The sequence below is a fragment of the Carassius auratus genome, chromosome 29 (genome assembly GCF_003368295.1).
Source record: "Carassius auratus strain Wakin chromosome 29, ASM336829v1, whole genome shotgun sequence".
In the NCBI taxonomy this organism is placed as follows: domain Eukaryota; kingdom Metazoa; phylum Chordata; class Actinopteri; order Cypriniformes; family Cyprinidae; genus Carassius; species Carassius auratus.
In genome coordinates, this window is record NC_039271.1 from 19,860,806 (window position 1) to 19,931,894 (window position 71,089).

The 71,089-nt window shown below is 41.3% G+C and overlaps 5 protein-coding genes across 10 annotated transcripts; 1 reads left to right on the forward strand and 4 right to left on the reverse strand.

Annotated features, from left to right (window-relative positions):
* Positions 1–231: 231 nt before the first annotated feature.
* On the forward strand, positions 232–3,938 carry LOC113048337 (stonustoxin subunit beta-like). Its single transcript, XM_026210116.1, has 3 exons — positions 232–406; positions 3,243–3,289; positions 3,367–3,938. The coding sequence occupies exons 1-3, from the start codon at positions 246–248 to the stop codon at positions 3,885–3,887; spliced, it is 729 nt and encodes a 242-aa protein (XP_026065901.1). The 5' UTR covers positions 232–245; the 3' UTR covers positions 3,888–3,938.
* A 12,669-nt stretch (positions 3,939–16,607) lies between these two features.
* On the reverse strand, positions 16,608–25,139 carry LOC113048327 (T-complex protein 1 subunit beta-like). The gene is made up of 16 exons (XM_026210099.1): positions 25,025–25,139; positions 24,244–24,318; positions 23,273–23,338; positions 23,084–23,195; positions 22,307–22,383; positions 22,120–22,232; positions 21,824–22,026; positions 20,319–20,419; positions 20,118–20,245; positions 19,683–19,786; positions 19,442–19,561; positions 19,219–19,347; positions 17,268–17,371; positions 17,078–17,177; positions 16,864–17,005; positions 16,608–16,779 (listed from the first exon to the last, which is right to left on the reverse strand). The coding sequence occupies exons 1-16, from the start codon at positions 25,025–25,027 to the stop codon at positions 16,749–16,751; spliced, it is 1,608 nt and encodes a 535-aa protein (XP_026065884.1). The 5' UTR covers positions 25,028–25,139; the 3' UTR covers positions 16,608–16,748.
* A 1,463-nt stretch (positions 25,140–26,602) lies between these two features.
* Positions 26,603–33,311, reverse strand: arfgap3 (ADP-ribosylation factor GTPase activating protein 3). Its single transcript, XM_026210103.1, has 16 exons — positions 33,141–33,311; positions 32,562–32,680; positions 31,087–31,159; positions 30,868–30,999; positions 30,696–30,776; positions 30,348–30,426; positions 30,206–30,265; positions 30,086–30,132; positions 29,837–29,973; positions 29,629–29,760; positions 27,934–28,059; positions 27,761–27,853; positions 27,572–27,686; positions 27,415–27,502; positions 27,204–27,334; positions 26,603–27,124 (listed from the first exon to the last, which is right to left on the reverse strand). Exons 1-16 carry the CDS (start codon positions 33,207–33,209, stop codon positions 27,107–27,109), a joined length of 1,500 nt encoding a protein of 499 aa, XP_026065888.1. The 5' UTR covers positions 33,210–33,311; the 3' UTR covers positions 26,603–27,106.
* Positions 28,066–29,622, reverse strand: LOC113048333 (uncharacterized). Of its 3 annotated transcripts, XR_003276441.1 has the most exons (3): positions 29,433–29,622; positions 28,251–29,320; positions 28,066–28,213 (listed from the first exon to the last, which is right to left on the reverse strand). XR_003276441.1 is itself a non-coding variant. In XM_026210111.1 (2 exons), the coding sequence occupies exons 1-2, from the start codon at positions 29,472–29,474 to the stop codon at positions 28,328–28,330; spliced, it is 1,035 nt and encodes a 344-aa protein (XP_026065896.1). In that variant the 5' UTR covers positions 29,475–29,622; the 3' UTR covers positions 28,066–28,327. The 3 variants fall into 3 exon arrangements, 2 of the variants coding, with proteins under 2 accessions (XP_026065896.1, XP_026065897.1); XM_026210111.1 differs by having other exon boundaries at positions 28,066–29,320; XM_026210112.1 differs by having other exon boundaries at positions 28,066–29,320; positions 29,573–29,612.
* A 1,141-nt stretch (positions 33,312–34,452) lies between the features above and the next one.
* On the reverse strand, positions 34,453–47,150 carry LOC113048332 (protein kinase C and casein kinase substrate in neurons protein 2). 4 transcript variants are annotated; one of them, XM_026210109.1, is made up of 11 exons: positions 47,055–47,150; positions 44,780–44,834; positions 44,547–44,703; positions 41,134–41,369; positions 40,538–40,690; positions 39,969–40,144; positions 39,763–39,883; positions 38,853–38,950; positions 35,487–35,603; positions 35,175–35,356; positions 34,453–35,108 (listed from the first exon to the last, which is right to left on the reverse strand). In XM_026210109.1, exons 2-11 carry the CDS (start codon positions 44,831–44,833, stop codon positions 34,996–34,998), a joined length of 1,407 nt encoding a protein of 468 aa, XP_026065894.1. In that variant the 5' UTR covers position 44,834; positions 47,055–47,150; the 3' UTR covers positions 34,453–34,995. The 4 variants fall into 4 exon arrangements, with proteins under 4 accessions (XP_026065894.1, XP_026065893.1, XP_026065891.1 ...); XM_026210108.1 differs by having other exon boundaries at positions 35,487–35,606; XM_026210106.1 differs by having other exon boundaries at positions 35,487–35,621.
* Between the last annotated feature and the right edge of the window lie 23,939 nt (positions 47,151–71,089).

Sequence of the window (71,089 nt, forward strand, 5' to 3'; positions counted from 1 at the left end):
TAAAAAATTAACTCAACAGAAGCTTTGTATGAAATAAGACGAATAAGAATATTTAAGACAACTGAAAAGAAACAGCAGACTTGCTGTGTGCATTTCTTGGTGAATCTACAAGAAGTTAGATGTAGGACAAGTGCTGTTTGTTAAGCAGTAACACCAGTGAGACATTTATTTTAAACTTAAAGTATGTCTGATTGTCAAACTAATGTTATGTGGACTATTGTTGTGTTTTTAGGTTGTCTGGCTGTATGGTGACAGAAGAAGGCTGTGGTTATGTGTCTTCAGCTCTGAGTTCAAACCCCTCACACCTGAGAGAGCTGGATCTGAGTTACAATCACCCAGGAGATTCAGGAGTCAAGCTGCTCTCTGAAAAACTGGAGAATCCAAACTGTTCACTGGACAAACTCAGGTATGTTGAGAATGTTATTTGAGTATGTCTGTGTGTTTTTTACTTTTGACTTGTGTGTGTGTGTGTGTGTGTGTGTGTGTGTGTGTACTGGTTAACCTTGTGGGGACTTTTTTAGGTCTCCATGCGGAATCAAGCTTATAGGTAATACCGAATGAAGTGTTTAAAAAATTATGTGAGGGGTAGGTTTGGGGGTAGGGATAGGCTTAGGGTTAGAGTAAAGTGGACAGGAAATACAGTTGTGAAATTTGTAAACCATTATGTCTATGTAATGAACCTATAATGATTGGAAATGCAAGTGTTTGTGCACAAAATAAGTGTCAGCTGCTTAAAGATGGTGAAGGGATTCATTCATTTAATCTCATTACATTTAATGTTCTTAAAAGGACTAAAACTCAGGGTAAATTTGATGTCTGACAACAAACATAGTATATAGTAAAATACAAATTTCAGTTAATATAATTGTTCCTGTATGTTTCTGATACGGTCTATCATTCAAACGTTTTGGTAAGTCTTTTCATTAATTTAAGACTCAATTGTTGATTAAAACAAATTGTTTGTGAAACAGAAACAATCGCATTGATTTCAGTTAATCATACACCGAAGAAAATTATAAATGCAACACTTTTGTTTTTGCCCCCTTTTTTCATGACCTGAACTCAAAAATCTAAGATTTTTTCTTTGTCTCTCAAATATTTTTCACAAATCTGTCTAGGACAGCTGTGGCCTATGGTTAGAGAGTTGGACCTGTAACTTGAAGTTTAAAGGTTTGAATCTGGGTGCTGGCAGGAATTGTAGGTGGGGGGAGTGAACGAAATGTGCTCTCTTCCACTCTCAATACCCATAGCTGAAGTGCCCTTGAGCAATGTCAATGTCACATTTATTTATATAGTAAATTTCCAAGGCCAAGGGCTACCAAAGTACTTCACAGTAAAATACACAATAAAAAAATGTTAGTCACACTGATACAATAAGAACAATGAAGTAACAAAATGTTAAGAATAAAGGTACACATAGAATACAACACATTCATCAAGGCGGCTCCCCTGTGCCAAAAGCTACTTCAAACAAATGAGTCTTCAGCAATGATTTAAAAGTGGACAGGCTATTAGCAGTCCGCACAGCTATGGGCAGTGAGTTCCAGAGAGTGGGAGCTGCCACTGAGAAGGCTCGATCACCAATGGATCTCAGTTTCGATCTAGGAACCTCCAGGACCATCAGGCTGCTTTGCCGAGATAATCCATCCACCTCTCAGGTGTGGCATATCAAGGTGCTGATTAGATGGCAGGATTATTGCACAGGTGTGCCCTAGGCTGGCCATTCTAAAATGTGCAGTGTAATTGTACTGGGGGGCCAGGGGGGCCTGAAAACCAGTCAGTATCTGGTGTGACCACCATTTACCTCACGCAGTGCAACACATCTCCTTCACATTGAGTTGATCAGGTTGTCGATTGTGGCTTGTGGAATGTTGGTCCGCTCCTCTTCAATGGCTGTGCGAAGTTGCTGTATATTGGCAGGAACTGGAACAAGCTGTCGTATACACTGATTCAGAGCATCCCAAACATGCATTATCAGTATCATGCTGCGACATGAGGTAATGGTTGTGGATGAATGGCACAACAATGGGCCTCAGGATCTCCTCATGGTCTCTCTGTGCATTCAAAGTGGCATCAATAAAAAGCACCTGTTTTCTTTGTCCGTAACATACGCTTGTCCATACCATAACCCCACTGTCACCATGGTCCACTCGATCCACAACGTTGACATCAGCAAACCAGAGTACACCTCTCCAAAGTGCCAGACACCATCGAATGTGATCATTTGCCTTCTCAAGTCAGTTATGATGATGAACTGCAGTCAGGTCGAGACCCCAATGAGGACAATCTGCATGCAGATGAGCTTCACTGAGACTGTTTCTGCGGTTTTGGCAGAAATTATTTGGTTATGCAAACAGATTGTTGCAGCAGCTGTCCGGGTGGCTGGTCTCAGATGATCTTTGAGGTGAAGATGCTGGATGTGGAGGTCCTGGGCTGGTGTGGTTACACGTGGTCTGCAGTTCTGAGGCCAGTTGGATGTACTGTCAAATTATCTGAAATGCCTCTGGAGACATACTTATTGTAGAGAAATGACCATTCAATTCATGGGCAACAGATCTGGTGGACAGCATGCCAAATGCACGTTCCCTCAAAACTTGTGACATCTGTGACTTTGTGCTGTATGATAAAACTACACATTTTAGAGGGGTCTTTTATTGTGCCTAATAAAGGCACACCTGTGCAATAATCACGCTGTCTAATCAGCATCTTGATATGACACACCTGTGAGGTGGATGGATTGTCTTGGCAAATGAGAAGTGCTCATTAACACAAATTTAGACAGATTTGTTAACAATATTTGAGAGAAATAGGCCTTTTGTGTACATAAAGTCTTAGATCTTTGAGTTCAGCTCATGAAAAATGGGGACAAAAACAAAAGTGTTGCATTTATAATTTTGTTCAGTATAATTACATAGTGTCACTTCTATTATAAATTACTCTAATAGTGTCTGATTGCCTATTGCTTCCAATGACATGAGAGTGGTACAAATTACAAAGAGGAAATAAAGAAATATGAAATGAGTATTTCATACATATGCTATCCTAGCATGTTTAGTACTTTACTAGCATGTTTGGAATATTGTTAGCCTGTTTAAAGGATGGTTTAACATGCTGCTTTATCTTGATCATCTTGTTTTAATAATCATCAGGAGCAAAAAATTATAATTGAAGATATAATGTGGCTAATCACACTGCAATGTGTGTGTTTACTGACTGAATGTGACTCCCTGTGTGTTTCGTAGTATGGATCATGGAGGAGTATCCAGGATTACAGCAGGATCACGAAAATGTATGTCTACACACTCACACAAACACATAACTGTAGTGATTTTTTTGTGTTATTAATGTCTCTGTTCTTGTGTTCAGATGTCTGTTTTCTCACACTGGATCCAAACACAGCACACACTGAACTTAGTCTGTCTGAGGAAAACAGAAAGGTGACATGTGCGGATAAGGATCATCCCTATCCTGATCATCCAGACAGATTTGATGATTTGTGTCAGGTGTTGTGTAAAGAGAGTGTGTGTGGACGCTGTTATTGGGAGATTGAGCGGAGTGGATATGATGTGGATATATCAGTGTCATATAAGAGCATCAGGAGGAAGGGAGAGGATGATGAATGTTGGTTTGGATATAATGATCAGTCCTGGAGTTTGTACTGCTCTCGCTCCAATTACTCATTCATGCACAATAAGATTGTGACTCGTATCCCTGTAAAATCCATCAGCAGTAGAATAGGAGTGTTTGTGGATCACAGAGCAGGATCTCTGTCCTTCTACAGCGTCTCTGACACAATGAGCCTCATCCACACAGTCCAGACCACATTCACTCAGCCGCTCTATCCTGGGTTTTATGTTTCTTTTGGATCATCAGTGAAACTGTGTTGAATCAGAAGAGACTGATGAGAGATTCTACCCATAATTTAAATTTAAATAAATCAGTAACGTTGAGATGTTATAGTGTCTTTATGACACTTATACTGCACCTGAACTGATCTGTGACATAACATGTAAGAATAAATGTCATAAATCCTTGTATAGACAGTAAGATCTGTGTGTGTGTGTCCTGCTGAGTGGCGATGTGTTTCTGTGCTTTTCTCAACCTACATTTGTTGTTGGAAATGTTTTTATTATAGTGTCACATCAATAATTTGCATTATTACTATCAACATTACCTTTCAGTCTTTCACAAATATTAACTTGAGTGTTTCTTAGTTTCTATCTTTTATCTGATTCCCTCTTTCACTGCAAAGTTAGATTTTTCCCAATAGCTAGGACACATTTAACATTATTTTGGTCGCTTTTTCAAAACTCTTCACACAGTTCTCATAACCAACTTTAATCTTGCCACAGCAGTTCATTTCACATTCAAAATGCACAGAAAATACCAAAATATTTAAAACGTGTTTCAAATCAACTCATTCTTCATAACACAAGCAAAGGTTTTCATCCAACATCCACATTTTATCACTCATAAAACAATCTAAAAAAAAACGCTAACAGGCAGCATTATACAATGTTTGCTTTCTTAGACTGCAGTTAGAATTCACAGGAGAAAAGGGTACATAGTCCATGTCCACTTTACAGTAAAATATTATTCCAAGTTTGCTTCCTTTGGATTGATGGTTGTGTAATAGAAAGGCTTACCCCTGTACAATTGTTCCCCTTTATCTAACTTTTTGGATAGCATTTCATTTTTTAGATTCAGAATATATTTCAATATGGCATTAATGGAAAAATACAGAAAAGCCTAATTAATTTTTGTATTGTTAGGTTGTGAATTTAATTTCAACACTTTTGTAAAGGCAAGGGAAGTTTATTTACATTTACATAACACATTTCATATTCAATGGTAGTTCAAAATGCTTTACATAAAGGAATCAAAACAATCAAAAATAAAAGCTAATATTTGTCAGTAATTAAAAATTTATTTAAAATGAATTAAAACAGTTAAGATTAAAGAAACGAGTGTAAAATACAGTGCAGTCATTGTGACATAGCACAGTCAGCAAACAGATGTGTTGAGTCTTAATTTAAATGTAGCAACTGTTTCACCACATCTAATCTCTTCTGATTAATTCCAGATGCCAGTGGCATGATAGTTAAAAGCATACTCCCCTTGTTTTGAGTGAACCCTTGGTATTTCTAACTGACTTGTAGCAAATTACCTCAAAAGGGAAATGTATATAAGTAATTACTATTAATTAAATTATTTACCTTAGCTGTCAGAAATAATTGCAGCATAATTGATATTACAAATGACTAATCTTTACATGTTATTTGTAATTCCATAAATGTAATTTCATATCAACTCTAAGAAATGTCATTTTCGTGGCCTGAGAAATAAGCTTCTTTGAAAACTAATGCATCAGAACATGTAGCAAGATCGGCTTGTTTTAGTGACATTGATCTGCAAGCAGTGACAAAATCAGAAACTTGTGTATTTTTTGCACGAACATTTTAACTAAACACTAACACATAACTAGTCTAAACAAACAAACATACAATCAAACATACTGGCTCTTCCCCGATGTAAGACTGAATGAATAAACGGTTAGAGAAAAGCTAGGAAAAGAGTCTTTTAACCATCTGCACAGAACCTTCGGCACCTGGGTAACAAGGGGTCCACTGCCCTTTTATTATAAAGCCCTTTTTGGTTTAGTCAAATTTACATTTGTTCATTTAAATTTAGTAATTTAGAAGACCCTTTTATCCAAAGTAACTTACAAATGAGGACAATGGAAGCAATCAAAATCAACATGAGAGCCTGTACGATACTTACATTGCCTTTGCCCACTAAATAATTGCAATGAATTCAATCTGCCTTCTACCTGTGGCCTTACCCAATATACATGAGAGCATAAAAGAGTTTGTGAACTTTTTTTTACATGAGATTCTTGAGAGAAAAGTTTAGATCTGTTAGGGTTAGGGTCAAAGCTATGGTTTTCCCAATAGTAATGTATGGCTATGAAAGCTAGATCATAAGGAAGGCTGAGTGCTGAATAATTTATGCTTTCAAACTGTGGTGCTGGAGAAGACTCTTGAGAATCCCTTGGACTGCAAGGAGATCAAATCAGTCAGTCCTAGGGGAAATCAACCCTGACTGATCATTGAACGACAGATACTGAAGCTGAAGCTCAAATACTCGGCCACCTAATGAGAAGGGACGACTCATTAGAGAAGACCATGATGCTGGGAATGATTAAAAGGAAAAGGAGAAGGGAATGGCAGAGGATGAGATGTTAGATAGTGTCACCGATGCAGCAAACATTAATTTGGGCAGATTCAAGGAGATGGTTGAAGACAAGGAGGCCTGGTGTGCTGTACTTCATGGGAATGCAAAGAGTCGGGCATGACTGAGTGACTAAAAACAAAGGTTAAGATGGATTTTGTCTCAACATTGCTGGATTTCCACATGCAGTAGGAGCCATTGATGGACCACACATTCGGATTCAAGTCCTTATATAATGCATTATTAAACTAGATGAAGCCTGCATTTATAATGCATCATAAGGGCATTCTAAACAACATTATAATATGTTGTATAATCTAATAAATAAACAAAAATTGTTACAATGCATTTAATACTTATTCATTTTGCTTATAACTTTTATGAGTACAATGCATAACACAAGATGAAGCCTGCATTTATAGTGCCTTATAAGGACACTCTTAATGCATTATAATGCATGCATAATGCCTTATAAACAACATCATAATTTTGTATCATCTGCTAAATGATCATAAACAGTTACAATGCAACATAATACTTACCTATTTGTGCTTTTAAGTGTGAACACATGACACACTGAACATATTATTTACTTAAGCTATAATGGGTTGTATATATCGTTTCGTTTTACTTTCTTGACTATACTGTTTACTTCAAATCTGCACAGTATCATACAACATCTTATTAGTGGTCTTTCACTGCTCAAGGTGATGAAAACAATCTAGATATAGATTTTCTTTTATGATTTACGCTTGTTTTAATGGAAAAAAAGAATGAACCTTTAATAATGAGCAGCGCAACATGTCTAAAGATAAAATAAACTATTATAATCAGTGATATTGTCTACACTGGATGCGGAGCGACAAGATGTGACAGCAAATTCCCAACAGTAAACAGACTTCCTGGTTCTATTTCTGATGCAGTCCATGTGCTGTGAAATGATCAGTTTGTGGCCTTCGGTGTAGACAGCTTTTATCTGTTGCAGTACAGCGTGATGCAATGAGACAACGATCGCCTCTGGTGTACACATGGTATTAGAAGCAGGTAGGTAGGTGGAAGTGGTGCAGCTCTCGAGGTTTTGGGATAGACCCTAATTTCTATTTAAAGCCTTCACAAACCTAGGCATTTGTGGCAATATAGCAGTTGATTTGAAATGTTATAATCATAATTCAAGACTGTTTGCAAGGAAGTCTACTTTCTGCAAAGACAAGCCAAAACATGTATGATATTCATAATTTAGGCAATTAGCAAGACACCCCCAATAAAGGAGTGGTTCTGCAGGTGGTGACCACAGACCACTTCTCAGTTCCTATGCTTTCTGGCTGACGTTTTGGTCACTTTTAAATGCTGGCATTTCTTTCACTCTAGTTGTAGCGTGAGATCGAGTCAACAACACACACAAGTGGCTCAGGTAGTGCAGCTCATCCAGGATGGCACATCAATGCGAGGTTAGGCAAGAAGGTTTGCTGTGTCAAGAGCATGGAGGCGCTACCAGGAGACAGGCCAGTACATCAGGAGACGTGGAGGAGGCCATAGGAGGGCAGGACTGATACCTCAGTCTTTGTGCAAGCAGGAACAGGAGGAGAACTGCCAGAGCCCTGCAAAATTACCTCCAGCAGGCCACAAACGTGCATGTGTCTGCTCAAACGATCAGAAACAGACTCCACGAGGGTGGTATGAGTGCCTGACGTCCACAGGTGATCCTCAGACCCCTTGTGAGACCATATGCCGGTAAGCGTGGCCCTGGGTTCCTCCTAATGCAAGACAATGTTAGACCTTATGTGGCTGGAGTATGTCTGCAGTTCCTGCAAGACAAAGGCATTGATGCTACGGACCAATGTAGGATTCAGATGTGGGATGTGTTCCTTAAGTGTTCCCCTTTATTTTTTTGAGCAGTATATATATATATATATATATATATATATATATATATATATATATATATATATACACACACTATAAGAGGGGGGCGGCTCTACCCCCACGTTACCCATATTGCTCGTTTTGTAACTCGTATACACAAAGTGTGTTTTCTGATTGTATGATAATTTTATTTTACAATTTCGCCATCTGCAGAAATGTACATACCTGTAGATTAATTCTAGATGGTTCTGCGTGATTGGTAGAAAACTGTATTCTCACGAACTGTCGTAGTAACCCCTCGGTGGCAGCAACTTCTGCAAACCCTGGTGAAAAACAATATCACACTTATAAAGCTTTTCCCCATATATCCTAAAAAGTACTAGTCTGATGTCTAGGTGTCTAGATGTATGTCGAAAAAACACGTTACTTACCAATGATATCCATCTTGTCGTGGCTGTTTTTCGAGTTTAATTTTTTCTTTGCATTTGCACCGCATTCTCCAGTGCAACAGCCCCTTCTTCTGCATCCACAACACAATCTTTTATTTGTGCGAAAGGGTATTAGGTTATTTGAATTAAACACAAAACTTCCTTTACTAATCTGGACATTTTAAAATAATCCAGAAACTATGGGCGTAAGTTCACTCCAAATCCATTCAAAAAGAATCGGCTCTCCTGTTCGGAATCATAAGACCACTCCAAAAGGTGATGGTAATTAATTCCATTGCTTGGTAACCGTCACACTCTGGACAATAATCAAACATCGTGACTGATTTTCTACAAGAGGAATTTGTACAATCAACGAACATAGTGACTGATTAAGTGAGTTTCTTTAAACATAATAGTATTGTAGATAAGCACCCTAATGCCACAAGTAAATGTTAGCAATAATGTCTGTGTACAAATTGCTTACTAGGCCTGCTCCATATATAATAGGGTAATCCAGATAATGTTATTAAAATAGCTTTCGTGTTTTTATCCATATCAATTTAGGTTTGGGTAGTTTTTAAAATGTAGAATTTATTTTAGGACAGAATAGATATGAGCTGAAGGCGGGAACGGAAAGATACTCCCGTTAATTGGAGTAATGATGATTCAACATCAATGAAACATGGTGAGCAGATGTGTTCCTACCAGTGAAGTATTCCATACTTAAACCCTGACTGTACAATCAATAACACATTGAATGAAGTTTAAGGTTACTATAATATATTAAATATTTTAGATATGGTAGATTACTTGTTCAGTAAAACAGATGTACCAGATTATTGTTATTTTTTTAAACAAATATATATTTTTTAAAGGGATATAAGGCTAATATTTAAATGAATGTATTACATACATATATATTTAATCCATTATTTTACTTTCTAAAAAGTTAATGAGGTATTTAAAGACTCAGTAGATTCAATGACTTATAACAACATAAATATGTTCACAAAAAGTAAAACTATTAATATTTGGCCAATCTAATCAAAGGGTCAGAACAATTGTATGGTTTGTAAAATTTTTGTCAATTTTCAGATCCTCTTGCTCCAATTAATTGTAATATACAATCCATGTATAAAAGATTTGAGATAATTATACAAAACGATTTTGACAAATACTTCAGTTATTTATAAGTGATAAATAATGTTATCAACTCATCTACACACAACACACATTTGTAAATCGCTAGCATAACACTCAATAATCATTTATGAACATATAGTCATGTTTTGTAAATGATTCATTCATCATTAACTAATAACTTATAAGTGACTTATAACTGAATTAATAAATCATTACTAAAATGTTAACTTATTACTTATTAATCATTTATAAATGTATAGTCATGTTTTGTTAATGATTAGTTCATCATTAACTAATAATTTATAAATGACTTATAACAGAACATTATTATAAAGTGTTACCAATTATTGTGATACCTGGTGCCATAGTGACACTCTTGTCCCAAAAATGATTTCTATACCACGATACTCAATATGTTGTCCCATGGTGAGTAATTTTTCCCTGTTGTACCTACACAAAATTTGAGGGTTCCCCCACCTGCCAAATCCCACTGCAAATAGGTAAGTATTATAATGCATTGTAACTGTTGTTATGATAATTTATAAGATGATACACCATATTATAATGTTGTTTATAAGGTATTATGCATGCATTATAAATGCAGGCTTCATCTAGTGCAGTGGTTCTCAAGCTTTTTTGTCATTCCCCACTTTTAAAGCCCCACCTACCCCCATCAACCCAACACAATGCTAATGAAAAACACAACAAGCTTAACATGTTCCAATTTATTGAACTAACAAGTATTATCAGAGTAACAAGTTGTATCTAAAATACAAACTATATACAAAAAATAACAGAATGTTCAAAAATAAAGAAAATAAAAGTGCAGCTGTGTCATCATAACTTGCATGAAATAAAAAAAGAGAAAATAAAAGTGCAGCTGTGTCAAATTTTTTACTAATTTTAAAAATACATAAGATATAAAAGTGCCACTTTGCAATGTGTAAAAAAAAAAAAAAAAAAAAAGAGAAGAAATCCATTCGGCAGGTTATCCCTGCATTAGTGGCTGCAGTGGGCCTGTTTTGTATTGCACAATTTCTCAAAGCGGGGTTGCAGGCTAGTGCCACTCTCAAGTCATGCTCAATGTTCAGCTGAGATCTGTACTTTGTTTTCAGTGAAGCAACAGCTGAAAACCCCATCTCACAGAGATATGAAGAATGCACACATCTCTCTGCCTGATAAGTGGATACTCCCTCTCCACTCCAAACCAGAATCCACTGAGATTCTGAGCTTTAAACCTGAGCCTCAGGGTGGAGTCAGATGTCAGGTCAATAAACTGGTCCTCCTCAGCAGACCCAAAATCAGCAGGTGCTGCAGACAGAATATAAATAAATAGGCTTACTTTATTTGTCATTGCATAATAAAGACAAAGAGATATGTTTGACAACAGTCTATTCCAGTTAGTAAGTAGCATACCATAAATGAAATGCATGTATAATATATGAGTATAATATTCAATAAAATGTCAAAATACCAACCTGCTGCATTGAATGGATCCATAACCCAGGCATACCGAGCACTGTTGTTCGGGAAGTAGTTTTGAAACAATTCTTTGAGGGAAGAGATGTGCTGCTTAATACACGGGATAACTGTGGTGGCTCCTGAATCAGTGTTTTCAGCAACTTCACTCTATGTTTTGCTGATCGAGGCGCCTGCCCCATTCCTCAAGCTTTCGGCTGAATGCATTGATCTTATCTGCCAGGTGAGGTATGTGCTTGTCTTTGCCTTGAAGCTGAAGATTTAATTCATTCAGCTTGCCAAACATATCGCTGAGGTAGGCCAGTTTAAACAGAAATTCTTCATCACTGAACTTGCTTGCAGCCTCATACATGCGCTCCTCCTCCAAGAAAAACCGAATCTCTGCCCTGAGCTCAAAGACGCGCAAAGGACAGCCACCTTAACTCACTGTGAAACACAGGCCCGTCGCGACAAGGCAGGCAAACCAAGCAATTGCTTGGGGCCCCGAGCTGACCTGGGGCCCCGAGACAACGACTGGTTAAGAATAAAATGCTACGACACTGTGTGTCCTTTGATCGTCAATGCAGTAACGTGTAATGACACTGTTATCGGGATCCCCCTCAAGGGGGCCCCTCTCAGTAGTCGCTGACAGCAGCCAGCCAACCAAGGCAAGTGATCTCTGCTTCTTTTTTTTTTCGAACGGAAGGAATATGGTTACTGTAATATGTTTTTTTTTAACGGGATAAGGAAAACGCAGATCAGAAATCGCAGACTGCAAGGAGTCAGCAGTGTTTTGATTTGAGGGCTCAGGCAAACATAAAGAGAACGTCGTGGTGTGTGTCGATTGCAAGAATCGCGGAATCCAGTCATAAAAACAGAATTTACAGTTTAACGCAGAATGACACGTAATTTGCCAAATTTTGAATGAATTAATTAAAAATAGGTCATTGCACTTACATCAAACCAAGATACGGACTAATATCTGTAAATATTAAGCCGGAACAGTCTGTTTAAAATGAATCCTGCATGTTCTGCGTGTCTCTGTTAATGAAAGGAGCAGAAGCGCGTCTTCATTCATTAACACACACTGAAGCGCGCGTGACGCTCCGGTGATTTCAGTCTCGCGTCTGATGTCTCACTAAATAAGACGTGAACACATGAGCAACATCTCCAGAACTGCTCTGACAGTCACTTCATGAGCATTTGACCGTTTGAGTTGAGTAAAACTAGCGTCACATCACATACACAGAGCTGTAAAGGTACGTCAACCCGTCAAACTGAAAGTCCTGTTTTAGACAAGTATTTGCCAGGGATGTATTACTATTGTTCAGCAGAATGTACATAGCCTACTACTAAAAAAAAATTTTTTTTTAAAGGTTTAATCACACAATTTCTTTAATGTTTTATTTTTAATAGTAAACCCCCTTTATTTAACAAAAAGTTAAGTTTGCTTAATTTTCAATAATTAAAAGATAAATTAATGTTTGGTGTTTAATGTGCATCTCAGAAAAAGCTTTATTTAAAAACCCACCTGAATGGCACTTAATTCATCTGTCAACTTTATTGTCATTGTTCAAAGTACAAGTACAGACAGAGAAACAATGATTAATAATTAAATGTTTATTTTTGATGTATGCATTGCATTCTATGCATTTCATGCGTCCAGTGTGCATCTGATGCAACCCTCTTTATTAGTGCCTGCAGCCCGTTTCTTGACCCTGCCATGGTCTGTGCGCCATCAGAGCAAAAGCCCACACAGTTTTCCCATTTAAGGCCGTGTTTTTGATGTAACTATCCATGATCTTAAACAGCTCATCAGCTGTGGCTCTATATTTTATGTATTTGCAAAACAAATCCTCTCACAGTGACTCACCATTCACAAAGCGGACGTACGAGATGAACAATCAGTCTTTATTGCTTTCAGTAGCTTCGTCCACGTGACGTAGAAAAAAATCTCAGAAACCCTCAATATGTTGTTTCCCATTACTGGATTGTTCAGGCGCCACTGATTGGGAGAGCCTATCACATTCAGCTTTCCGCCAAAGACTTCATGACAGTACACACACACACACAGAGAGACAGAGAGTTGTCACACATAGATTGTGTATGTGAGAATGGTGTTATTCAGCTGAAAGTATTTTCTCCTGCCTTTGCCTGTATGTCAATGTGAGCGGAAGGGGCTTAATACCGTCACTCAAATGAGCTGAATTTTATTTTTCCTTCATTGTACGCTGACCTAAACACAGCTGATTAGCTGATTTTCTTTAATCATTATTATTTTATCTTCTATGCTGTGTGCACAACACGGTCAAGTTCAGAGGTCTGTCAGAACATTGCTATATTGCCTTCTTTGCTCGTTTAAGTTTATTCAACTTCAAGTTCAAGTTCAAGTCTGCTTTATTGTTAATTCTTCCACATGTACCGTACATACATACAGAGAATCGAAATTGCATTACTCTCAGACCCCGGTGCACACAGATAACATTAACATTAAAGCCTAAAAATCTGGATCATATATAAAATGTAGATACAACAATACAGTAAGGGAATGTAAACAAAAAAAAAAACATAATAAAATTAAAAATAAAGTTAAATAAAACAGCGCAAGGCAAAAGGCAGATAGAGTGCAAATCAATGAAGTGAACAACAGTGCAGAAAGATAAAATATTTTTGGTGCAAAAACAAAGGGGGGGGGGGGTTAGTTACAGTCTTGTTCAAAATAATAGCAGTACAATGTGACTAACCAGAATAATCAAGGTTTTTAGTATATTTTTTATTGCTACGTGGCAAACAAGTTACCAGTAGGTTCAGTAGATTGTCAGAAAACAAACAAGACCCAGCATTCATGATATGCACGCTCTTAAGGCTGTGCAATTGGGCAATTAGTTGAAAGGGGTGTGTTCAAAAAAATAGCAGTGTCTACCTTTGACTGTACAAACTCAAAACTATTTTGTACAAACATTTTTTTTTCTGGGATTTAGCAATCCTGTGAATCACTAAACTAATATTTAGTTGTATGACCACAGTTTTTTAAAACTGCTTGACATCTGTGTGGCATGGAGTCAACCAACTTGTGGCACCTCTCAGCTGTTATTCCACTCCATGATTCTTTAACAACATTCCACAATTCATTCACATTTCTTGGTTTTGCTTCAGAAACAGCATTTTTGATATCACCCCACAAGTTCTCAATTGGATTAAGGTCTGGAGATTGGGCTGGCCACTCCATAACATTAATTTTGTTGGTTTGGAACCAAGACTTTGCCCGTTTACTAGTGTGTTTTGGGTCATTGTCTTGTTGAAACAACCATTTCAAGGGCATGTCCTCTTCAGCATAGGGCAACATGACCTCTTCAAGTATTTTAACATATGCAAACTGATCCATGATCCCTGGTATGCGATAAATAGGCCCAACACCATAGTAGGAGAAACATGCCCATATCATGATGCTTGCACCTCCATGCTTCACTGTCTTCACTGTGTACTGTGGCTTGAATTCAGAGTTTGGGGGTCGTCTCACAAACTGCCTGTGGCCCTTGGACCCAAAAAGAACAATTTTACTCTCATCAGTCCACAAAATGTTCCTCCATTTCTCTTTAGGCCAGTTGATGTGTTCTTTGGCAAATTGTAACCTCTTCTGCACATGCCTTTTTTTTAACAGAGGGACTTTGCGGGGGATTCTTGAAAATAGATTAGCTTCACACAGACGTCTTCTAACTGTCACAGTACTTACAGGTAACTCCAGACTGTCTTTGATCATCCTGGAGGTGATCATTGGCTGAGCCTTTGCCATTCTGGTTATTCTTCTATCCATTTTGATGGTTGTCTTCCGTTTTCTTCCACGTCTCTCTGGTTTTGCTCTCCATTTTAAGGCATTGGAGATCATTTTAGCTGAACAGCCTATCATTTTTTGCACCTCTTTATAGGTTTTCCCCTCTCTAATCAACTTTTTAATCAAAGTACGCTGTTCTTCTGAACAATGTCTTGAACGACTCATTTTCCTCAGCTTTCAAATGCATGTTCAACAAGTGTTGGCTTCATCCTTAAATAGGGGCCACCTGATTCACACCTGCTTCTTCACAAAATTGATGACCTCAGTGATTGAATGCCACACTGCTATTTTTTTGAACACACCCCTTTCAACTAATTCAACTAATTGCCCAATTGCACAGCCTTAAGAGCGTGCATATCATGAATGCTGGGTCTCATTTGTTTTCTGAGAATCTACTGAACCTACTGGTAACTTGTTTGCCACGTAGCAATAAAAAAATATACGAAAAACCTTGATTATTCTGGTTAGTCACATTGTACTGCTATTATTTTGAACAATACTGTATCAAGGTTGATTAACTTTTCAAAATCAACACCTAATTCAACGTTAATCCAATATCTACAGAATTACCATAATTCACCGGTGACGAAGGTAAGACGGTGAAACAACGTCACGATATCAACGTTGATCCAATTTGCAAATATGAACACTTAGTTAATTCAATGTTGATTCAACCATGGTACCGACATTGATTCTACATTAAATAAACGTTAAAATGCCGGCTGGGGAAATACACGTACATCTGCTAAATTTAGACTAAATGAGATGGACCAAAAGCCCAGTTTTCAACATCTGTTTTTAGGGGTAAATTTGGACTAAATTAGATGGATCAAACAAAGCCCAGTTTTCAACATTGATTTTTGGTCTAAAAAAAGCCCATGATGGGCCGACTTGATTTATCCCAAAAAATGTCATCCAAAAGACATCTGGTGCCTGCAAAACTGTGCATGCATGTATGTGCATTACTTTTAAAAACATCTCTCAAATACAAAATATTTTCACGTAACATTATCGTTACTTAATATGCTAATGATGTTTGGCATAAAAGAAAAATTGATAATTTTGGATGTAGTGTCTATTGCTACATTGTGGTAAATCTGCTACTTATGACTGCTTTTGTGCTCCAGGGTCACAAAAGTATTCTATTATTATTTAAATTATATAAAAATAGGACCGTAATAATGCTATTGCACTGTGAAATAATAAAAAATGTATTATTAATTATAATAATAATAATAAACATTTGTTTAACTGGTTTAAAGTTAAATTACATAAAGATATTAATAACCACATTATACTGTTCGAATAAACCACCAGTATTTATTAATAATGTCACAGCCTGCTGCTACAGATAAACACACAAAGACTAAGACAGTCAGAATGAAGTTGAAGAGATGAGGAAGAGTGTGAGATGAAGACAGTCGCCGCTGTCTCAGCTGCTTTACACAGTCAGACTCATCCAGACTCATGTCACACTTCTGCACGGCCACACAAACACACTCTCAAACACAAGAGTGATTCTCCTGAACGGGACCGGTGTTATTTGATCTCTTACTGTAGTTCCTGTGGGTTCAGAGCGAATGATTCGGTAAGAGCTCAGTGTGACGAGAGTTGGGCAGATCGATGTGTAAGTAAACACACACACACACTTCAGATGTTCATGACGGTTTTATTGAGTAAACAAAAGTAGAGCAGTAACATGCAGACAACCAATGCTTGGGAAGTGCGAAAACAACCTACAAAACAAAGAGCATCAACTTCCGATCAATAAATACACGGGCTGTTGTGAGTGTTCAGCAGGGGTGATGATCCGGCACACGCTTCCTGAAACACACACAGAGAGAGGTTAAGAGACCGCACAGGCGCTCTGCTGTGTGTCCCAGACAGCGCTGATGAATGAAGCCTCACCTGGGAGCAGCTTTGATGATGTTATCGACCCGCAGGATCATCTCCGCCGCCTCGGCCGCGCTCAGCAGCACCTGTCTCTTCACCTGGAAGCTCTCGGTGATGCCCAGAGCCGCCATGTCTCCCACCGCACCCAGGGTCATGTCTGAGAGAGCAGGGGTCAGAGGTCAGGGGTCAGACTCCTCGGGGCTGATGTGAGTGTGTGAGTGTGTCTTACCCAGGCCGAAGGTGCTCTTCTTGTTCTGGTGAGCGGCTCTCAGCTGAGACACCAGCTCTGCGCTGTCGTACCCGGCGTTATCAGCGATGATGGTGGGCAGCTGCAACAAACACACACGACCAGAGTCACCCAACACTTACTCTTCCCATCAAACCAGCTCGGTGTGTTTTGGTGTAGTGGTGTGTCGTACCATCATCAGGGCTTTAGCGAAGGACTCCATGGCCACCGCCTCTTTTCCTGGAGTGTGGTTGGCCAGATCTGTCACGGCTTTAGCCATCAGCATCTCAGAGCAGCCTGAACCACAGACACAGGTGTGAGAGTGATTGTGTGAGAGTGAGGAGTGTGTGTGTGTGTGTGTGAGTGAGAGTGAGTGTGTGAGAGTGAGTGTGTGAGAGTGAGGAGTGTGAGATAGGGCTGGGAGATACATCTACCCACATGATCATGGGCATCGTCAGTAAATGATCATATGATCATATCGTTAGATATCACCAAGCCCTAGTGTGAGAGTGAATGATGAACGTGAGATTAAGTGATGATTGTGAGTGAGTGTGTGTGAATGAGTCATTATTGTGAAAGTGCACAGTGTGAGAGTGGCTGAGTTTGTAAAAGTGAGTGTTGATTGTGATGAGTAAGTGCGAGTGTGTGAATGAGTGTGTGTGTGTGGATCGTAAGTGTGAGAGTGATGAGTATTGAGTGTGATGATTGTCAGAATAATAAGAGTTAGTGATGTGTAAGAAGTTGAGTGATGAGCGAGAGATGAGAGTGAGGAGCGTGAGGAGTGTGAAAGTGAGTGTGATTGAGGATTGTGAGAGCGATGAGAGTGATTCATGATTGTGAGAGTAAGTAATGACTAAGAGTGTGTGTGTGTGTAGTGATGTTTGAATGAGTGTGAAAGTGTGTGAGGAGTGTGAAAGGGAGTGTGAGTGAATCATTAAACACACACACAGACATTCGTTCAGCGTAAGAAGGTGCGAGTCTGATGAGTAAGACCATGAGAGTGTGTGTGTGTGTGAGAAAGGGATGAGTGTGAGTGTGGAGTAAGAGGATGAATGATGAAATTGAGAGTGATGTGTCAGAATGATTGTGAGTGAATGTGAGTGATGAGTGAGTGCAAGTGTGTGAGGGTGAGAAGAGTGAGGAAGTGTCAGTGAGTGATGAGAGTGAGTGAATGTGTGTGATGATTGAGTAAGAACGTGTGAGAGTGTGATAGGGATGAGTGTGAGTGATGAATGTGTTTGAGCGATGAGTGTGAGTGAGTGTGTGAAGATTGTGAGTGCAATAAGTGTCTAAGAATGGGTGAGTTTGTAAATGTGAGTGTGTGAAAATGAGTCAGTGTTTGATTGGATGAGTGAGAGTGTGTGAGTGAGTGAGTGAGTGATTAGAGTGAATGAGTGTGTGTGTTGATTGTAAGAGTGTGAGAATGATGAGTGTGATGATTGTGAGTGTAATAAGTTGAGTGATGAGTGCAATTGTGTGAGTGATGAGAGTGAGTGTGTGAGTGTGATTGAGGATTGTGAGTGATGAGAGCGATTCATGATTGTGAGTGAGTAATGGCTAAGTGTGTGTGTGTGTGTGTGTGAGATGAGTGAGACAATGTGTGTGAGTGATTGTGAGAGTGAGTGAATTAGTGTGATGAGTGATGAGTGAATGTGAGAGAGTGAATGAATGTGTGTGAGTGTTTGATGATTGAGTGTAAGAACGTGTGAGTATGATGAGTGTAAGACCGTGAGAGAGAGAGAGAGAGTGTGTGTGTGTGAGGGATGAGTGTGAGAGTGAATGATGAAATTGAGAGTGATGAGTGAGATTAAGTGCTGAGTGTCAGAGTGATAATTGTGAGTGAGTGAATGTGAGTGATGACCGTGCAATGAGTGTGAGTGGATGAGTTTGTAATATACGAGTCAGAGTGTGCGAGTGAATGAGAGAATGAGTGAGTGCAAGTGTGAAGGTGAGATGAGAGCGTGTGAATGTGAGCGAGTGTCTGGAAGACTGAGTGAGTGTGATAATTTTAAGAGTGTGAGAGTGATGAGTGAGTGCGTGAGAGTGAGAGCACGTGAATGTGAGTGTGAAAGAGGGAGTGTGTGATGATTGTAAGAGTGTGATGAGTGTGTGTGTGTGAGTCAGAGAGCCGCTGGTGTCCTCACCTCCGCCGAACACGGTGCGCGTCTCTTTGATGGTCTGAGCCAGCACACACAGAGCGTCATGCAGCGAGCGCTCGGCCTCGTCCAGGATCTGCTGCGTCGCCCCACGCAAGACGATGGTGCACGCCTCACCTACACACACACACACACACACACACATCAGACTGATCCATTCACTCCTGATTGCCAGGAACACATAAATGACAGCATTTGGGCACACACTCACCCATGTCCACTCCAGAGAAGTGTATGAGCATATCCTCTCCAATCATCACCTCCTCGATCAGCTTACAGTGGCCCAGCTTCACCAGCTCAGGGTGGTCAAAGGTGGAGGTGATCTCTCCGCCTGAGCACAAGAGAAGAGAACTCTACTCGTCTGATCAATAATGACAGATAATGGATGATGTGTTGAGTGGAGCTAACATCATTCATGGTGTGCACTAGACAGCACTTGTGCGTTTGTGTACCTGTGACCAGAGCCAAGCGCTCGACTCCCATGAAATCAGCGTGCTCGATGGCCATCACACCAGCGGACGCAAACAGCTGCTCGGGGTAGTTATAGATCAGCTGCCTGAGGAGGAACCACAGCAGAACGAGGCTCACACAGGCATCACATGACCACACACACACGCGTCACATGACCACACACACAGGCGTCACATGACCACACACACAGGCGTCACATGACCACACACACAGGCGTCACATGACCACACACACGCGTCACATGACCACACACACAGGCATCACATGACCACACACACACGCGTCACATGACCACACACACAGGCGTCACATGACCACACACAGGCGTCACATGACCACACACAGGCATCACATGACCACACACAGGCGTCACATGACCACACGCACGCGCGTCACATGACCTGAGATCAGCGCACCTGTTGATGAAGCAGTTGATGCCGTGCTTGAGGATGCGCTCCACCTTCTCCTTCATCTTCTCCTTCTCGGCCGACTCGATCTCAGCTACTTTAGCAGTGGAGTCCACTCGCACCCTGGAGCCGAAGATCTGCAGAGACACACGCTAGCGTTAGCATCCTGCCGCTAGTCACGCCTGCACTAGCGCTCACAAGCTGCTCTACCTTGATCTTGTCCGTGTCCATGCCAGTGTTAGCGATCAGGATGTTAGCGTTCTCGATCCTCTTGGGCTGGTTGACTCCGATCCTCTTGTCCAGCAGGAAACCTGTGAGGAGCAGAAGAAAAAAACAGCATGACTGACCGATCAACACAACACAGATCCACCTGCAGAACTACATTCTGCTTTTCTCAATGCTTCACAAGCAGCAATATTATCTGAGATGAGAACAAACTCGAAGATCCTTCGTATGTATTATTCAGTACACTATTAATCAAAGATCTGACTTGAGCCCCGTTCACACCAAGAACGATAACTATAAATGATAACGATATTAGCTTATATTATTATATTATTTATTATATTATTTATATTAAATCCTTGTGCTCGTTATAGCAGGGTGGATTCTGATTGGATGTCTATGCTTGTATCGTTCATCAGCTGGAAAAAAATCGTTCTGAAAATGATTCCAACAATACCGTTTCTCTATGCCTTTATCGTTATAGTTGTAGTGTGGACTCTGCTATTCTTTAATATTGAGAACGATATTTAGAACTATATCTTTATAGTTATCGTGCTTGGTGTGAACGGGCCTTTAAGCACTACAACTATAGGAAGATTAAAACTCCCTTATTAAAAACTAGAGCCCGACCGATATGGGTTTGTTTTTATATAGGGCCGATACGATACCGATATTAGGGAGTAAAAAAGTCTGATAACGATATATCTGTGTGTATATTACAGTGTGCTCATATCAGCTAATAATACAGACAAAACTTTATAGGTCAGTCTCTAATAATCAGTTAAGAGAGATGATTAATGCACTATAACTACAGGAAGATTAAAACACCTGTATTAAAAACCATAATACACACCATTCAAAATATTAACATTCTGGCCAATGCTGATCAGATGATCATTGTTTTAGACATCTTAAATATAAAAAATATTAAACCCACTAAAAACTCAATTATTGCAATAAAATAAGTGGAATTGTTACTACTATTACAGGAACAACAATATTCCATCATCACAATTATTAGGGCTGCTGATAAATCGCGATTAAAGCTAGATCTCACGTAAATAGACCTGTCTAGTGTGATCGTGATATTTGACAGGACATATGGAACCACGTGTGTTATGGTACTTCATCTGAGGGGATATCTGGAGTTTCTGCACAAGAGCGCCCCCTAGCTTTTAGTATGTTTAATTGTCACTGATATCACCGCTTTTATCCGATTAAAAATACTAATAAATAACCATATCACATAAATCATTACTCGTTTTTACATTTAAATTATATTTTCTGTTGTCAAATTCTCACTTAGTCAATCTTAAATAAAGTACTTTTGTTATTTCATAAAATATTCTATTACAGCATTGATGCATTTAAAGATCAACTTTAAGTGCGTGACAGATGACTGAAAAGGCTGTTCTGCAGCACTGACACCCTGTCAGCTGTAACCCTGCACTGTGTGGAGTCTGATGTTAAACGTGTGTGTGTGTGCAGACCTTCGTCCAGGTAGGAGTCGGTCAGGCTTCCTCCCAGCTTCTTGATGACGTGGATGGCCTCCAGGTTTCCTGATCCCTTGAGTCTGAGCACGGCCTGCACTGCCAGCTTGGAGAAGTGATCCTTGTGGTGCGTCAGCAGCTTGGAGGAGAGTGTGGTGCGCGCGATGTTCATCAGATCCTGCTGGAACTTCAGCTCGTCGCTCCTGAGGACACACACACGCTTCAGACACATGGACTCACACACACACACACACACACACACACACACACACAGACAGTGCAGCTCCACTCGTTACCCATTATCCACCGCTGCCTCTCTGAGGGCGTCGCGGGCCGCCTGCGTGGCCTTCCTCCAGCCGGAGATGATGATCTGAGGATGGATCTTCTTGGCGATCAGCAGCTCTGCTTCCTGCAGCACAAGCGTCACACATTAGACACGGTTCAGACCTCCATCAGTCAGACACTGAGAGGAAGAGCTCGTACCCGCAGCAGCTCGGCCGCCAGCACCGTCACAGACGTGGTCCCGTCACCCACCTCGTCATCCTGCACCTTAGACATGTCTGCACACAACACAGTCACTACTGAGAAACCAGGCTCTTCTGCTCACTGAGGTTTCATTATAAACACTGCTAGAACTCTCAAACGGAGGTTTCCTACATTACATTTTCATTTATTCATTTAGCAGACGCTTTTATCCAAAGCGACTTACAGATGAAGACAGTGGAAGCAATCAAAAACAAGAAAAAGAGCAATGATATATAAGTGCTATAACAAGTCTCAGTTAGCTTAACACAGTACACCTAGCATGGGATTTTAAATAATATAATAAAAAGAAAACAGATCGAATAGAAAAAGAATAGAGCAAGCTACTGTTAGAGGTCTTACACACACACACAGAATTGCATAATAAATAAAAAGAAAATACAAAAAAAAGTTAAGAAAGGTAGTTAGATTTTTTTTTTACAGAATTAGAACAGTGAGTCCTAAAGTTAGAGGTTAAAGTTTTCAAGTTTAAAGTTAAAAGTTTTCTGTGTGAATTTCTGTTAGACTGTCATTATTCTGTGATGTCCAGTCTTCAGTGTCACATGAGCTTAAGAAATCATTCTAATAAGATGATTTACTGCTCGAGAAACATGACACATTTGTGCTGGTTGATATTTCTGTGTAAACAGTGATAGGCTTCCCTTCAGAAGAAAGGACAGGTTCTACTCCTGAAGGAAGTATTACACCGCGGTGAGGAGCATCTGGACCTGAACTGACCCACGAGCACTTTAGCGGCGGGGTTGTCGACGCCGATGGCCTTCAGGATGGTGGCTCCGTCGTTGGTGACGGTCACAACACTGTCCCTGCCGCCGCTCAGCAGGATCTTGTCCTGTGAGATCAGAGGTCAGGGTAAGTGTGAGGAGCATGAGTGTCTGTGTAAGCATGAGCAGTGCATGCGGGTCGTACCATGCCCTTGGGCCCCAGGGTGCTCTTGACAAGGTCCCCGATGGCAATGGCTCCTATGAAGGATGACTGCACAAAGAGAGAGAGAGAGAGAGAAAGAGACTGTGAGTGAGGTTCATAGTGATCAGGTGTGCGAGCGACCGTGAGTGGTGAAGAGTGATCAGGTGTGTGAAGGACTGTGAGATTTGAAGAGTGATCAGGTGTGCGAGCGACCGTGAGTGGTGAAGAGTGATCAGGTGTACGAGCGACCGTGAGTGGTGAAGAGTGATCAGGTGTGTGAAGGACTGTGAGATTTGAAGAGTGATCAGGTGTGCGAGCCACTGAGTGGTGACGAGTGATCTGGTGAGCGAATGACTGTGAGAGGTGAAGAGTGATCAGGTGTGCGAATGACCGTGTGAGGTGAAGAGTGATCAGGTGTGCGAATGACGTGAGAGGTGACGAGTGATCAGGTGTGCGAATGACGGTGAGAGGTGACGAGTGATCAGGTGTGCGAGCCACTAAGAGATGTGAAGAGTGATCAGGTGTGCGAATGAAGAGGTGAAGAATGAAGAGTGATTAAGTGTGCAAGCGACCATGAGAGGTGAAGAGTGATCAGGTGTGCGAATGAAGAGGTGAAGAATGAAGAGTGATTAAGTGTGCAAGCGACCATGAGAGGTGAAGAGTGATCAGGAGTGTGAGCGACCGTGAGTGGTGAAGAGTGATCAGGTGTGCGAGCGACTAAGAGATGTGAAGAGTGATCAGGTGTGAGAGTGAACAAGAGAGGTGAAGAGTGATCAGGTGTGCGAGCGACTGTGAGAGGTGAAGAGTGGTCAGGTGTGCGAGTGACCATGGGAGGTGAAGTGTGTGCTGTGCCATGAATGGTGAAGAGTGATCAGGTGTGTGAGCGACTGTGAGAGGTGAAGAGCGGTCAGGTGTGCGAGTGACCGTGAGAGGTGAAGAGTGATCAGGTGTGAGTGATTGCTCGTTCCACTCACCAAACGCGCTGTCTCTGCCTTCTCCTCATCTGCTCCCGCTCTGAAGATGTTCATGGGGGTCATCGATAGAGACGCCTGCGTGTCAAACACAAACACATTCATCAGTTCATAATGATGACCTCTTCTATTCAACAGGAGGTCTGTCCCTCAAAAACACGACAGCACATCAATAATTAAAATAATACAGATCTCTGGACACTGTATTAGGATATCGATGCCATGCAAATTTTTTTTGGGCCTTTATTAGGACGTGACATGGGTAGGATCAGGAAGCTCCAACAAGGGACAATATTGCTATCATTTGAATAATTATTTACACAAAACTAAATTTTACTTTTAAACTGATAATAAACACTGCACTATCATCTGCGTAATTCTCCGTGTAATAATAATAATAGTATCGCGATGATTGAAGGTGGAATTATAATGAGTATGCAAATGAGGGGCGGTGACTCCGCCCTCCTCAGAAAACACTAGAAACTTCCTCACGAGCCGCTACAGATGCTGCGTCACATATTCACACACAAATTCATCAATAAACACGTTTATCTGCGGACACAGCAACGCAAAAACACACACAGTAACACAGCACACATCATAAATATGTATATATAATCATATCTCTATCTGACGCATCCGCTGAAGCGGCAGACGCTCGCAGCACGCAGCGCCTCGTCCCGCCCGAGTACAGCGCGAACATCGCGGCAGAACCACACAGACACACGCGCCGCTCGCTAATTTCAGTCTCATTAAACTGTGTTTCCAACACTTGAGCGCTCACCATGATGACCGTAGATGTGCTGAAGAGATGTGCACGCTGCCGGAAGAGGAAGTGCGCGCCTGAGCCACCGCTTCCTGCGCGAGCACGCGTCGACTTAAGAGTCCCGCGGCGCGCCTGCGCGGCCCCTGATAAAAACACACTTCACTTTAAAGTAATACATTAATATTTTCACTCTGCTATTAATAACAGAATAAGCACACTCTCGTGGTATTACTTTGCTAAATCGCGGAACTTTCCACAAAAGCAGCACACTTTGGCGTCCCGTGACTCTTATCTGCGCTTTAGACGCACAATCCGTCTTCTAGTTCAGTAAGATAGATGATTGCACTTCTTAAGTGTACCCAACTATTTATATATATATATACATACATACATACATACATACATATATATATATATATATATATATATATATATATATATATATATATATATATATATATATGTATGTATGTATGTATATATATATGTATGTATGTATATATATATCATATATATAACGTTATAATATATATATATATATATATATATATATATATATATACATATATATATATATATATATATATATATATATATATATATATATTATAACGTTATATATATGATATTTTATTTGGAAATTTATGCAGTGAATCTTGTTAATAAAACAAGTAAATAAATAATAATAAAATACAAACCAGTGTCAAAATTGTTATAGGTTACGTGTAAGAGAGATGGATATATGTCCCCATTACAAAACTAACCTTGTTCTTCATGAGCATCCATGTGCCAGGTGCACCTTAATGTCATCTCACAGACATACACAGATAATAACAGCATCATTCATACATCAAAGAGTATGAATAACAGACCCTTAAACCAACATTTGAAGGCAAATCATGAACATTTTCACATTTGTTTAAGCTGGAAATGTGCATCACTCAACCCACAGGGACTGGTTGAATCAAAGACGTAGATTTGTCTGGTTTTTTCCTTCATTATCTGGAACATTCTGTCACTTGCTATAAAGAATAACGTATTCCCCATAGACAATAACTACACGACAAAAGAGCATTTAAAAGTCACTAGGAAGTGAATCTGATTACAGTACAGCCAGCAGAAAACAGGAAACATCTTTCTTGTGTAAATCATTGTTTGCTCAGGTTAGTTAACTCATTTTAATATTTTTTTTATCTGTGCACTGATGTTCAGCTGTTCTTTTTAATAGTCAGCTTATTTCAGGTTATCGTCATGAAAGCTCTGTAAACATGAAGATATCTCTTTCATTTCATCACACTGAATGCTCACTGACACAGTCGTCATGTTTTCAGACCATGTCATTTATTTCCAGGACACACAAAGTCCTGATATCTAAGCAGGAGAGGTGTTTTCTCTGCGCTGTCAGGACTGACCAATCACAGCGGAGTATGATTTATGATGTAACACTGTTAACTCACTGTATTTACATACTGATCATTTATGCATGATTAGTTTCTGTATACTATTGAAAATCCCAACAAATCTTAGATTTTTTTATTATTATTATGACAGATGAGTAAACCATTACTGCTATAAGTGAACAAAACCAGAGTTCGGTTATTCTTCAAGTCTGATCTTTATTGAATTAAACCCACTAACCACATAAATCACCCACAAGATCAGTGTTTTATACATGTTCATAAGTGACAAAGCAAGATAAACACAGATATGATAACCAAACACAGATAAGGCAACAAGATGAATAAGGCTTCAGGTAAACGATTGTCACGTTTGTAGTGTGCGAAACGACCCGAGACGGCCCTCTCATCTTCATCTTCATCTTCTGCTACATTACACATGGTTCATATAAAGCTTCTCTATGAGAACAACACGAGTACTGTGCTGCTCACTTCATTACTGTAAGACATAGTGCAAACATTTCTCTTCAAATAAAGAGGAGTTTGGTCCCCAAGTGATCAAAAAAGACTTGTTGCAGTCAAAACTCAAGCTGCGGCATTAAACCAAAGAAAACCCCAAACAAACCCAGCGAGTAAATGATAAAGCTGTAGGGCTAAGATAAGAGAGGCGAGGAGCAGGATCTTCAGGAGCCTGGAGACGATCTCAAGTGCTGTAGCGGTCCTGCAGGAGCACACACAGAGATCAGAGGAAACCCCAGCGGGTCAGATGAGGGTTAGGTAGTGTTAGTGGACTCACTGACCTGTATGGAGGACACCACTCCGCTGGCCATCACCGACAGCTTCCCGGCCACCGAGCGGACGCCGCTCTTGAACTGCACCATGTCTGGCACGGCCGGCAGAACCTTGCTCATGTAGGAGCCCGAGGACACCGCTGAGACACACACACACACACAGGAAACATCAGACAGAACAATGATCTCCAGACAGACCAGCAGACCAGTAAACACACACCTGCTGACTTCTTCTGCTCGTCGAACAGATCGGCTGAACTGATTGCTGAACTGCCTGAGAAGTTCTCCAGCCGCGCTCGCACCTCATACTGCAAACAGAAGAACAGTTATCTACACACAGCTGGTGTTTCTCAGCGGCGTGCGGCTGGTGCGCTCACCTCTGCGTTGTCCTGCTTCCCGAAGAACATGTCTGAGGAGATGGCTTTGGCATTGGCAAACTTCCTCTGAGCATCATCAGAGACGGGCTGTGGCTCCTTCCTCCTCGCTGTCACCCTGAGAGCACACAAACACAGAGTTATGATGACAACACATGTCCGGTTTATGCCAGTATAAGACAGCCCTCTGACCTCTCGTCTGCGTCCATGTAGTCTGTCTGCTTCGTGGCTCCCTTCCACTGAGAGAAGAACAGATCAGAGGATCCTGCACCTTCATCCAGGAGCCTGTGAGAAGAGTCAGGACACACTCATGAACACGGAGCCGGAGACACTAACAGCTCAGAGCCTCAGGAACGAAGTTTCACCTGGAGGAGAAGCGCCTGTCGTCCTGCTCCTCGTCCTCCTCATACACTCTCCTGCTGGAGGAGCCTGGAGCTGGAGACTCCTGCTGGATGATCTGCATGTCCTCCATCACTGAGTGAGACAGACCGCTGGAAAACACAGCAAGAGGTGGCTGCCTTAGCTCCGCCCACACTCACATTTCACTGGTCAAAGTCAGACTCCGCCCACACTCACACCTCACTGTTCAAAATCAGACCCCACCCACACTCACACCTCACTGGTCAAAGTCAGACTCCGCCCACACTCACTGGTCAAAGTCAGACTCCGCCCACACTCACACCTCACTGGCCAAAATCTGACTCTGCCCAGATTTACAACTTACAAAAATAACTTATCACTCAGCAAAAAGGACCAAAATCAATTTGTCCAAGATTTAACAATAGTTTCAAAAGACAACTGGATTAGGAAACAAGCTGGAGAAGAGGAGAAAAGGTGAAGGAGTGTCATGTTAGTGTTCAGGAGTGTCATGATAGTGTTCAGGAGTGTCATGTTAGTGTTCAGGAGTGTCATGTTAGTGTTCAGGAGTGTCATGTTAGTGTTCAGGAGTGTCATGTTTGTGTTCAGGAGTGTCATGATAGTGTTCAGGAGTGTCATGATAGTGTTCAGGAGTGTCATGATAGTGTTCAGGAGTGTGATGATAGTGTTCAGGAGTGCCATGATAGTGTTCAGGAGTGTCATGTTAGTGTTCAGGAGTGTCATGATAGTGTTCAGGAGTGTCATGATAGTGTTCAGGAGTGTCATGATAGTGTTCAGGAGTGTGATGTTAGTGTTCAGGAGTGCCATGATAGTGTTCAGGAGTGCCATGTTAGTGTTCAGGAGTGCCATGTTAGTGTTCAGGAGTGCCATGTTAGTGTTCAGGAGTGTCATGTTAGTGTTCAGGAGTGTCATGTTAGTGTTCAGGAGTGTCATGTTAGTGTTCAGGAGTGTCATGTTTGTGTTCAGGAGTGTGATGTTTGTGTTCAGGAGTGTCATGTTAGTGTTCAGGAGTGTCATGTTAGTGTTCAGGAGTGTCATGTTAGTGTTCAGGAGTGTCATGTTTGTTTTCAGGAGTGTCATGTTAGTGTTCAGGAGTGTGATGTTAGTGTTCAGGAGTGTCATGTTAGTGTTCAGGAGTGTGATGTTAGTGTTCAGGAGTGTGATGTTAGTGTTCAGGAGTGTCATGTTAGTGTTCAGGAGTGTCATGTTAGTGTTCAGGAGTGTCATGTTTGTGTTCAGGAGTGTGATGTTTGTGTTCAAGAGTGTGATGTTAGTGTTCAGGAGTGTGATGTTAGTGTTCAGGAGTGTCATGTTAGTGTCCAGGAGTGTCATGTTAGTGTTCAGGAGTGTGATGTTAGTGTTCAGGAGTGTCATGTTTGTGTTCAGGAGTGTTCTGTCAGGAGTGTCATGTTAGTGTTGAGGAGTGTCATGTTAGTGTTCAGGAGTGTCATGTTAGTGTTGAGGAGTGTTCTGTCAGGAGTGTCATGTTAGTGTTCAGGAGTGTCATGTTAGTGTTCAGGAGTGTCATGTTAGTGTTGAGGAGTGTTCTGTCAGGAGTGTCATGTTAGTGTTCAGGAGTGTCATGTTTGTGTTCAGGAGTGTCATGTTTGTGTTCAGGAGTGTCATGTTAGTGTTCAGGAGTGTCATGTTAGTGTTCAGGAGTGTGATGGAGCAGCGCTGACCTGCGTCCGCCGAAGCCCATGCCGAGCCGCTCCGCCTGCTCCTGCTTCTTACTGTCCAGACGGCTCAGCTTGACCTCGTCACTCCTCCGCTGCACCTCCAGACTCTCATAGGCACGGCTCAGAGACAGAACTCTACACACACACAGTGAGCGCAGGATGAGCAGACGCTCATGTGTTCTGGCTGAGAGTCTGATGTTCTCTCACTCACTCAGGCTCAGTGCTGCTGCTCTTCTGTGGGCTCCTCTCCTCCTGCTGTCTGTCTACGGCCTGAGCTCTCTTCTGCTGCGCACTGAAGCTCTGACTGCTGACCTTCTGAGCACCCAGACCCGCCTTCCTGCTGCCCGCCTGATTCACACACACACACAACAAACAGCTCAACACTACAGGACCTTTAACATTCATTATAATATAATCAGAGAAGACCAGACTTGAACAGACGACCTGGCAGGAAACTCACCGCTTTCTTTCCTGTGGTGTGCTTCTTCTTGATCAGAGAGGACAGATCTGCGAGAGGAGAATCAGAGGTTCAGGATACAGTGAGTTATGATCTGAGCTGTGCTTGTCAGATGAGCTTTACCTGCAGCAGATGAAGGAGACACACTGAGCTGCTCCACACTGGGACCCACCTCACTCTCACCTGCACTCAAGAGACACAAACAGCGTCCAGAAACATCAGACATCACTATATGTGAGCACACTGTGTTCCCTCGTTACTGTACCGTTGTTGTTTTTATCCTGAACTTCTTCCTGTGGTGGGCTGGTGTTCATCTGGACACTGAATCCTTCCCTAAGAGGGGTCTGGAAAACACAACGAAAGCAGACAGGTTCAAAGGCATACATATGATGAATTTTCCATGAATACTTATTACGTAAATTATTAGTGTTCCTGTAGCTCAAGTGGTAGAGCATTGCGTTAGCAAGCACAAGGTAGGGGGTTCGAATCCCAGGGAACACACGTTAGGAGATAAAATGTTAGTCTGAATGCAATGTAAGCCGCTTTGGATAAATGTGTCTGCTAAATGCATAAAAATAAATCATGTAACTAAAATGAAGTTTCATGAAGTCACCTGGGTGTGCTGGGTGAAGAAGTCCTGGTGTTTGTCGAGGGGTAATGTGGGTGACAGAGGAGCCTGACTGTCCAGCCATAACTGAACACACAGACAACAACATGAGCACGATCATGAGCGCTACGAGCTTTGGGTTTGTGTCTTTGAGTGTGTGTGTGTGTGAGTGTGTGACCTCGGTGCCGTGCTGTCTGGTGGCCTGCGTGGCCAGACTCTTGATCCTCTCTCGGTACAGTGCTGCTGCTCTGCTGTTGTATTTGGCATTGGCTGCATTGGTGATACAGCCGTGCTGACTGAAGAAGGCGCTCTGTAGGGAACACACTCACATTAATGCTCCTCACAAACACAGTGTGAGCACACAGGATGCTGATTAGCACTGGTTTGTGACACTCACCGCGCTGGCATTGCCGCCCACCTGCATACAGCGCAGCTGATACCAGGACCAGTTCGAGTCCAGCTCAGTGGACCTGCAACAGAGGCAAGAACAACTCATCGAGAGTTACAGAAGAAACACAGGCTCGTGAAAAAGTAAGTGAACCCCACGACCACATGTAGCAGCGTCGCTGCTGGAGCTTTACTGTGACAGTCGTGATGGGCAATGGCGACAGAACTGAACACATCTAAATGACAGATTGAATTTAAATACTTTTATTCAATAAAATGATCTACAGAAATTCACTTGTGTCCTGTGCACCCCTACAGTTAGTAAGTGTTACTGTCTCCTTTGGGAGAACTTCTTGCAGATTTTTCTAATAATAGTCTATCAGAAGTTCTCGCCTGTTCCTCCATGAAGAATTTATTTGCATTTTTTACCTGAAGGAGTGTGAGAGTGTAAACTTTACCTTATGAAGGAGTGTGAGAGTGTAAAGTTTACCTGATGAAGAAGTGTGAGAGAGTAAACTTTACCTGATGAAGGATTGTGAGAGTGTAAAGTTTACCTGATAAAGGACAGTGTAATGGTGTAAAGTGTGAGAGTGTAAAGTTTACCTGATGAAGGAGTGTGCGAGTGTAAAGTTTACCTGATGAAGAAGTGTGAGAGAGTAAACTTTACCTGATGAAGGAGTGTGAGAGTGTAAAGTTTACCTGATGAAGGAGTGTAAAGTTTACCTGATGAAGGAGTGTAAAGTTTACCTGATGAAGGAGTGTGAGAGTGTAAAGTTTACCTGATGAAGGAGTGTGAGAGTGTAAAGTTTACCTGATCGATTGTGAGAGTGTAAAGTTTATCTGATGGATTGTGAGAGTGTAAAGTTTACCTGATGAAGGACAGTGTAATGGTGTAAAGTTTACCCGATGAAGGGTTGTGAGAGTGTAAAGTTTACCTGATGAAGTGTGAGAGTGTAAATTTTACCTGATGAAGGAGTGTGAGAGTGTAAAGTTTACCTGATCGATTGTGAGAGTGTAAAGTTTACCTGATGAAGTATGAGAGTGTAATGTTTACCTGATGAAGGACAGTTTAATGGTGTAAAGTGTGAGAGTGTAAAGTTTACCTGATGAAGGAGTGTGAGTGTAAAGTTTACCTGATGAACGAGTGTGAGTGTAAAGTTTACCTGATGAAGTGTGAGAGTGTAAAGTTTACCTGATGAAGTGTGAGAGTGTAAAGTTTACCTGATGGAGGAGTGTGAGTGTAAAGTTTACCTGATGAAGGAGTGTGAGTGTAAAGTTTACCTGATGAAGTGTGAGAGTGTAAAGTTTACCTGATGAAGTGTGAGAGTGTAAAGTTTACCTGATGAAGTGTGAGAGTGTAAAGTTTACCTGATGAAGTGTGAGAGTGTAAAGTTTACCTGATGAAGTGTGAGAGTGTAAAGTTTACCTGATGAAGTGTGAGAGTGTAAAGTTTACCTGATGGAGGAGTGTGAGTGTACAGTTTACCTAACGAAGGACAGATGAACTCCTAGTGAGCGGTGTGTCCCTGAGCAGTCAATGCAGAGAAAGACACCATATGTGATGCTTGCCCAGCTGGGGTTCTTCACAGAGCAGTCAAAACACACCTGACAACACACATCATAGCTAATTAATACAACCAATCCCAATACACACCTGCACCATACTGTTTACTGCAGAATTCAGAGTCAGTCTGCTTTTAAATGATCATATAATCAATCAGATTTACAGACTGAAGTCTCAAATTGTTAACACACAATCTAGCATTGTTTCTAACATCTATACAATATATTGTTCCACTCATTTTTATATGTTTTGCTTTGTTCCGTAGAATTTCAACACAAGATTTATTTTATGAAAAACGTTTAGAAATGTTTAGAAAGGGCAGTGTGAATCAGGACATTTGTTTTCGCGAATATAACTGGTTTAATAATAAGCAGGACGAAGGATTGGTGTGCTTCAGCTGCCATATGTTTGATATAAACATGTGTGACGTGTCACCCCTCTTCCTGTTTCCCCGCTCGGCCGAGAGCAGCGCGAGGCTCGGTGTGTGGAGCTCACACTCACCTTGTTCGTGGGCACGGAGCGCAGGCGCTTGAGCACGGCGGTGATGTCGTGTTTACTGGGGTCCGTCATGCTTACAGCTGCGGGAAACCGTGAGCCCTGGAGAGTCTGCACACGCTCCCAAAACAACAGCGCACTTCCGCCTGCCTAGACGTCACGGGTACGGCGCGCGCTGATTGGCGGACAACACGCGGACGCTGCACCGACAAAAACAGCAGCTCAAGTCATAACAGATGCGTCCCAGAGAGAGAGAGACGACACACCGAATCAGGTCACGTGTCTATTCTAATGTTTCAAACTACTTCTGAGAAAACAAGTTGTCAACATTAGGGGTGAAATAATAAAATAATGTTCTATCTCCATATTTGTGTTACGATACATTTATATTTAATAAAATGTAATTGTTTTATTTCATTTTAAATAAGTTATTTAAAAATCATTTTAAAATTAAAATCATTTTATTATTGTGATTTTTTCTTTTTTTTTTTACTTTTATGTAATGCACTTTGAATTACCATTGTTTATGAAAATTGCTCTACAAATAAACTGCCTTGACTAAAAATATACATTGCATTGCAACATCAGCTATAGCCCATTCATCATTTAATTATTTTTATTTGTGTGTGTGTGTGTGTGTGTGTGTGTTTATACACAGACTTATGTGCCTCTAGAAGCTTGTATTCTGCAAGTGAACGTCGCTTAATTGTTCATCCCAAAGAAGCACAAAGTCACTTTTACGGACTTTTAAATTAAATGTTCCCTTCTGGTGGAATGACCTCCCCAACTCAATCCGAGCAGCTGAGTCCTTAGCCATCTTCAAGAATCGGCTTAAAACACATCTCTTCCATCTTTATTTGATCCTCTAACTTTAACACTCACTATTATAATTCTATTCTTTAAAACATCTAACTTCCTTTCTAATCTTTTTGTATTCTATTCTATTTTCATTTATTATGCAATTGTATATGTATGAGTGTGTAAAGACCTCTAACTAGCTTTCTCTATTCTTTTATTTTTTATTCTATCTGTTTTCCTTTTATTTATTACATTATTTAAAATCCCATGCTAGGTGTACTGTGTTAACCTAACTGAGACTTGTTATAGCACTTATATATCATTGCTCTTTCATTGTTTTTGATTGCTTCCACTGTCTTCATCTGTAAGTCGCTTTGGATAAAACGTTCTGCTAAATGAATAAATGTAAATGTAATGTAATAAATCAATACTTTCTCTTTATTTAATGTTGGAAATAAAGAAAAAAAAAGTATGTTTATGCATACATGTATATCAATTAGGAAAATAATAATTCAGCAAATAGGATTGAATTCTTTTATTGTCAGCTTGAATAAACACCAATGAACTGTGTAACTGCACAACATTCAGCTCCTTCAATCCATTTCAGTACTGCACAAATATGAAACACACACACACACACACACACACACACACACACACACAGACGTGCATCTGTCCCTGTATGGCACCACAACACAGCACCACCTGAAAGAAACGAGACTATACACACATATGATCTTTCATCAGCTGTAACACAGTGAACACAGAGTGGATGCTCAGGGCTTCATCACACACACTCACACACACACACACAGTAATATATAGATATATGAGGCGCTCTACAGCACGTCCAGACCCAGATCTGACCCGACCCACCCACATCCCACAGACACTGGGGTCAGATCATGTCCATCCACAACCCTTGTGTTCCTCAAAGCAAACTGTCTTTAAAGTGGCACAGGACTGCTTGTCCTGGAGAGTGATGAGTGTTGATCTGATGGACTGTAACACATGAGATCAGCTCCAGCGCTCGGCCTGTTTCCCATCATGCCCTTCAGCGCCGTCACTGCAGGTGCTCCACGTAGTTGGCGGGGTAGAGTCCGACGGTGCCGTCGCTCAGACGCCCCTTACACCAGCCCTGCTCGTCCTCCTCTCTGATCTCCATCAGCTGATCTCCTGCACACACACACAGTCATCGTCACACACAGAGGGGCTGATCATGTCACTTCCTGTGAGCCGTACCTGCTCTGAAGCTCAGCTCGTCCCGATCGTGGCCCTCGTAGTCGTATAGGGCTCGCACACACACCTCACCCGCTGAACACGGCTCGTCCTCAAACGGATTGCTGTTAGCATAAGTGTTAGCGAAGGGATTCCCTGCCTCCCTGTCAGAGCCGTCAGCCGCCGTCTTCTCCACAGTACCAGCGCTGAGAGCACAGGAAACACCACACGCCTCACACACACACACACACAACTACATGTGCACTCAATATCAGCTGATATGTGACCGTGCAGAATCACAGACAGAGAGAAAGACGAGGCTGGGAGGTCACTAACGTTTGTGCTATCACTTCCTCTGGTTTGACAGGGACCAGGCTGCTCTCGGGCCGCTCCATCATCACCGCCGGCTCCTCTTCATCCTCCCCATCCTCATCTTCATCAAACGGGTTTAAGCTGCTGGCCACAGGCACGCTACAGTGTTACATCACACACAGGGCTCAGCCAATCACATGGCTCCATTCACTTCAGCTATCACCATAGACTGTATTATTATAGGACAATAAGAAATAACTACAAAATTGGTAAAAAAATCTAAATTTGATTATTATTTAAATATGATGAATGAATATTTGAACGATCCGACTAATTTCTGGGAGCTGACTCAATCAATTGGTGGTAAAGTCTGCCGGACTGTTTAAAAATAAATGAGAGTGTAATACGGGACAGAGAAAATATTGTAGAAGCTTTTAACAACCTTTTTTATCGCTGCTGACTTAATTACAGACTCCAGTAATTTAAAGGAACATAATGTAGAAGGCAATGTGGCAAACGCTTCGTGTTGTTCTCAGCTGTTCACTTTTACTCCCATCTTAGCTACACAAGTTTATAAAGCCTTATCTAACTTGGATTGTAAAAAATCAGCGGGATCTGATCAAATAGAGCCGTACTTTTTAAAAACTGCTGCAGATCTTCTAACAGAGCCCATCACTTCAATTTTTAATTTAAGTTTAAAATCAAATGTTATTCCTCGTGCATGGAAATCATCTGATTCTACCTTTGTTAAAAGGTGATGATCCATCTGAGATGAATAATTACCGTCCGATTTCAAGGTTGTCAGAGATGGCAAAACTATTTGAATCTTTTATAAATGATCAAGTAAAACAGTTTATAACTGAAAATAATATTTGAAATGAATTTCAATCAGGCTTTAGATCAGGTCACAGTACTATAACAGCAGCCATGCTTTATTAAATGTTTGGATAGTAAACAGCACTGTAGATCTCTCCAAAGCATTTGATTCTGTGGATCATAAACTACTGTTGTGTGGGTTTGAGTGAAACAGCTCAAACTGGTTTAATAATTACTTATGTGAAAGAACTCAATGTTTCTCAGTTGAAAATGTTATATCTGCAGAACAAACAATAAAAAAACAATCGTACATGGTCAGCCATGCACCGCAAAGCCGCAGGACAGTTTTGGGGCAGCTGCACGGTGACACGCCGTCACTTGTGCAGCGAAACAGGGAGCATGTTAAAGTTGTGTTGGACATTGCCATGTTCTGTGCCAAGCTGGAAATACCCCTCAGAGGCCACAGAGAAACCGAGGATGCACTTAATAGAGGTCATTTCCTAGAGCTCTTCAAGTTCATGTCAAAATGTGCTCCAGAAATTGAAAATCCCCCGAAATGCCACATTCATGAGCCACCACATCCAGGATGAGCAATCTGTGCAGCTTCGATCCTACTCCGTAAAATAAAGAGAACAAGCACAAGGGAAGGGTATAGTTTATTTTGAAAGGAACATTTCCTAAAGCCATCTATGTGCATTGCAATTCTCCTCGACTGGACTGGACGCCTGAACAACTTGGCACTTCTGTCCTTTGAAAGAGAACTTCTTGACAGTTCAGCTTCTGATGACATAATCAGTGTTTTCAACTCAAAGAAGACTCGGCCTGCTTTAGAGCTCAGTGTGTGTTTTAATGCTAGCCCGCCGTGGCATTACTGCTGTTTCTGAAAGGATGGTTCGAGTTATTTCAGTTTGGGTGTAGCAACTCTTGCGAGACCTGTTGTTGTTTCTTATTTTGTTCATCTAACAGGCTGTTATCTGTGTTATTCTGCCCACTTTTTGTATAATGTTCACGTCTCCTTTTGTGTTTGTTTACGTTTTGTGAATGCACTTCTGGCGTGTATTATGGTATTTAAGTCACGTGATGTGATTTGCACGTGTTGATGTGATGTAATCTGTGTGTGACCTGAACACCAGTAAAAACATCTTTGCCTTGTGAATATATAACACATAGCATACCTGTTTTCTTCTGTCACGATTCTTTTGTTTTCTGCACGGGCCGGCCACACGCTCTCTGTGCGCGCACTGACTTAAAAGCGGTGTAACGCCACTGTTACACTGTGAAACACACATACTCCGTGTGTGCAGTGACTGATCCACGAAACACATACTCACTATTTGTATTTCAAATCCAGAAGTTATCAGACACTTTTATTAAAAAAAGTTTAAAAAAAAAGGTTTGTCAGCATTGCGATTCTCTTTGTACATATACACTCTTTAATAGACGTTTAAACACAATTTAAACGACGTATTATTCAGCGCTACTTATATAGATTTATATATTAAGTTGCTCAAACAAGTGGTAAAATATTTAACCATGTAGTAGCCTACTTATATTAAAACATTTCAAATTAAAACTTAAAACTGACAAAAACAGCTGTCTATCATGCCTTTTCTTTTGCATTTAAGTTTTAATACAATAAATATTGCATGTCACAAATAAATAGTTTTTTCACCTCCACCATAAATGAGACGAGAGTTGTTCATTATGTCGCCTTGCTGAAGTAAATGTTATTTTTCCTTGCTTTACCCCGGTCCTAAAGTAAAAAAAGATGACTGTGTAAAAGAGTATAATTAAATTAAATGCATTTATGGTGAGATTATTATATTTTCATGTCAATCTGTGTTCATTTTGACCACGGACCATGCACTGTGAGCCTGTCACTGTAATTCAGAGACTCGTTCACGGTGCGGAAACATCTCTGCACTGCAGCGCACATGGAGCGGATCGCCGGACCGCGTCCGCACGCAGTGTGAACGCTCTACAATACCGGGAATCAGACCCCTCCGTATATTCACCAGGCACCCACCTATTATTCACCTTCTGTACCCGCAACTGCTCACAATCAGCACAAATAACAAGATATGAGATAGCACCTCATAATAACTAAAACCTAAATGATAAGATTGAAAAGTAAACAGACAAAATCATGCGAAACTGTCATTATTATAATTATGAGATACTCAGTTGTAATTATGAAACGAATCAAAATGACAAGAAATTATGAGATAAATGATAATTGAGAGGAAAAGTCAAACTTGACTAGTCAGAATGATCACTAAAACACTTTTGACTTTTGTCAAGTTATTCTCCTAATAATGTCAGTATGAAAGGATTTAGACTTTTATCATACCGTCTCCTCAGTTATGAGAGTAGCTGAGGATTTCAGCTTATGATCTAATAATTACCGTACAGCATCTCATGACAGAAACAGGCTCCCACACATTTCTTTACCCAGAACACTTGAAATAATAAACATGCTATTCTCACTGGAGTCTACACACTATAACGCTCAAGAGCTACACACACACACACACACACACACACACACTCGCTCTGCTCCAGCGGAGGACTCACCTGGTTTTACAGGTCTGCTCTGTGGTTTGACTCATCCCCGGCAGAGTCTCTCCATCAGCGTGTTTCCTCTTGGTTTGATTCGAGTCCATGGACCATTCCTGCAGCACACACACACACACACGGCCCTTCAACCCTCCATGGCTTTTCTAATTAACCTGTGGAACTGCTTTAAGCATCTGGTTTCACACAGTCAAAGAGGATGCAAATCAGACTCCAAAATGAGCAGAAGCAGCATGAATATCATATCAACGTGACACGTGTGTGTTCATACCAAGCTCTGTGTGAGGAACAGAGTGAAATAGACATTTTTTTCTTAGGATCTCATAATTATCTCATTCTTTTGACCATTTATCTCAATTATGACTCACAGTGTCTTATAGTAATGACAATATACCACGATTATGTTTAGAGTTTTAGAATTATGACTAATATTTAATGAGTAGACTTTTTATTTTGCTCCTTTGACTATTTATCTCATTGTTATGGCTTATCATCTCATAATTATGAAAGCATCTCATGATGTCCATTTATTTTTAATTGCATTGACCATTTTATAGTTATGTCTTAGTATCTCACGATTTCATCTATTTATCTTGTTTGTCTCATAATCATGACTTAGTGTCTCATAATTGACTTTCAACTTATAACATGTGAAGTGTGAGTCTTTCCCTCCAGCAGAGCTCCTCAATCTCATGTGTGCTGGTGTTAGGCCAATGCTATGTGAGGTCCACGAGGTCTTCAGTTTCAGCCTGCTCCTCACGCCAAGCATCATCTGGACTGCTGTTATGACACAGTTATGGTGCTCGTGTGTCGGCCCTGTTCACTCTCTCTGTGTTAACAGATCAGTGTGATCGGCAGAAGGAAGACACATGCGTCTGGAGCTCGTGCCGGTTCTCTGTGTGTCTCGTACCTCAAACTGAGGCCAGCTCATGGTCATGCCGGGCCCGTGGTTGCAGCGGAACCACTTGAGGTCTTCCTGTGCGTCGGCTGCCTGGAGCGTGTCCTCCAGTGTGTGATAGATGCTGGAGTACCTGAAGGAGACACCATCACAGCTCTGAACAACAACAGCGCTCCTGTGTGTCTCTAATGATGACACGGCCACGGTCAGGTGCTCACTTGTGATTGGAGGAGAGGTCGAGGTGCTGCTTGACGTCCAGCAGCAGCTCTCTGAAGAAGTGCAGTCTCTTGCCCTCAAACTGCTGCCACTGCTCGAACACCTGCTCCATGTTCTCCATGTACTGAGGGGTCAGCTTCTCCAGCTCCTCCAGAGACGTCCTGTAGTGCTCCTGCGCCTGCAACACACACAAACACACGCCGTCACATCCGCTGGACCAACCTGAAACATAGCGGTTTTCTACGCAATCTGAGCGTTCACAATACGTTGATGACAGATTGTGTTGCCAGTTTATACTACTAAAATCTAAAATAGGTATTTACAACACTATTAAATGTTACTAGTTCATGACAGATCTTATTGTTCAATTGTTGTATATTTAAGAGGTTCTGTTTAAACATACAGTAACTTTCACTATCTGTGTCAACTCTTTCATAAGTTCCTATAGAGTGTAAGTACTGTAAAAACACTACAGAAAGCAGTAAGCCAATCAACATCTGCTCATCTGCGTACAGAAGTCTTAAAGAACATCAGCTCGGGTGGTTTGTGGTTGCTTGGAGAAACCGCTGACCTTCTGAACTTCCTGCTGGCACTTCTCCACTTTCTCCTGCAGCTTCTTCTGGGCTTCTGGGTTGTTATTCTCCAGCTTGCTTGAGCTCTCTCGGCTGGAGGCCGTTTTCTCCTCCTTGCAGGCGTTGTGGTAGGCCTTCTTCATCGCATTCACCTGCCGTCATCATACATGCACTCATACAATATCAGAGAACAGCAGTGGGGTTGTGGGTAATATCAGCTCCACAGAGCATGCCTGCATGGATGGATGAGCACCTTGCAGATGTTTCTGGGCCACACCAATCTCACACACTCGACAGAAGTCCTCAAAAGCACAACCACACACATCTTCATTCTCATGACAGGAGTAATGGTTAATAATAAAATGATTTTTATCAAGGAAGTAGAATGTTAAACATTTTTGTTTAAAATGTAGTACGATCAACAAACTGAGTGTATGCTCTGTGGGTGACATACTAAACAGTCTCATGTGGAAATAAGCTGAACACACCCATATTTATTGTCAGATAAGTTGAACACACTGCATCAGATGCCCTGAAGCTTCCTGACAGTGTTAAGCCTGTGTTTGCAGACTGTGTGGAGCTGTTGTGCTCCTACCTCCTTGAGTTTCTTGGCCCAGGGTTTCTGTGCCTTGCGAAAGCCATCTTCTGCTTCTTTGGTCTCCTTGAAGCCACCAATCATCTGTTTGTGGTAAGCGTCCTTCTGCCAGTTCTTGATTTTCTCCAGGTGCTCTCCGGTCAGTGCAGTCTTCGCCTCCATGTGCAGGTCGCTCACCTTCTCTGCCTCGGTCATCAGAGCGGACCACGCTCGCCCCACCGTCCCGTACTGAGGCCCTGGAGGAGACCACACAGACAAGACCTTCATTAAGACCATCACAGCCAATGATACGTCTGCCTTTGTGCTGCTTTATCCACATGATGTCCTGTTTGCTCCTAATGAGCTGACCTGAGATTCAAGAACACCTCTGGGTCACAAGCCACTGAACCCATCGCTAAAAAACATTACATTACTTCTGAAGTGCATGCATTATAAGACTTGTGAAAGGAACATTTTAATGAGTTAATGAGTTTAATAATAGAATAAGAGCAGCTCTTGAAACTGAAAAAAGACTGTTGACGTGCTGATCGAAGATGGCGTAAAACTAAACTAGAAATACGCTTAAAATCATTGAAAATCTTAACATTTACAATAAAGAAATTCAAAGAAAATGGCAAGCTTATTTCTTAAACCTTATAAATGCAAATAATAATAACCTCCAATTATTATTTAATAAAACGGATTCACTTATGAATCATAAAATTATAGTTCTAAGTCACCAAGTTGGAAATGTGAAGAGTTTGCATGCTTCTTCAGAGATAAAGTTATAAACATTAGATCAGGGATCTGTTTAATATGTTATAGCCGGTCCATTATGCTCCCTCCATCATTTTACCATTTTACTCTGGTTGATGTTGAGACACTATGAAAGGTTGTGACAGAACTGAGACCATCTACTTGTTCCCTTGATCCAGTTCCTACCTCTCTTTTAAAAAGTACTTGTTGGCTCCATATCTGTTGATAGACTTGAGATAGTAAATCACTCCCTGCAGACTGGCATTTTCTCTACTGTCCTAGTAAAACCTGTCTATAAAAAAGAGGGAGCTCAGATATTTTTACTCCTAGTAATTATAGACCCATCTCAAATCTTAAATTAGAGAAAATAATTTTTAAAGGGGCGGTGAAATGCTATTTCATGCATACTGAGTTTTTTACACTGTTAAAGAGTTGGATTCCCATGCTAAACATGGACAAAGATAGCGTCGCGAAATGTCACAAAAGAAGTGTGTTTTTGGTTGCCAGGGCAAGACAACCCTGCACAGATTACCAAAAGAGAAACAGCATTAAGGGACCAGTGGATGGAGTTTATTTTTACTGAGCATCAACGGAGTTGTGCAAGTGTTTGTGTTTGTTCCCTGCATTTCGAAGATGCTTGTTTTACAAACAAGGCCCAGTTTGACGACGGATTTGCGTATCGTTTATTTCTTAAGGATGATGCAATCCCAACGAAAAAGGGTCACGATCGTGTGTTGGAACCACATGGGGTGAGTAAAACTGCTTCAAATATCTCTGCCTCCTTGTTAGTGAGTCCCCTCCCATCGGAGACCCGGGTTCGAGCCCCGCTCGGAGCGAGTCGTTGCTGCTGCTGCTCTCGTTCAGTTTCAGCCTTCACAGCTGTCACAGCTTCCAGACGCTCTCAATGCAAGAGCTTACTCGCGCTCGTGAATCTTTAGCTCCGCCCACTCGTCACGCCTCCAGGCGCTCGTGTTTTTCCGGGAAAAATCGGTACAGACTATCTTTCTCTTATGAATATAATAAAACTAAACACTTTTTGGAGTTACGAAGGGTGCAGTACTACTCTATAGGTACTCAAGATTAACAGGATACTGAGTGAAAACAAGCATTTCACCCCCCCTTTAATCAGTTGAGTATGTTCATAAATGCAAATTCAAAGCATTTTAAATAGTTTAATTTTTTATAATATCTTATTGAAAGAACATTTGTAGTATCTATTAATAATAGGTTGTCTGAATATAAAAAGGTACCATGTGGGGTTCCTCAGGGATCAGTTTTAGGACCACTGCTTTTTAATCTATACATGTTACCTCTCGGTCACATCATCAGGAGGAATGCATGGTATCTCTTTTCATAGCTATGCTGATGACCCACAGTGTGTTTGTAGCCATGTCTCCTGATGAACCTGTGCAAATCGATACAAATTGCATCCAAGACATAAATGTCTGGAGGTCACCAAACTTCTTACAACTCAACCAAAATAAAACTGAAGTATTGATTACTGGATCAGAAATTGACCCCTGCACTAAATATAGTCGGATCATGTGGAAAAAAACTTAAAAGTTGTCTTTGATTCTGTTTTTAACTTTAAAGCTTGTCTACGTAATGTTACCAAAACAGCATTTTATCATCTGAAGAGCATTGCTAAAGTAAGATCATTTCTTTCTCTGAGCAACACCTGTTGAAAAATGAATTCATGCATTTATAACTAGCAGGCTTGACTACTATAACTCCCTTCTTTCTGGTCTACCAAAGAATATGAGCAACCAATTGCAATTAATCCAAAAATACTGCTGCGAATATTGACAAAAACCAAAAAGAGATCATATTAGACCAGTATTAAAGTCATTACACTGGTTACCTGATAGTTTTCCTATCGATTTTAAAAATATAGTATTAGTTTATAAGGCATTGCTCCAGGCTATCTTTCAAAAATGCTTACAGTATATGAACCTAGAAGAACTCTTAGGTCCTCTTATTCTTTTCTTCTAACTGTACCTCAAAGCAAAACTAAATGTGGTAATATAGTTTCAAATCTAAATTAAAAACATATATTTTTAATCTGGTCTTTCTGTAAAGACTTATAAAACCTCTGTATATTTCATTTGTTGTGTTTTGCCTCATTTGTAATGTTTTATTTCATATTTTAATATATCCTAGAGGACCATATTTCATGCAGAGTTCAGCTCCAGCCCTAATCAAACACACCAAACCAGCTTATCAAGGTCTTCAGACGTGCAAGAAACCTCCAGACAGGTGTGTCGGAGTTGGCTAGAAATGAAAAACACAGGATGTTAAGACACTCCTGCACTCCTTCTGAATGTATTACCTGGCCTGAGGTTTGTTATTTACTCTCTCTAGAAGCCTGCAGAAATGAAACATTTAATTACTGATCAGCTGTTTATGTCCTAACCATTAAAACATCATCATGTGGTGATTTGAAGTATAGATTAATGTCGTTCCTGTCAGCTTTTAAACACAGATCTCAGATTACAGTGAGATCAGCGCTCGCTTCCTCCCTATATGGTTTCCTCAAATGAACCGCAAACCCCTGACAGTGTATCTAGGGGAAGTGAGGATACACTCACCAGCCTAGCCAGTGTGAGCTAAAGATAGAGCCGTCCCCACAGCGTCAAACCCTCAGCTGTGTGTGTGTGTGTGTGTGTGTGTGTGTGCACCTCTCTCCAGCAGCTGTGTCCAGCGCTTGGCCCAGTCGCTGAGCTGCGTGGCGTAGCTCTTCTCGATGCGTGCACGCTCGTGCAGACAGTTCATCAGGTCGTTACACAGCCGGTTCCCATCGTCCACACGCTTCACCACACGCTTGAAGTTCCCCACCTGACGGAGGAACACACACCAGCGTCACACACACCACACGCTAGCAGAGAAACACACACAGATGAGCGCTACACACCTCCCAGAAGCTGTCGCTGGACACATCCCCCAGAGAGTCGGACAAGACTGACATGCTGAAACACAACAACAACATGTTCACAAGAGATTCACATTCAGATAAACACTGCTCTTACACACACACACACACACACTGCGACACATGTGATTAACCCTGTGAACAAACACGGAGGACTCCCATGAACACAGCCCATGCGTGTGAGCTGCCATCACCTCACTTCCTGCTCTATTAAAAACACACTCAACATTGTGTTTGGGACGCTGTGAGCACGGAGACTGTAGTGTATATCGTAAGTTTGAAAGCGTTTAGCTTAAATTATTAATATGAATAAACGGTGCTCATAAACGTCTGCTGAGGTCGTATTCTCAAGTGAAGCGAGTTGAGGCCTGGACCCAGAAACAGCGCTTCTTACGTCATCACTTAACAACCGAATATCATCAAACAGTTGATTTATTTCAGTAATTCCATTCAAAAAGAGGAACTTGTATAATGTATACATTCACACAGATTGATATATTTCAAGTGTTTATTTCTTTTAATTGTGATGATTATAACTGACAGCTAAGGAGCACTCCCAAATTCAGTATCTCAGAAAATTAGAATATTGTGAAAAGGTTCAATATTGAAGACACCTGGTGCCACACTCTAATCAACTAATTAACTCAAAACACCTGAAAGCCTTTAAATGGTCTCTCAGTCTAGTTCTGTAGGCAACACAATCGTGGGGAAGACTGCTGACTTGACAGTTGTCAAAAAGATGACCATTGACACCTTGCACAAGGAGGACAAGACACAAAAGGTCATTGCAAAAGAGGTTGGCTGTTCACAGAGCTCTGTGTCCAAGCACATTAATAGAGAGGTGAAGGGAAGGAAAAGATGTGGGAGAAAAAATGTACAAGCAATATGAATAACCGCACCCTGGAGAGGATTGTGAAACAAACCCCATTCAAAAATGTGGGGGAGATTCACAAAGAGTGGACTGCAGCTGGAGTCAGTGCTTCAAGAACCACTACACACAGATGTATGAAAGACATGGGTTTCAGCTTCACATTCCTTGTGTCAAGACACTCTTGAACAACAGACAGCATCAGAAGCGTCTCTCTTGCTGGACTGGACTGCTGCTGAGTGCTCCACAGTTATGTTCTCTGATGAAAGTAAATCAGGGTCCCAGAGTCTGGAGGAAGAGAGGAGAGGCACACAATCCATGTTGCTTGAGGTCCAGTGTAAAGTTTCACAGTCAGTGATGGTTTGGGATGCCATGTCATCTGCTGGTGTCACTGTGTTTACTGAGGTCAAAGGTCAACGCAGCCGTATACCAGGAAGTTTAGAGCACTTCATGCTTCCTGCTGCTGACCAACTTTATGGAGATGCAGATTTCATTTTCCAACAGGACTCTGCACCTGCACACAGTGCCAGAGCTACCAGCACCTGGTTTAAGGACCATGGTATCCCTGTTCTTAATTGTCCAGCAAACTTATAGAAAATCTATGGGGTATTGTGAAGACGTAGATTAGATATGCCAGACCCAAGAATGCAGAAGAGCTGAAGGCCACTATCAGAGACACCTGGTCTCTCATAACACCTGAGCAGTGCCACAGACTGATCGACTCCATGCCACGCCGCATTGCTGCAGTCATTCAGACAAAAGGAGCCCCAACTAAGTATTGAGTGCTGTACATGCTCATACTTTACATTTTCATACTCTTCAGATGGTCAAGATTTCTATTCTATTCTATTCTTTGTATTGGTCTTAAGTTATATTCTACTTTTCTGAGATACTGAATTTGGGATTTTCCTTAGTTGTCAGTCTAATGTATGTAAAATATATAACGTTAGCACTTCATGGTTACACCAAATCACTTTCAGACAGTAAATGAGTGTGTGTGTGTGTGTGTGTGTGTGTGTGACACCTGTATGCCATTCACTATGAATGCAGTCATAATGCCATACTGTAATAAGGCATTATATGTATATTTTATTAAAAGTAATAAAATCACAGTTTGATCCTCTCGCACACATGTGACGTCACTGGGGCAGACGGCTTCGCTCGTGACGTCACGGCATCTCTGTCACTTCTGAATCATGACCATAGACTGTAGAAAAGATCATGACTCACTCGACTACACACACACACACACACACACCAGCGCGGTCCGTTACAAACGACGCGCGCGTTCAACGCGTTCAGCTGTAAAAGCTCGAGTAACGTTACCGTTAAGCGCCTGTGATCAGTGCTGACAGAAAAGATCTCGGACTGCGGCGGAATCCTCTTTACCTGAGCGGGTTTCAGTCTGACTTTCTCCGCTTCTCATCTGAGTCTGACTGACTGACTGAGCGGCTCTCTGACGTCACTTCCGCTCGCCGCAATCATACAAACTCAGCACTCACAGTTTAGTTTCACTTTCACACACAATTAAAGAATGAAAGAAATCTGGGGAACATTAAAGGGTTGTCTTCATGTAAAAACGAGACTGTATTCATCTCTGAAGTTATGTCACTCTTTATGTCGTCTTTATTACACAGCAGAAATAAACCTGACGTTTGTACTGATCCTGACAGTATTTACACGGGTTTAACTTTATCAGGTTTATTGTTGAAGTCCATATCCAGCGGTATTGCTCAGATATAAATAAATCAATCAGTTCATTATTTAACACAGCACACATCCACTATATGGGGTCAAGTGTGCTCATGTTCTACACAACAGATAAATGAGAAATAAGTTATTAGACTTAGAGTTTGAAGGACAGGATTCATATCTAAATGATCACAGCAAACCTGATGAGACAAAGACGCTGTGACAAGCTGCCCCGCTGTCTCCTTTAGTGTGTGTGTGTGTGTGTGTGTGTGTGTGTGTGTTCTGCAGGTGTGCAGCAGTGACTCTTCTTCCTGTGCTTGTTCTACTCTGATGAGTGTTGAGCTGCAGGAACACACACGTGTGTCTCACACGGGATATTTTAGGGGTTTCTCCCTCCGTCCTGAATTAGAGCTGAGCTCATGTTTCAGCAGCAGTGTGTTTAATCCACTGATAACACCTGCGCTCACACACACACACACACACACACACACACACACACACAGACACCGAATGACACACACATACACAGCAAATTTCTGGAGTTAGGCAAAAAAGTGTGAAAGGGTTAAATTTAGGAGTTTGATTAAAGTTTGTGTTATGGGATACTCCGTGGCTGTGTTGTAGTTTGGAGTTGATTCATTGGTGTTCATGGGAGTTACATGTTCAGAAGGTGAACCCTGGTTCTGCAGCACGGAGAACTGTTTTTCGAAAGGTTTGATATTTTCTGACAGGAACACAGTTTTGTCGTAGCTGTTACGTTATGTAGGCAAATGTCATGTGGCAGACTGCTGACCGTAAGATAACTAAGTTATATTGACGATAGTGATCCTGTCAGAAATAAAGATCAAGAAATGATAGGTTTCTTCATCAAAAGCATCTGTTTAGGATGTAGACTGCATGGTAAAGATTTATTTTAATGTGGATCCCACACTGTTGAGTTAAACAGTGAAGCTCTGTTGTGTGTTTGAGATCATTTCTAGGAGTCTGTGAGTCTGAACCGAAAGGAGGCATTTCCTCTTCTTTCTTGTGTGACTGAAATCTGGTTTACTACACTGACCTGCAGCTCTACGCTAACGTACTTTACTCACATGAAGATGTTCTGCAGTTTAAATGCACTTTAACTGTCTTAGTTTCATTGTGAACAACAGCAGCTGATACAATCTGTTCAGCCAGTCGAAGAGGTGATATTATTTATCCAGCAGGAGTCTTATATCTGAACATTACCTGATGTTTTTCTTTTAAACTGCAGTGTACCCTGCTAATACGATTTATTTTGAGCAGAGAAAGTGTAGTCCTGTCATTTTTAAGTGTTACAGCCATGATAAATACTTCTGAGAGTGTGTGATTTTCAGCTTACACACAGATATATATATATATAGCATTCTCAATCACACTAACATTAGTTGTTATCTTAAATGACATGTTTTCTCTTTTATTTCAGGTCACAATGTTGATAAAAGTGCAATGTGGAGGGAAGAAGATATATGTAAAACTGGAAGAAGTTTGTGTTATTTTCTTAGTGCAGGTGACTGATATATAATCAGTATTTAGTTAATAAAGACTAAGTAGCAGTATTTTTGTACTGTACTGTTTTTGTATAATGTTTTAGTCCAGCAGAAAGTTACATTGAAAGTCACAGATGACCAGGGCATAGAGCTGGATAGATAGATAAAGATATTTTCTGAGTTTGTGTCTTGCTTCAAGACATGACTTTATCCTTTTTAAAATAAATGAATGAATAAAAATCTTAAAGGGTTAGTTCATCGAAAAATGAGAATTATGTCATTAATAACTCTCCCTCATGTCGTTCCAAACATGTAAGGCCTCCTTTTATCTTCAGAACACAGTTTAAGATATTTTAGATTCAGTCCGAGAGCTCTCAGTCCCTCCATTGAAGCTGTGTGTACGGTCTACTGTCCATGTCCAGAAAGGTAAGAAAAACATCATCTTCTTTTTGCATCAAGAGGAAAAGCATGCTCAGTACTTGGCAGAATTTCAATACTGGGGAAAACTATGCTGTCAAATGTCATGCATGATATTTTTGGAAAGGGTTGGTCAATGTGAGATAAAACTACTTTATGAATATCTAACTGAACATTTCATCTCTAAAGAAAGTTTGAAACAGGACATATGCTTTTAATAATGGCTATATGGAAACTAAAAACAAGCTCACAAATATCTTAGAAGACCCATGTGCAGAAGGAAGGGCAAACTCAAAGGCTCAGGTAACTCAGAGGAAAACAGTCTTTACTTGAGCTCTACAGCTTTACAACACAAAACAGAAGGTAGGCCAAATGGCAACTGGAAAACATAAGTTAACAGTTCTATAACACAGGTAACCTGTACAGGGTAAGCTAAAGACAGATACAGCTCATTGAAACTGCCAAACTTAAATATGTCAAAATACAGGTGGAATACAGTCTTAATTAATGAGTTCACAGCCGTTAGTGCCACCTAGTGGCCTGGAGAGTTCTCTCAGTAAAGAGCAGGGGGTGCCAACCAATGGCTGGGAGAGTGGTTGCATGAGTTAGCAGACAACGCTCCCTAGTGGCTTGGACAGTCATTACAGGAGGACTCTTAGAGCGGAGGACATGGGGATAGGCTTAAATGCATCGTGAACACTGTGTTTAGTCACAAACACACCTTTGATATTTCATGACCTGGTACCAGATGATGATTTGCAGTGGCACCTGTTGCTCTTGTTGTTGAACATCATAAACATTGTGTTCTCTTACTTAGTCACTGAGGGCATGAAAGTTTATTTAAAGCACCTTATTACTGAACACCATAAACTCTTTAAAGAACTGTGCCCTTCAAAAAACTTGTTTCCAAAACATCATTTTAATTTTAATTTTACAAGGTGCATTAGAAAGATTGGACTACTCATTAATATCTGGACCATCAGATTTGAAGCTAAACACAACATTTGTAAAGATTATGTTAAGAACTTCAAAAACTTTGACAATTTTGCATGCAAAGAAACACCAGTTTGCAGTAGCATATCACTGGGAATGCTTGTCTATAAAGACACTAAATGTGTTGACTTGACACACTTGAATTTTCAAAAAATATAACTGAATTTCTCCATGTTGATTCACAAGCCACTGTCAATCTCACAAAGTGGGTAAGATGTGATGTTGAGTATTGTGTTGGACTCTTTGTTTGAACGAGTACTAATGAAAACATGCCAGTTTTCAGCAAAATAACTTTTTTGTTTTGACTGAGCATGAAACATGTTTCCATGTAAGTGAGAACCTACCAAAGAAGGTACTGGTTACAGAAAGGGAAAGATTCAGACATTTCAAATTTTTTGATGTCCAAATGTCATACGAGTGTGATTCACATCTTTATGTTATATCAGAGAGTTTTATTATCTGATTTCTTATTTAAATGAGTTCACTGTGAAGTTGTATCTTTGTTAATTCATCCGATGTATAAGTGTCTACCTCAGGTTATACCAGTGGTTCTCAACCTGCGGCCTGTCACAAATTCAAATGCGAGCCATCATATGCTTAACACAATAAAAAAAGAAACGTTCAGTTTTACAATTAATTCTATTATTTACATTAAAAATAAGTAGGCTACTAAATAAATATAAGCTATATCTTTGTCTCAAGTTGGTCAGGCTCATCACAATGCACTCCCTCACCTGAATATTAATCATCAGCACCTGCTCACCATCCAATCACCAATCTGCCCCAGCACTATATAAGCACACACCTCAAATCCTCACCTGTCTGATCTCGTGACTATTCAGCGGAACATTCTCCTGTAAAGTTACTTGAGTTGATGCCTGCGAATACTTCCAGATTGTGTTTACCTTCTCTCATAGTGATCTGCCTTTTCCATCCCGTGGTTCCAGTGTTACCTCGGTCAGTACCTCTACTACTCACCATCACTGAGGTGTGTGCTCAACATCCTCCAGTCTGTTCACCCCATCTGGGAAGTGCATTACCCGTGTGCAAGGATCCTCCTACTTCCATCTACTACTCACCCACTGTTATATTCTGCCTTCCTCAAAAAAATACCAGTTAACCTTAATCTTCTGTCGCCAGTCCGTTTGTTACAAACCTAATGGCTTTATGTGAAATATATTGTTTTTCATATATTATTTTCAGACATGAGCATACCTAATCCCATAACGTTACGCATTTAACGACCACATATTTACAAGCATTCACTTTGGCAGAATTCAATTCAAATAGTGATCAACAGCCATTAGTTCGGTAAAAATTTTGCATCAGAATGGACAAAAATGTTTTTTAAGGGAGAAAAGAAGAAATGTGAGAGTGCTGGATTTTCATTTTGCCCCACCATTCACTTGAAGTTCAGGCAAATGGAAACCCCATATACTTGTCACGGTTGGTAAACCGTGATCTCGGGTTGTTTACACTTTGTGGTGAATTCTGTGTGTTCTGCGTCTGCACTGATTAGTTGTGGCCGTCTCCGTTAATTGTATCAGCAACAGCTGCCACTCATTACTCATCTCCTATATAATGCTTGTCTCACGTCTTGTGTTTGTGAGATCGTTGTTTCATGTCGTTGTGTTTAACCCCGTCTGGCTTCTGATTCACTCTCTCCTGCTGCCTCACGCCGTCAACACCCGGATTACTCACCTTCTCTCCACCATCATCTGGACTTCTCACCGCTTCACCATCTCCTCGGAGTATCGTTGTCTCATCGTCATTGTTTATGTACCACTGCTATATCTTCTCATTAAACTGTAAACTCGCTATTGCTTCCAGACTGTCCTTTCACCAACCGTCACAATACTACGCATCGATCATCCTTAATTAAAGAAATGTGGCAAAACATCTCTAGAGAGAACCTCATATTATTAAATTCGAAAGTGTTTTCCATATTTGGATCAACATAGGCTACATTTGTGATCGCACATTTTCTGCAATGTCATGCTCCTGTGTGTAACGGAGTTAAAAGGAATGTTAAATTAATGCATAAATGGGGACAGCGCCATGTATGTGCTGTGTGATGTGATTTAGCGTGTGGAGTAGGGACCGCCCACAGCAGAGTTAATGAAGTATTGCTGTGGGTGAGTTGCACGTTTTTCACGGTCTGAGAATTACCATTTATAAGTGTCCTTAACAAATAAGTAGTTGCTTTATTGTGGCTGTATCTTTCAATGAATATGTTGGAACTCTGTTAAGCCTTGTTTGGCTTCGAGTGTGTTGCTCAATATTGATTTATAACGTGTTTAGAGACCCGATGGTAATCAAATTGTGTGTTGCCTTGTGTTTCATGTAGAAATGGTTTATTCTCATTCTGAATCGATGAAAACCCTATTTACACTCACCGTCTCCATTTGTGCAGGTATGCTGTTAAATGTTTGTGAAATTGTTTTAATCAAAATGAGTTGCTCAAGTTCTCCGCTAGGTGGAGATGTTTCCCTTGATTAAGTTTAATTGTATTGGTCTGTGATTCATTGAGGATCTTTATTCATTGATTTGTGATTTATAATCAATTGAAAATGTGTAATCTATATTCAACCTGTAAATATTTGCAACTGAAACACTATACGATCACAAAGTAAAAAAATAATTTGAGTGACAGAATAAAAAAAGAGAAAACTGTTTTAAATAAACAGAGCAGAGTTAATGAAGTATTGCTGAGGAAATGGTTTATTCTCATTCTGAATCGATGAAAACCCTATTTACACACACCGTCTCCATTTGTGCAGAAAGCAGACCGACCAAGCAAGACCATCACATTGGTGCCGTGAAGTTGTGATGCCGCTGTGTTGCTATGGGTCGTGTCTTCAAGCAAGTTGATTGAGATCACCATGCTGCTGCATTAGGACTGGAAGCGTGTTTCATCAGTTGAACTGTTCGTCATCATTCCACAGCCTTTGGTGATTGAGGGACTCATTGACTTTATCCTTTTTCGCTCTATTGGACTTTTCTCTTTCTGCTCTTTGATCTTGGGTTAATACCTGTACTTATTATAGCGTATTTCATTGCTTAAGATGAGTAATATCAATAGATACTTACCTGATCAATGTACTCCTATTCCAGTGGGTAGAGGCAGAGGGGTTTTAGGTTTCCCAATTCCCTTTCCGATGGATAGCCCTGACACTGGCAATAGCAATAGTAGACCTGGTTTTACAATAGGGGTGTGTTTTGTTCGAGAGTACGATACAGCAGACATGCAGTCAGATGTCAATCACAGAGTAGCCTCCACATCTACACCCAGCAACGATAGTGTGCCTGATATGGTAGGGCAGATGAGTTCAATTGTCCATCAAATTGGCCAACAATTAGCAGAGAACATTATGTCTCATCTCAGTTCCCATAGCTTTTATGATCAACACACTGATGATCATAAGAGTGAGAGCCCCTCAAACATGGCTAATTTGTCACAAAGCCAAGTGATTCAGCACAGAAAATTCAAGGAGCCACCTTCATTCAGAGGTGATGGTTCAGATACAATTGAAATTGAGGAATGGGAAGATCTGATGAGGACATTTGTTAAAAAGAGCAACTTGAATGTGGATGAACACGTGGAGGAAATCCTTGTACACCTGCGTGGTAAAGCTAAAGATGTAGTCAAATTCTGGATCAGGCTCTGCCACCACTGTCTACCCGAACTCTGTCTACAGCCTGCTGCGCAAACATTTCAGTTGTAGTCATTACTCACCTGTTCCTCTTGCTGATTTTTACACTACCTTACCTGAGGACAACGAAAATCCATACGACTACTGGCTGAGACTCAACAGAGCTGCAGATGTCGCTTCTGAATGCTTGCAAGAGCAAGGTAAAACACTTGACAAGCCCAGTGTGGAAATAGTCCACATGTTTATCAGACACTGCCCAAGTAAAGACTCAGCCTTAACCTTCAGATCCAAACCGATTGACAAATGGTCAGCCCATGAAGTACAGGCTGTGCTTAATGACTATCAATCTGATTTATCGTTCAAAGCCACCAGTGCAGTGCATCGCAGCCAAAGTGAAAGAGTTTCAATCAACAAGATTGATGTTAACGCAGTTCCAGTGCCCGCTCCCACGTCTTGTGAACAACCAAAAAGCACAGATTTCTCTGCCCTTGAAAAGGTCATTGACATGCTTGAAAAAGTTCTGCTAACCAATTCTAACAAAACTCCATCTCATCCTAGACGCCAGCCTCAAACCAGACTTCCTAGGATCGAAGGTCTTGATGCCTTACCATGTTCTATTTGTAATGATGCTGCCCATTCCGCCTTGATGCACTGTCGCGAGCACCGACTATGTTTCCAGTGTCAATCACCAGGCCACTCCAGGCGTTCCTGTCTTCGGTGGAGAAGTCAATCCACCCAGCCCAGTCCGGAAAACTAGCTGGTCTGTGCAGAAGAGAGATTAGAAAATCCTCCCATATTTGTGACACAAGATTATGAGTCTATTTTTGAACAGAAAAAACCCAGTGTCTCACCTGGGAAAACTGCTGTCTTTCAAGGAATACAGAGAGTCCCTAGAGCTGATTCATTATTTTACACTACTGTGTCTGTAGAGCATGGCCCGTCTTTCGCTGCATAACTTGACAGTGGTTCAATGGCCTGCACTCTCAGTGAGGCAGCTGAAGCTAGTTTGCTGGCAAGCACTTCTGCGTTTACAAAATCTTCTGCCGATGATGTTGTAATTATTGGTTGTGGTGGTCATCGAGTCACGAGTCGAGATGTATGATTTGTCCGTCTGTGTTTACGGATGTAAACTGATAATACCTGTGCTGGTCGTTCCAGGCCAGACTGATGAGATGATCTTGGGCAGCAACGCCATCAAGAGCTTGCTGACTCTCCTGAAAAATACAGATGACTACTGGAAATTGATTTCGCTTCCGAGCAGTAATGGACAAAACGAGTGTTTAGAGTTTATTTCTTTGCTTTCCAACACACAGAGATGGAGAGGCGATCACGTACCTGAGAAAGTTGGTACTGTTAAACTCAAGCACTGTGTGACACTTCAACCCCAGAGTGAACACCTTGTATGGGGTAAGCTTCCTGTCAACACTGTGTTGTCTGCGGGTAGTACGGTGCTGGTGGAGCCCACCCAGTCCAGATGTGGCCCGAAACAGATCATGGTAGGCAGAGTCATTACACCTTTATGGGGCAATGGTTGGATACCTATAAAAGTTATAAATCCTACAAAGAGTGTGTTGACATTAAGAAGAAATGCTAAGATTGCAGATGTCTCTCCATGTATCGCTGTGGAAGATTTTCAAGAGAGTGACCCTATAAAGTCTCAAGTTCAGCACATTCAACTAGAGGACAGTTCCCAGGAATTTGAATATGAGATGGTGCAAGCCTTAAATGACTTGGGATTGAGAGACCTGGATCTGACAGCGTGTGAAGTGTCTTCGTTGTGGAAAACGAAGTTACTCCATCTGATCAAGAAATATGAGTCCATATTCTCAAGGAATAAGATGGACTGTGGAGAAGCCAAAGATTTTGTACATCGGATCCGCCTAATGGATGACAAACCCTTTCGTCTCCCCTACCGTCGTGTACCTCCAAGTCATTATGAGAAACTGAGAGTAGCACTGGATGAAATGGAAGAGAAGGGCATAATCAGAAAATCAAACAGTGAGTACGCTTCCCCCCTTGTCCTTGTGTGGAAAAAGAATGGTGATTTGAGGATTTGTACTGATTTTCGATGGCTAAATGCAAGGACTGTGAAAGATGCCCATCCTCTGCCACACCAGTCAGATGCTTTAGCTGCTCTTGGAGGAAATGCTTTCTTCTCGACTATGGACCTTACTTCAGGCTTCTATAATGTACCATTACACGAAGACGATAGGAAATACACTGCTCTCTCATCACCATTTGGGCTGCATGAATATAACAATGCCACAAGGCCTCTGTAATAGTCCCGCGACATTCATGCGCATGATGATGTCAATCTTTGGAGACAAGAACTTCACAAGTTTACTGTGCTATCTTGATGATCTCATGGTCTTTGCCCCCAACGAGCAGGTTGCACTTGAAAGGATGGAGATGGTGTTTTCAAGACTCAAGGTCCACAATCTCAAGCTTTCACCTAAAAAATGTCATTTCTTGAGAAAATCAGTTAAGTTTCTTGGACATGTCATTTGTGAGGATGGTGTTAAGACTGATCCGGGGAAAGTTAAGGCCATCACAGATGTTAAAGCAGCGGACTTGATGGACTCTGACGGAAGCACTCCATGTCACAAGAAAATAAGATCATTCTTAGGTATGGTGTTGTACTACCAACATTTTATAGAGAGATGCTCTGTTAAAGCCAAACCGTTATTCAATCTGATTTCAAAAACTGACACTGCGGGCTCTAGAGGCAGGAGGAGGAAACTCAACTCAAAGGCTGTGTGTGTTAAACTTTCACCAACAGATTGGAACGACAATTGCCAGAAAGCATTTGACACTTTAAAGGAGGACCTTCTCACAAGTGTAACGCTGGTACACCCTGATTTTAACCGTGACTTCATACTAGCTGTAGATGCCTCATTTGATGGCTTGGGAGCTGTTCTCTCTCAGATCCCAGAGGGTAGCACTATGGCCAGACCAGTGGCATTCGCTAGCAAGACACTTTCGCGTTCTCAGATGAATTACCCGGCTCACAGGCTAGAGTTCCTCGGACTTAAGTGGGCGATATGTGACAAGTTCCATTATTGGTTAAAGGGGCGTCACTTTACAGCTTGGACGGACAATAATCCCCTCACCTACATACTCACCAAGCCAAGACGCGATGCTTGTGAGCAACGCTGGGTGGCTAAATTAGCCTCTTTCAGCTTTGACCTGAAATACGTACCCGGCTCTAAGAACATTGTCCCCGACGCATTGAGCAGGGAACCTTTTGTTCAGTCTAGTGTAAGCCATTGACTTGTAACAGAACCTTACCACTTCTTGGTCAATCAGGTTAACGGAGTTGTAGATCAAGTGATCCAAGATTCTTTCAGACTTACCGCTAAGTGTCAAGTAATTAAGCCCTGCTGATGATCTTTCTGAAGCAACAGGAGTAAGTGGCCAAGGTCAGATGACTGCAGGTGCTTTGAGTTCACAGGATGTAGTTGCACTATTGGATGCACACTGTTCTGGTGGTGTAGGACGAATGATGGGCATGGAAAGCTTTCCGCATTTCATCCATGTGGACCAGACTACTGCACTCAGTGTGAGCACTCTGTCGGCTACACAAGCACAGGATAACACAGTGAGTAGAGCACTCTTTTACGTTCAAAGACACCGACGTTCTGACAAGCATAAACGTGCTAGTGAGCCCTGTACTGTCTTAAGGCTTCTTAAGCATTGGAATAAACTCACCATTAGAGATGGCATGCTTTTCAGAGTTAAAAGAGATAATCACATGAACAAAAAGTTGTATCAATTCATTGTCCCAGATGCTCTAAAACAACAAGTACTTAATGGTCTGCATGATGCTGCTGGTCATCAAGGTCGCTCCAGGACACTTTCGTTGGCCAGACAACGGTTCTTTTGGACAGGCATGGAACGGGACATAGCTAATTATGTGAGGAACTGCATGCGGTGTATTGTCGGCAAGACCCCTGAACCAAAAGATCGTGCTCCTCTTGAGAACATACACACCTCTGAGCCGATGGTACTCATCTGCATTGATTTCTGGACAGCAGAACAGGGTGATAACAGAAGTGTGGATGTTCTGGTAGCAACAGACCATTTCACCAAATTAGCCTATGCTTTTCCCTGTAAGAACCAATCTGCGAAGCAGGTTGCTCATCATTTATGGAACGGTCTCTTCTGTATTTACGGATTCCCTAGGCGTGTACATTCGGATCAAGGTCCGAGTTTTGAGAGCAGATTGATGTAGGAGTTGCTAGAAATGGCCGGTGTTAAGAAATCTCACACCACTCCTTATCACCCAATGGGAAACGGAATCACTGAACGCTTCAACAGAACCTTAGGGAACATGATAAGAGCTTTTCCTCCCCAGTCCAAAGTCAAGTGGCCGCAGTCTTTGCAAATGCTGACATTCTGTTATAACTGCACCGTTCACGAGACCACAGGCTTTGCGCCTTTCTATCTGATGTTCGGGAGAATCCCACGTCTTCCTGTCGATGTGATGTTTCAACATTTTCTCAGGGATGATACTGTTGTGAAGTATTCAGATTTTGTATCCAGGCTTAAATGCGACCTTGGCCAAGCTGCAAAGATTGCACAGAAGCACAGTTTTACTGAGCAAGCTCGGCATGCAAAACTCTACAATCAGAAAGTGAGGGGTTTACCTTTGACTGTTGGTGACCGAGTCCTTCTGGCAAATCGAGGTGAGCGTGGCAAACGGAAAATTGCAGATAAGTGGGAGTCCAATCTTTATGAAGTGATGTCAGTGAGATCACCTATTAATGTCTATCGGATAAAGGACACAGAAACAGGCAGAGAAAAGACTGTGCACAGAAATCTTTTACTCCCTGTCAACTTTCTGTATGAAGATGATGGAATTGCTTTACCATCTCAGTCTCATTCAGTCAATGCGACCTCAGACTTGCCTGATCATCCCGACAGTGATAAAAGAACAGCTCACTGGGTTATGCAGTCTGAGCAGCCCAACTTCCCTGGAAATGAAACCGATTCAGTGGCTTTGTCTGAAGTTCAGTATTCTTTGGATGTCCAGAAATCCAATTCAAAGGCAGACTCTGTTAGCTGTGACGGCTCTATATCTACTGAACAGGCCAGTGACATTCCACATTTGTTGGATGATCGACTACCTCCCGACGATCACTTGGACCAGATATCCACACAGCATTCCTTGGTTATGCCAGTTTTTCCACCTTCACATGCAGACAATAATTCTGTTCCGGATACAGTTAACCCTGTAGTTTGCACTCAACCAGAACACTTTCAAACAGGCACAGTCAGAACTAGGGCTGGTAGGACCATTAAACCTCCACAAAGATTGATCTGTGAGATGAATAATCAGTTCGTGCAGGATTCCTCACCTTCAGTGATTTCTCTTTTAGATGTGGTGAAAACCATTTTTCATGGGTAAATACATATGGTTACGACTTAGATTTTTGCCATTTTGAGTTGATATTTTTCAATCCTTGAATTGTGTATGTGAAGAGAGGTGTTTAGGGCATCTCTTTGGTCTATGTTTAGTCTGGATTTTGGTACCAGTCCATTCTTGCATACCTCTTATTGAGGAATTTTGTAATTGATATTTACGCTGAAATGTCAAGGAAATTCACAGTCATTTTCTTGTTTTGTTTTCTTTACCTTTTTCTGGTTCTTGTGTTAAGTTTTCCTACTGTACTGTCGCTTCCCCAGTTTAGCATAATTTAAGGGGGGTGTATGTAACGGAGTTAAAAGGAATGTTAAATTAATGCATAAATGGGGACAGCGCCATGTATGTGCTGTGTGATGTGATTTAGCGTGTGGAGTAGGGACCGCCCACAGCAGAGTTAATGAAGTATTGCTGTGGGTGAGTTGCACGTTTTTCACGGTCTGAGAATTACCATTTATAAGTGTCCTTAACAAATAAGTAGTTGCTTTATTGTGGCTGTATCTTTCAATGAATATGTTGGAACTCTGTTAAGCCTTGTTTGGCTTCGAGTGTGTTGCTCAATATTGATTTATAACGTGTTTAGAGACCCGATGGTAATCAAATTGTGTGTTGCCTTGTGTTTCATGTAGAAATGGTTTATTCTCATTCTGAATCGATGAAAACCCTATTTACACTCACCGTCTCCATTTGTGCAGGTATGCTGTTAAATGTTTGTGAAATTGTTTTAATCAAAATGAGTTGCTCAAGTTCTCCGCTAGGTGGAGATGTTTCCCTTGATTAAGTTTAATTGTATTGGTCTGTGATTCATTGAGGATCTTTATTCATTGATTTGTGATTTATAATCAATTGAAAATGTGTAATCTATATTCAACCTGTAAATATTTGCAACTGAAACACTATACGATCACAAAGTAAAAAAATAATTTGAGTGACAGAATAAAAAAAGAGAAAACTGTTTTAAATAAACAGAGCAGAGTTAATGAAGTATTGCTGAGGAAATGGTTTATTCTCATTCTGAATCGATGAAAACCCTATTTACACACACCGTCTCCATTTGTGCAGAAAGCAGACCGACCAAGCAAGACCATCACATTGGTGCCGTGAAGTTGTGATGCCGCTGTGTTGCTATGGGTCGTGTCTTCAAGCAAGTTGATTGAGATCACCATGCTGCTGCATTAGGACTGGAAGCGTGTTTCATCAGTTGAACTGTTCGTCATCATTCCACAGCCTTTGGTGATTGAGGGACTCATTGACTTTATCCTTTTTCGCTCTATTGGACTTTTCTCTTTCTGCTCTTTGATCTTGGGTTAATACCTGTACTTATTATAGCGTATTTCATTGCTTAAGATGAGTAATATCAATAGATACTTACCTGATCAATGTACTCCTATTCCAGTGGGTAGAGGCAGAGGGGTTTTAGGTTTCCCAATTCCCTTTCCGATGGATAGCCCTGACACTGGCAATAGCAATAGTAGACCTGGTTTTACAATAGGGGTGTGTTTTGTTCGAGAGTACGATACAGCAGACATGCAGTCAGATGTCAATCACAGAGTAGCCTCCACATCTACACCCAGCAACGATAGTGTGCCTGATATGGTAGGGCAGATGAGTTCAATTGTCCATCAAATTGGCCAACAATTAGCAGAGAACATTATGTCTCATCTCAGTTCCCATAGCTTTTATGATCAACACACTGATGATCATAAGAGTGAGAGCCCCTCAAACATGGCTAATTTGTCACAAAGCCAAGTGATTCAGCACAGAAAATTCAAGGAGCCACCTTCATTCAGAGGTGATGGTTCAGATACAATTGAAATTGAGGAATGGGAAGATCTGATGAGGACATTTGTTAAAAAGAGCAACTTGAATGTGGATGAACACGTGGAGGAAATCCTTGTACACCTGCGTGGTAAAGCTAAAGATGTAGTCAAATTCTGGATCAGGCTCTGCCACCACTGTCTACCCGAACTCTGTCTACAGCCTGCTGCGCAAACATTTCAGTTGTAGTCATTACTCACCTGTTCCTCTTGCTGATTTTTACACTACCTTACCTGAGGACAACGAAAATCCATACGACTACTGGCTGAGACTCAACAGAGCTGCAGATGTCGCTTCTGAATGCTTGCAAGAGCAAGGTAAAACACTTGACAAGCCCAGTGTGGAAATAGTCCACATGTTTATCAGACACTGCCCAAGTAAAGACTCAGCCTTAACCTTCAGATCCAAACCGATTGACAAATGGTCAGCCCATGAAGTACAGGCTGTGCTTAATGACTATCAATCTGATTTATCGTTCAAAGCCACCAGTGCAGTGCATCGCAGCCAAAGTGAAAGAGTTTCAATCAACAAGATTGATGTTAACGCAGTTCCAGTGCCCGCTCCCACGTCTTGTGAACAACCAAAAAGCACAGATTTCTCTGCCCTTGAAAAGGTCATTGACATGCTTGAAAAAGTTCTGCTAACCAATTCTAACAAAACTCCATCTCATCCTAGACGCCAGCCTCAAACCAGACTTCCTAGGATCGAAGGTCTTGATGCCTTACCATGTTCTATTTGTAATGATGCTGCCCATTCCGCCTTGATGCACTGTCGCGAGCACCGACTATGTTTCCAGTGTCAATCACCAGGCCACTCCAGGCGTTCCTGTCTTCGGTGGAGAAGTCAATCCACCCAGCCCAGTCCGGAAAACTAGCTGGTCTGTGCAGAAGAGAGATTAGAAAATCCTCCCATATTTGTGACACAAGATTATGAGTCTATTTTTGAACAGAAAAAACCCAGTGTCTCACCTGGGAAAACTGCTGTCTTTCAAGGAATACAGAGAGTCCCTAGAGCTGATTCATTATTTTACACTACTGTGTCTGTAGAGCATGGCCCGTCTTTCGCTGCATAACTTGACAGTGGTTCAATGGCCTGCACTCTCAGTGAGGCAGCTGAAGCTAGTTTGCTGGCAAGCACTTCTGCGTTTACAAAATCTTCTGCCGATGATGTTGTAATTATTGGTTGTGGTGGTCATCGAGTCACGAGTCGAGATGTATGATTTGTCCGTCTGTGTTTACGGATGTAAACTGATAATACCTGTGCTGGTCGTTCCAGGCCAGACTGATGAGATGATCTTGGGCAGCAACGCCATCAAGAGCTTGCTGACTCTCCTGAAAAATACAGATGACTACTGGAAATTGATTTCGCTTCCGAGCAGTAATGGACAAAACGAGTGTTTAGAGTTTATTTCTTTGCTTTCCAACACACAGAGATGGAGAGGCGATCACGTACCTGAGAAAGTTGGTACTGTTAAACTCAAGCACTGTGTGACACTTCAACCCCAGAGTGAACACCTTGTATGGGGTAAGCTTCCTGTCAACACTGTGTTGTCTGCGGGTAGTACGGTGCTGGTGGAGCCCACCCAGTCCAGATGTGGCCCGAAACAGATCATGGTAGGCAGAGTCATTACACCTTTATGGGGCAATGGTTGGATACCTATAAAAGTTATAAATCCTACAAAGAGTGTGTTGACATTAAGAAGAAATGCTAAGATTGCAGATGTCTCTCCATGTATCGCTGTGGAAGATTTTCAAGAGAGTGACCCTATAAAGTCTCAAGTTCAGCACATTCAACTAGAGGACAGTTCCCAGGAATTTGAATATGAGATGGTGCAAGCCTTAAATGACTTGGGATTGAGAGACCTGGATCTGACAGCGTGTGAAGTGTCTTCGTTGTGGAAAACGAAGTTACTCCATCTGATCAAGAAATATGAGTCCATATTCTCAAGGAATAAGATGGACTGTGGAGAAGCCAAAGATTTTGTACATCGGATCCGCCTAATGGATGACAAACCCTTTCGTCTCCCCTACCGTCGTGTACCTCCAAGTCATTATGAGAAACTGAGAGTAGCACTGGATGAAATGGAAGAGAAGGGCATAATCAGAAAATCAAACAGTGAGTACGCTTCCCCCCTTGTCCTTGTGTGGAAAAAGAATGGTGATTTGAGGATTTGTACTGATTTTCGATGGCTAAATGCAAGGACTGTGAAAGATGCCCATCCTCTGCCACACCAGTCAGATGCTTTAGCTGCTCTTGGAGGAAATGCTTTCTTCTCGACTATGGACCTTACTTCAGGCTTCTATAATGTACCATTACACGAAGACGATAGGAAATACACTGCTCTCTCATCACCATTTGGGCTGCATGAATATAACAATGCCACAAGGCCTCTGTAATAGTCCCGCGACATTCATGCGCATGATGATGTCAATCTTTGGAGACAAGAACTTCACAAGTTTACTGTGCTATCTTGATGATCTCATGGTCTTTGCCCCCAACGAGCAGGTTGCACTTGAAAGGATGGAGATGGTGTTTTCAAGACTCAAGGTCCACAATCTCAAGCTTTCACCTAAAAAATGTCATTTCTTGAGAAAATCAGTTAAGTTTCTTGGACATGTCATTTGTGAGGATGGTGTTAAGACTGATCCGGGGAAAGTTAAGGCCATCACAGATGTTAAAGCAGCGGACTTGATGGACTCTGACGGAAGCACTCCATGTCACAAGAAAATAAGATCATTCTTAGGTATGGTGTTGTACTACCAACATTTTATAGAGAGATGCTCTGTTAAAGCCAAACCGTTATTCAATCTGATTTCAAAAACTGACACTGCGGGCTCTAGAGGCAGGAGGAGGAAACTCAACTCAAAGGCTGTGTGTGTTAAACTTTCACCAACAGATTGGAACGACAATTGCCAGAAAGCATTTGACACTTTAAAGGAGGACCTTCTCACAAGTGTAACGCTGGTACACCCTGATTTTAACCGTGACTTCATACTAGCTGTAGATGCCTCATTTGATGGCTTGGGAGCTGTTCTCTCTCAGATCCCAGAGGGTAGCACTATGGCCAGACCAGTGGCATTCGCTAGCAAGACACTTTCGCGTTCTCAGATGAATTACCCGGCTCACAGGCTAGAGTTCCTCGGACTTAAGTGGGCGATATGTGACAAGTTCCATTATTGGTTAAAGGGGCGTCACTTTACAGCTTGGACGGACAATAATCCCCTCACCTACATACTCACCAAGCCAAGACTCGATGCTTGTGAGCAACGCTGGGTTGCTAAATTAGCCTCTTTCAGCTTTGACCTGAAATACGTACCCGGCTCTAAGAACATTGTCCCCGACGCATTGAGCAGGGAACCTTTTGTTCAGTCTAGTGTAAGCCATTGACTTGTAACAGAACCTTACCACTTCTTGGTCAATCAGGTTAACGGAGTTGTAGATCAAGTGATCCAAGATTCTTTCAGACTTACCGCTAAGTGTCAAGTAATTAAGCCCTGCTGATGATCTTTCTGAAGCAACAGGAGTAAGTGGCCAAGGTCAGATGACTGCAGGTGCTTTGAGTTCACAGGATGTAGTTGCACTATTGGATGCACACTGTTCTGGTGGTGTAGGACGAATGATGGGCATGGAAAGCTTTCCGCATTTCATCCATGTGGACCAGACTACTGCACTCAGTGTGAGCACTCTGTCGGCTACACAAGCACAGGATAACACAGTGAGTAGAGCACTCTTTTACGTTCAAAGACACCGACGTTCTGACAAGCATAAACGTGCTAGTGAGCCCTGTACTGTCTTAAGGCTTCTTAAGCATTGGAATAAACTCACCATTAGAGATGGCATGCTTTTCAGAGTTAAAAGAGATAATCACATGAACAAAAAGTTGTATCAATTCATTGTCCCAGATGCTCTAAAACAACAAGTACTTAATGGTCTGCATGATGCTGCTGGTCATCAAGGTCGCTCCAGGACACTTTCGTTGGCCAGACAACGGTTCTTTTGGACAGGCATGGAACGGGACATAGCTAATTATGTGAGGAACTGCATGCGGTGTATTGTCGGCAAGACCCCTGAACCAAAAGATCGTGCTCCTCTTGAGAACATACACACCTCTGAGCCGATGGTACTCATCTGCATTGATTTCTGGACAGCAGAACAGGGTGATAACAGAAGTGTGGATGTTCTGGTAGCAACAGACCATTTCACCAAATTAGCCTATGCTTTTCCCTGTAAGAACCAATCTGCGAAGCAGGTTGCTCATCATTTATGGAACGGTCTCTTCTGTATTTACGGATTCCCTAGGCGTGTACATTCGGATCAAGGTCCGAGTTTTGAGAGCAGATTGATGTAGGAGTTGCTAGAAATGGCCGGTGTTAAGAAATCTCACACCACTCCTTATCACCCAATGGGAAACGGAATCACTGAACGCTTCAACAGAACCTTAGGGAACATGATAAGAGCTTTTCCTCCCCAGTCCAAAGTCAAGTGGCCGCAGTCTTTGCAAATGCTGACATTCTGTTATAACTGCACCGTTCACGAGACCACAGGCTTTGCGCCTTTCTATCTGATGTTCGGGAGAATCCCACGTCTTCCTGTCGATGTGATGTTTCAACATTTTCTCAGGGATGATACTGTTGTGAAGTATTCAGATTTTGTATCCAGGCTTAAATGCGACCTTGGCCAAGCTGCAAAGATTGCACAGAAGCACAGTTTTACTGAGCAAGCTCGGCATGCAAAACTCTACAATCAGAAAGTGAGGGGTTTACCTTTGACTGTTGGTGACCGAGTCCTTCTGGCAAATCGAGGTGAGCGTGGCAAACGGAAAATTGCAGATAAGTGGGAGTCCAATCTTTATGAAGTGATGTCAGTGAGATCACCTATTAATGTCTATCGGATAAAGGACACAGAAACAGGCAGAGAAAAGACTGTGCACAGAAATCTTTTACTCCCTGTCAACTTTCTGTATGAAGATGATGGAATTGCTTTACCATCTCAGTCTCATTCAGTCAATGCGACCTCAGACTTGCCTGATCATCCCGACAGTGATAAAAGAACAGCTCACTGGGTTATGCAGTCTGAGCAGCCCAACTTCCCTGGAAATGAAACCGATTCAGTGGCTTTGTCTGAAGTTCAGTATTCTTTGGATGTCCAGAAATCCAATTCAAAGGCAGACTCTGTTAGCTGTGACGGCTCTATATCTACTGAACAGGCCAGTGACATTCCACATTTGTTGGATGATCGACTACCTCCCGACGATCACTTGGACCAGATATCCACACAGCATTCCTTGGTTATGCCAGTTTTTCCACCTTCACATGCAGACAATAATTCTGTTCCGGATACAGTTAACCCTGTAGTTTGCACTCAACCAGAACACTTTCAAACAGGCACAGTCAGAACTAGGGCTGGTAGGACCATTAAACCTCCACAAAGATTGATCTGTGAGATGAATAATCAGTTCGTGCAGGATTCCTCACCTTCAGTGATTTCTCTTTTAGATGTGGTGAAAACCATTTTTCATGGGTAAATACATATGGTTACGACTTAGATTTTTGCCATTTTGAGTTGATATTTTTCAATCCTTGAATTGTGTATGTGAAGAGAGGTGTTTAGGGCATCTCTTTGGTCTATGTTTAGTCTGGATTTTGGTACCAGTCCATTCTTGCATACCTCTTATTGAGGAATTTTGTAATTGATATTTACGCTGAAATGTCAAGGAAATTCACAGTCATTTTCTTGTTTTGTTTTCTTTACCTTTTTCTGGTTCTTGTGTTAAGTTTTCCTACTGTACTGTCGCTTCCCCAGTTTAGCATAATTTAAGGGGGGTGTATGTAACGGAGTTAAAAGGAATGTTAAATTAATGCATAAATGGGGACAGCGCCATGTATGTGCTGTGTGATGTGATTTAGCGTGTGGAGTAGGGACCGCCCACAGCAGAGTTAATGAAGTATTGCTGTGGGTGAGTTGCACGTTTTTCACGGTCTGAGAATTACCATTTATAAGTGTCCTTAACAAATAAGTAGTTGCTTTATTGTGGCTGTATCTTTCAATGAATATGTTGGAACTCTGTTAAGCCTTGTTTGGCTTCGAGTGTGTTGCTCAATATTGATTTATAACGTGTTTAGAGACCCGATGGTAATCAAATTGTGTGTTGCCTTGTGTTTCATGTAGAAATGGTTTATTCTCATTCTGAATCGATGAAAACCCTATTTACACACACCGTCTCCATTTGTGCAGGTATGCTGTTAAATGTTTGTGAAATTGTTTTAATCAAAATGAGTTGCTCAAGTTCTCCGCTAGGTGGAGATGTTTCCCTTGATTAAGTTTAATTGTATTGCTCTGTGATTCATTGAGGATCTTTATTCATTGATTTGTGATTTATAATCAATTGAAAATGTGTAATCTATATTCAACCTGTAAATATTTGCAACTGAAACACTATACGATCACAAAGTAAAAAAATAATTTGAGTGACAGAATAAAAAAAAGAGAAAACTGTTTTAAATAAACAGAGCAGAGTTAATGAAGTATTGCTGTGGAAATGGTTTATTCTCATTCTGAATCGATGAAAACCCTATTTACACACACCGTCTCCATTTGTGCAGAAAGCAGACCGACCAAGCAAGACCGTCACATGTGCACTCCCCAGCCGGTATTTCAATGTTGAAACAATGTCAGGTACCGTTAGGGTTGCCACCTGTCCCTTAAAATACGGAATCGTCCCGTATTTGAGAATAAAATAGCGCGTCCCATTTTGAATCAATACGGGATTCTCGGAGTTGTCTTCAATGCAGCATCTCATGCAGGTCATCCCACCGGCATTCTGTGAAGGCTCGTCCTATTCTGATTGGGTAATACTCTCTGCCATCGGTGGATTGATTGGTTTGTTTCAGGTTCACGGCCAATCAGAGTCAGAGGAGGGCGGGTCTCTTGCCAGCTGCTCCAGTAACCCCCCCAAGCCCCCACCCCGTCCTGCGCTGAAACAAAAGCAGATGCAAAAGTACCAATGAAAGTGGGAAGATTCAAAATACTTGGCTGGAAAGTGTGAGCGGAAATGAGTATCAAGCACAATTTGTCGGCGTGTGTTCTCTGTTGCACACGGTGGCTTTTCAGATGCTCGGGAGAACAACATTCATACACTTTATAATAAAGTTCATTTTTTAAACATTAGTGTATCAACTAACAATGAGTAAGAAATACATTTGTTACAGCATTTATTCATCTTTGTTAATGTTAGTCAATAGAAAAAAAAACTGTTCATTGTTTGTTCATGTTAGTTCACAGCGCATTACAAGTATTATTAAATGTGGAAATTAACATGAACAAAGATGAACAATTGCTGTATAAGTGCAGTTCATTATTAGTTAATGTTAATTAATATAGTTAACTAATGAACCTTATTTTAAAGTGTTAGCGATTTATTACAGTAAAGGTGTACAGTCAGACACATAAGCATTATTTTAATAAAATATAAGAGAGAGATATTTAACTATAAAAATATAGTGCCTAAGTGAAGCAAATAAACAACTTAACTAATTTAAATGATTGCATTATTCAATAGGCTACTGTAGAATTAACAATAGACTATATAAAATAGATTAACTTACCAATAATAATAATAAAAAAAATTGTGTGTTTTACATGAAATTAGAAATGTTTATAGATCGGTTATTTATTATGTGGTTTCACTGTTTGGATGGTGTTACTGTTTGCAAACAATGACAAATATTTTATCCTAAATCAGTGTTCACGTAACCTTATACAATTACTAAAGTTCATTAGTAATTAATATTTTTATGAAAACATGTTTTAAGTTGTGATTTACCACCACTGGCTCGTCATCGGACCTGTGGTTGTTGAGGCCCTGAGGGGCCCCCCCCCCCCCGTCCCCCCCACCGTCCCCTGGCGTCCCTTATTTCTCTGTATTGAAGGTGGCAACCCTAACCGTGGTTGAATCAATGTTGAATTACCATTTGATTTTGCAAATTGGATCAACGTTGATATTGTGACATTGATTCACCATTGAAATCGCGACGCTGTTTCACTGTCGACGAAACACGTGTTATCGTACACTTTTCAAAATCAACACCTAGTTAAACTTTAATCCAAGGTCTCCAGAATGACCATGATTCAACCAGGATGAAGGGTGGGTGAATCATGGTCGTTCTGGAGACCTTGTTTCTCCTTCGTACCTTGCACCATTTAGAAATGCACAATTTTACGTTCAATTAGAGCCTAGTTTGCATTTAGATCAACACTGTAAGTGACAAAGGCTAAAAATCAAATGACTGGCAGCTATAAGCAATGGCATTACAATAAACTTCAATAAACTACCACATGCTCAAGATTGTAAAACAACAGTTTTATTTTAGAAACATACTGTATAAAACAGATGAAAATAATCCCAAAATTTATCCTGCACTGTTTGTGCATGGAGGTATTGTTAAAAAAATGTAGAACAACAATCCAAATACAATAATATTTAAAGGTTTTTGTAAAATGATTTAGCAGATTTTTGCATATTTTGTGCTGCACTTACAAGAGAATCCCTTGTAGCGATATGACTGATACCAGCTGATCTTTTATTTTGGTGGAAAACCTTTTTTTGTTGTTGTAAAAAACATGTTTTAGTAATGTGTCTCATGACAAGAGATGTGTACATTTGTGCAGTGAAAATGTGTTGAACAGTTAGAGAAGGGACCTTCAATCAGGACCGCTGTAAGGGCAAGGAATGTTAGGACAATCCCAAGGGCCCAGCGTTAGAGAGGGCACCCCGAAGGTTTGGGGGGGTGGGAGGTGGGGGGCGTGTATTGACAGCAAGGAATGCGGGGAATGTTTTCTCTACCGAATGGGACCATAAATGTTAGAACCAACAGCCTCATGCAAATAGTGTGGTTGTGTTTCGGGTGATCCTTGAAAGAGTCTGAGCTCCAGGTCCTTTCTGATGCCATCTCCTCCACTCGCTCCCACTTGCAATGTGCAATGTAGCAGATGAACAATTTCTTACCAATGTTTCAAGAATAAACTGGATCCTCGATGACTCTACAAGGGGAAAGAAGAAATGGTTTACTGAAAAGTTCTTAAAAAGCAGGATTTCATTTTATACCATTTCTTTAACCCAATGGTTCTCACACTTTTTATGTCTGGCTTAGTCAGCGCAAGCGCGGAAAGCCCCGGGACTTATCTCTCACACATGAACGTCACTCGTTGTTTACTGTTTACCACACGATACGCCACCAAACTGCACTGTCTGAAATGTAGTGCAGTAATTGTAATTAATTAATTTGTTTATAATGCACCCTATAATCATTGAGATTATAATAAACACAACACATTACTCACTCTATTGACAGCGTGCCATTGGGTCCCTCTAGCATTGGACGTCGCCTCCAGTTTATATGTGGCAAACTAAACACAACGTGCAAAACACTGCGTCTCAACAGCGGAGAAAACTCAGGATCTTCAGTCAGGCAGGTGTGCGATGCGATACTGTCAATGTCATCGTCTTGTAGCTGTTCCATTCGTGACAACATATTCTCTCCACTTGTGTTGGCATCTCACAACACTTGCTACTAAAACACCACCAATTCTGAAGAGATCTCTGTCTCTCTGAGGCTTGAAGACAAGCTGCTGCAGCGGATCGCTCCTGAGTACTTGATCTGTGTATTCTGGTTCAAATAAATATGGTTGTGAAAAGAATTAAACGTTGTCTGTTGATATATTGAAATCGTCTTCCATTGCAATTTCCTGTACGTCTAATTATGTTTAGATCTTCACAGTGAAAGGTAACACTTCCGAAATCTCTGTGTAAACCATAGACAGTGGGTCTCATTCATGAAACATTCATAAATATACGAGTAAATATCTGAGTGATTTGCTTGTAAAGAGAACTTCCCGAAAACTCTTCTCCTGATTCACAAAAACTTC

Coding starts and splice junctions, on each gene's coding strand:
- LOC113048337 (XM_026210116.1), top strand. CDS start 246: ATGGTGACAGAAGAAGGCTGTGGTTATGTGTCTTCAGCTCTGAGTTCA. Junction 407..3,242: donor TGTTCACTGGACAAACTCAG/GTATGTTGAGAA, acceptor TGTGTTTCGTAG/TATGGATCATGGAGGAGTAT. Junction 3,290..3,366: donor TACAGCAGGATCACGAAAAT/GTATGTCTACAC, acceptor TCTTGTGTTCAG/ATGTCTGTTTTCTCACACTG.
- LOC113048332 (XM_026210106.1), bottom strand. CDS start 44,833: ATGTCAGTCTTGTCCGACTCTCTGGGGGATGTGTCCAGCGACAGCTTC. Junction 40,691..41,133: donor GGGCCAAGAAACTCAAGGAG/GTAGGAGCACAA, acceptor TGATGACGGCAG/GTGAATGCGATGAAGAAGGC. Junction 38,951..39,762: donor TGAGCTGGCCTCAGTTTGAG/GTACGAGACACA, acceptor TGTGTGCTGCAG/GAATGGTCCATGGACTCGAA.
- LOC113048327 (XM_026210099.1), bottom strand. Junction 23,196..23,272: donor CCCTGGGGCCCAAGGGCATG/GTACGACCCGCA, acceptor CTGATCTCACAG/GACAAGATCCTGCTGAGCGG. Junction 22,027..22,119: donor GAGGCAGCGGTGGATAATGG/GTAACGAGTGGA, acceptor GTGTGTCCTCAG/GAGCGACGAGCTGAAGTTCC.
- arfgap3 (XM_026210103.1), bottom strand. CDS start 33,209: ATGACGGACCCCAGTAAACACGACATCACCGCCGTGCTCAAGCGCCTG. Junction 29,761..29,836: donor AGCAGCAGCACTGAGCCTGA/GTGAGTGAGAGA, acceptor GTGTGTGTGTAG/AGTTCTGTCTCTGAGCCGTG. Junction 27,854..27,933: donor GACAGGCGCTTCTCCTCCAG/GTGAAACTTCGT, acceptor CTCTTCTCACAG/GCTCCTGGATGAAGGTGCAG.
- LOC113048333 (XM_026210111.1), bottom strand. CDS start 29,474: ATGACACTCCTGAACACTAACATGACACTCCTGAACACTAAC. Junction 29,321..29,432: donor TGACACTCCTGAACACTAAC/ATGACACTCCTG, acceptor CTGAACACAAAC/ATGACACTCCTGAACACTAA.